Source organism: Brachyhypopomus gauderio, chromosome 4 (genome assembly GCF_052324685.1).
Source record: "Brachyhypopomus gauderio isolate BG-103 chromosome 4, BGAUD_0.2, whole genome shotgun sequence".
Classification (NCBI taxonomy): Eukaryota; Metazoa; Chordata; class Actinopteri; order Gymnotiformes; family Hypopomidae; genus Brachyhypopomus; species Brachyhypopomus gauderio.
In genome coordinates, this window is record NC_135214.1 from 24,479,735 (window position 1) to 24,551,823 (window position 72,089).

At 41.7% G+C, this 72,089-nt stretch overlaps 2 protein-coding genes across 3 annotated transcripts; both read right to left on the reverse strand.

Moving 5' to 3' along the window:
- Positions 1 to 21,769: 21,769 nt before the first annotated feature.
- LOC143512642 (H-2 class II histocompatibility antigen, I-E beta chain-like) lies at positions 21,770 to 24,452 on the reverse strand. 2 transcript variants are annotated; one of them, XM_077003210.1, is made up of 7 exons: positions 24,342 to 24,437; positions 23,910 to 24,182; positions 23,241 to 23,522; positions 22,974 to 23,090; positions 22,841 to 22,869; positions 22,651 to 22,689; positions 21,770 to 22,116 (listed from the first exon to the last, which is right to left on the reverse strand). In XM_077003210.1, exons 1-5 carry the CDS (start codon positions 24,403 to 24,405, stop codon positions 22,847 to 22,849), a joined length of 759 nt encoding a protein of 252 aa, XP_076859325.1. In that variant the 5' UTR covers positions 24,406 to 24,437; the 3' UTR covers positions 21,770 to 22,116; positions 22,651 to 22,689; positions 22,841 to 22,846. The 2 variants fall into 2 exon arrangements, with proteins under 2 accessions (XP_076859325.1, XP_076859326.1); XM_077003211.1 differs by having other exon boundaries at positions 21,770 to 22,689; positions 24,342 to 24,452.
- Positions 24,453 to 35,406: 10,954 nt separating this feature from the next.
- LOC143512645 (H-2 class II histocompatibility antigen, A-Q alpha chain-like) lies at positions 35,407 to 40,010 on the reverse strand. The gene is made up of 4 exons (XM_077003217.1): positions 39,862 to 40,010; positions 38,193 to 38,441; positions 36,332 to 36,613; positions 35,407 to 35,962 (listed from the first exon to the last, which is right to left on the reverse strand). The coding sequence occupies exons 1-4, from the start codon at positions 39,920 to 39,922 to the stop codon at positions 35,841 to 35,843; spliced, it is 714 nt and encodes a 237-aa protein (XP_076859332.1). The 5' UTR covers positions 39,923 to 40,010; the 3' UTR covers positions 35,407 to 35,840.
- Between the last annotated feature and the right edge of the window lie 32,079 nt (positions 40,011 to 72,089).

Sequence of the window (72,089 nt, forward strand, 5' to 3'; positions counted from 1 at the left end):
AGAGAAACAGAACTTTCAGAGATTGACGGGCAGCGGAGAGGCTGGACGGTACAGGACCACTGGAAGACGACAAAAGGAAAGTAACTGGTTTAAATTATCATTTAATTTATCAATGCTTGCAGAAGATTAGTGTAGGGCCGCAGGGCCTGCCTAAAATAACACTGACTGTAAACTGCACTAAAATAAAAGTTTTTGGTTTATAGTGGTGCCACCCATTCAAAGAAAAAAAAAAAAAAAAAGCCTCTCCGATGTAAATGAAATAATACATTTGAACATTAATTTTTCATTTTAACTGCTAAATGTATGTTATGGGTTGTGACTTAATGTATAAATTGGGCCTGAGTAGCAGGCCTGAGGGGTTGTTTGTGCAGTGGGAGTCAGCTGTGTTGGGGTTCAGTTATCAGCAGGAGTTCCACTGTATGCTTATGAGCTGCAGAGTGCAGGAGGAGAGTGTTGGGAACACTTCATGTGTGAAGTGTGTAGTTTGTTGCCAGGTGATTTGATGTTGAGACCGTAGGGGTCACTGCACTGCACACTGCATGTGAGTGAGGGCCCCGATAGAGGTTTTGAGGATAAATTTGATGTTGGAAAACATGATTGCTTGGTTGTCACTGCTATTGTGTGGGATTGTGTGTGGGCTGCGGCAATGGTGCAAACCACATTAGAACAGGAAGACCTGTTCTCATTTCCTCGATCTAAACCACACGTGTCACTAGCAAACGTGTGCGAGGAGCCACAATGGCAGGACGTCGGTGAATGGATGACAGAGATGTCTGACATTACCGAATGGAAGAGAGTTCTTGGCAGTAACACCATGTTTAGCCCTAGCAGGAGGGCGTAAATGCAGCCGGCGCCGTGCTGGCTCCCCTGCAGGCGGGGAGTGGAACTGATTAACCCCCTTGATATTTTTTTAGCTGCCTCCCTTACCCTCTCAGAGAAAAAAAAAAATGAGAGGAAGAGGAACTCAGAACTGTTCCTGCAGCATTATGGGCACAAGGTAAGAGTGATGTTGGGGCTCATACAGGGGGTGTGAGCCCATACACATCACCCCAAAATCTGACTATAGGCCAAAACAACATCAACACCCTTTGAAGCCTGAGGCGCTCGAGGGAAATTAAGCCAGTTTTCCAATCACTTAGACAGGCTGGAGTGATCGTACTGTGCCCAAACTCACCCGTGCGCACTCCAATTTTTACAGTTAAGAAACCAGGGCGGGAAGAATGGCGATTTGTGCAGGATTTGCTGGCTGTCAATGCAGCAATACACGTTAGAGCCCCAAAGGTGCCAAATCCTCACAATATTCTTTCCCAGATTCCCCCAGATAGCCAGTGGTTCAGTGTAGTGGTCCTAGCAAATGCATTTTTCAGTGCATCCAGATAGCCAGTACTGGTTTGCGTTTTCCTTTGAAGTAAAAAAAAAAAAACATACACATCACCCACCATTTACAATGCAGCGCTGCGAGACAGTCTGGCCTCTCTAAAACTTCCAGAGGGCATTGCACTGTTGCACTACTCAGATGTTCTGATACTCTGTGTGAACACATGAGAAGCATGCAAAGAGGGCCATAGTGGCATTGCTACATCACCTAGCAAGGGAAGGCCACAAGGTTCCTAAGCAAAATTGCAATATTGCTGAAAAAGTGCACTTCCTGGGTCATGACGTAGTATGTATTGAAACTCTGACACAACAGAGATAAAAATAACATTTGTTAAAGAGAATAAGCCCGTTTGAAAAATGAGTCTGAAATAAAAGTTCTGAGTTTCTGAGTTTTGAATTCTGAAATAAAAGTTCAGAATTGGTGTGCGTGTTCAGTGTTCGTATGTGTGTGGGGAGTGTTGACGTTAAAGGACCAGTGTTTTGACTCAAGCCCACAATGACAGACAGAGGCCAGTAGCCTACTTTTCAGGAAAACTAGACCCCGGGGCAGCCGGGGTGCGGGCACTGGTAGCATTCAGAGATATAGTGGGGTACGCTCAACTCGCCCTTTGGGTCAAACATGCTGTTTTTCGAATTTTACAGGACCAGAGAGAAAAAAAAACAAAGCACATTTATCCACACAGAGGTTTTGGAAACAATATCACTCCTGCCACATTATTCTGCCCAAGCAGCTGAGCTCACCATTCCTTACCAGCTCAAGGTCAAAGATAAAGCACCAACTAATCTCACAACTGCAATCATCAAATGTGCTGCACACACCAGAACAGGCGACACAGTAGCAAAAGGCAATGCCTTCACAGACTCCACAGCCCAACACACAGTTTTGCAGGCTCCAAACACACAAATGATGCTAACGGATCACAGTAACAGAGAAGACACACCCTTAACAACCAGAGCAATACAAACACAAGCCACAATGTAAGATGAACAGAGATGGGCAAAAGGGGGGTGCAAAACAATGGGGGGAGTCTGGACACACACACGGAGACAGGTAAGCCGTGTGTCCCTACAGCCTACATGAGAGGACTGATTGAAATTGCTCATAGTAGGAGTCACAATGAGCAAAGGGGGGATAGTGGCATGCACTAGCATGCACTAAGGATAACCACACTCACCCAAAATTTTTATACACGATGTCTGGTATCCCACCACAGGGGGATAACAGACCTAAACATGCACCCGCCGGACACCTGCCGCTGACCAAACCCTTTCAACACTGGCAAATTGATCTTGTTGAACTAACACCTGCTGAAATACAGGCTTGTGTGTATGTATGTCTATCAAATGGACGGAGGCCTTCCCCACCACAAAGCAGAATTCAGATACGGTGGCAAAGATGCTACAAAGGGAAATAATCCCACGATGGGGGTTACCCAGGAGGGTGTCGAGTGACAACGGCACTCCCTTCGTACACAAAGGGCTAAAGGAGCTAAATTAACTACATTTGAAAGGAAATTAACTCAGGAAACAGAATTGAAATGTCTGCCTCTGGTTTTGTGGCAGAGCAGCACTCTGCCCCAAGCTCGCACAGGCTTATCAGCCTTTGAGATTGTGTTTGGAAGGCCTCCAAACATGGGAGTAGTGCCGCCGGAATGGGACACACACACACACACACTCGTTGAGCCATTAATATGTTATCCTGCACAAGTTTGTCTCTATTTTGTCTGAGCAGGTCAAAGCTGTCAGAGGTGTCGGAGAATCCACTGCTGATCAGAGATCCACGTGCTGCTAACAACCAACACAGCTGTTGTCGTGGAAATTTTCTAATAAATGGATGAGGACTCAGACGTGGTTAAATGATTAATTTATTACAAAAATATAAATATATATAAATAGACAAAGACAGATACAAGACAGACACAGACAGACACAGACATGAGAGTCTCATTCAAGCATGACAACTCTGAAGGCAGGGGGGCGCTCCCCCTGCTTATATACAATCTTAAACACATTTCAGCAGTTCTAACAGCAGGTTATCTTAAGCACAGCATGTTCCAAAACATAGGCGTCCAGCAGGCTACTTTGTCTCACATGTGTGTATCTCCTAATATGGACTTCCCTAGAGTTAGCGGAAGCAACTGATGTATCAGTTGAACACAGAGAAAGCTAAATGACCCAAGACTAGTAGCCTAGTGACTACCAGTTAACAGAGTGCTCTTACCCTCAGCACTCTCCCTGACATGGGTCACGTATAGCACACATGCATAATATGAACTAAACATGGTTACACTGAATCACACTACTTCATTATTGTAGTCCTTCTGCTTAGTCAGAATGGACATGTCCTAAATCATAAAGTTCATAATGATCTCTTATAATAACTAAACATGATCTAATCAATGATGATTAGTCAATAATCAATAATTTCTCTCACACTTCCCCCCTTTGATTCTGTGTAATCATTAAAAAGGAGAGAATAAATCATTAATTCTATCATAAATCATCAACTTAAAACAGGCCCTGGAGTCAGTTAAGCTGCTCAGGGCCATCGGGCACAACCCAGCCAGTCGCCAGGTCGTCCCAGACGTCTTCCTTAAACAGACGTCCCAAGGAGTCTGCTATCTCAGGCTCCTTTAAGTCGTCGTGCAAGGCCATCTGAAAATGCTGACGCATAAGGCCAGTAAGCCACGACGAACAGCAAGACAAAATACAAGGCAGCAAACACAACAACAGCTAAATGATTATTACAATTGGTAAAATCATAGTCAGCATCCAATGTCCCCATGGGCCTAGCCATGAAGTGATCCACCCAAACCAGGTTCTTGAACCTCGGCCTTCATGTGATCAATTAAATCAGTAATATTAGCATAGTAATCTGGAATGCTGAAACAACATGAAACATTGATTTTCTTACACACATCTCCTTCTTTTCTGAGGAGGAGGTCTAAAGCTAGTCTATTCTGGACCTATACTTGTCTAATTTCTTTCACTTCTTGTTTAATAGGTCCAGGGCAGTCTCAGTACGAGAAGCCAAAGTCAGAACTTGCCATTCAAGTCCATTGATCTTATTCATTGTTGCTGCAGTTCCTCCTCCGAGGAACAGTGACCCCCGTTGTATGATCTCTCAGGTAGAGCAGAGTAGGTTTTCTCTCTGCATGCCCACATCGTCACCCAATCTGTTACTGGGTTCACGATGCCATGACAGGAGGTGAAACTCCATTTTGCAGAGGAGTTATTTAGTCTAATGGTGCATGTTGATTCATCTTTGGCTGTTGCTACCAGATCAACCTGGCACTTGGTGTGCTCTATCCAAAGATGGCCTTCAAGGCCTCCTCTGAGCATAGACACCACTCTCCCTCAACAGGGGCGGTGTCAAATGTCATGTTGCGAATGCCGGCTCGTGACACCTGGTCATTCGAGTCGCAGTCGTTTATTTCCTATGATCCATACTTGCAACATCATCACCTACCCAATCAGGAACCTTACCACTGTGAATGATAGCGTGAGGTCATGTTGTAGAATTGACCTGTTAACCTATCAATCTCGCATATGGGTCTGTTAATTAACATTGTAGCCATTTCAAAAGTGATTGGTGTTGGTGTTCACGGCATGTGGAAAGGATGGCAAACCAGACAGGGCTGGTTTGGTTTCACTGCAGTAGCAGTGACATTGGACATTACACATGCTTTCTTTCCCTCACACCTCTCCTCCGGTGTGGGGGAGATGACAGTTGCCCCTCCTGTTGAGAAAAGCATCATGTAAAAAACAACAGCATAACATTCATTCTGGCGGCTGCTCTGGAGCTCTTTTGCAGTGGGTGTGGTGTGTCCACGTGGCTCGGCTGCTGGTCTTTACAGCTGTGTTGGTTGTTAGCAGCACGTGGATCTCTGATCAGCACCCAGTCTCCCGGCTGGAACTCGTGCAATGGATTCTCTGACACCTCTGACAGCTTTGACCTGCTCAGACAAAATAGAGACAAACTTGTGCAGGATAACATATTAATGGCTCAACGTGTGTGTGAGTGTGAGTGTGTGTGTGTGTGTGTGTGTGTCCCATTCCGGCGGCACTACTCCCATGTTTGGAGGCCTTCCAAACACAATCTCAAAGGCTGATAAGCCTGTGCGAGCTTGGGGCAGAGTGCTGCTCTGCCACAAAACCAGAGGCAGACATTTCAATCCTGTTTCCTGAGTTAGTTTAGAAAGCCCCCCCTTAATTGTGCCATTGGCTCTCTGCACTGCTCCTGGGTAACCCCCATCGTGGGATTATTTGCCTTAGTAGCATCTTTGCCACCGTATCTGAATTCTGCTTTGTGGTGGGGAAGGCCTCCATCCATTTGCTAGACATACATACACACAAGCCTGTATTTCAGCAGGTGTTAGTTCAACAAGATCAATTTGCCAGTGTTGAAAGGGTTCGGTCGGCGGCAGGTGTCCGGCGGGTGCATGTTTAGGTCTGTTATCCCCCTGTGGTGGGATACCAGACATCGTGTATAAAAATTTTGGGTGAGTGTGGTTATTCTTAGTGCATGCTAGTGCATGCCACTATCCCCCCTTTGCTCATTGTGACTCCTACTATGAGCAATTTCAATCAGTCCTCTCATGTAGGCTGTAGGGACACACGTCTTACCTGTCTCCGTGTGTGTGTCCAGACTCCCCTCATTGTTTTGCACCCCCCCTTTTGCCCATCTCTGTTTGTCTTTCATTGTGGCTTGTGTTTGTATTGCTCTGGTTGTTAAGGGTGTGTCATCTCTGTTACTGTGATCCGTTAGCATCATTTGTGTGTTTGGAGCCTGCAAAACTGTGTTTTGGGCTGTGGAGTCTGTGAAGGCATTGCCTTTTGCTACTGTGTCGCCTGTTCTGGTGTGTGCGGCACATTTGATGATTGTAGTTGTGAGATCAGTTGGTGCTTTATCTTTGACCTTGAGCTGGTAAGGAATGGTGAGCTCAGCTGCTTGAGCAGAATAATGTGGCAGGAGTGATATCGTTTCCAAAACCTCTGTGTGGATAAATGTGCTTTTTTTTTTCCTCTGGTCCTGTAAAATTAAAAAAACAGCATGTTTGACCCGAAGTGCGAGTTGAGCGTACCCCACTATATCTCTGAATGCTACCAGTGCCCGCACCCCGGCTGCCCCGGGGTCTAGTTTTCCTGAAAAGTAGGCTACTGGCCTCTGTCTGTCACTGTGGGCTTGAGTCAAAACACTGGTCCTTTAACGTCAACACTCCCCACACACATACGAACACTGAACACACATCAATTCTGAACTTTTATTTCAGAATTCAAAACTGTTCTTAAGACTCATTTGTTCAAACGGGCTTATTCTCTTTAACAAATGTTATTTTTATCTGTTTGTTGTGTCAGAGTTTCAATACATACTACGTCATGACCCAGGAAGTGCACTTTTTTCAGCAATATTGCAATTTTGCTTAGGGACCTTGTGGCCTTCCCTTGCTAGGTGATGTAGCAATGCCACTGTGGCTCTCTTTGCATGCTTCTCATGTGTTTACACAGAGTATCAGAACATCTACGTAGTGCAACAGTGCAATGCCCTCTGGAAGTTTCAGAGAGGCCAGACTGTCTCGCAGCGCTGCATTGTAAATGGTGGGTGATGTGTATGTTTTTTTTTTTTTTTTTACTTCAAAGGAAAATGCAAACCAGTACTGGCTATCTAGATGCACGAAAATGCATTTGCTAGGGCCACTACACTGAACCACTGGCTATCTGGGGGAATCTGGGAAAGAATATTGTGAGGATTTGGCACTTTTGGGGCTCTAACGTGTACTGCTGCATTGACAGCCAGCAAATCCTGCACAAATCGCCATTCTTCCCGCCCTGTTTTCTTAACTGGAAAAATTGGAGTGTGCACGGGTGAGTTAGGGCACAGTACGATCACTCCAGCTTGCCTAAGTGATTGGAAAAAACTGGCCTAATTTCCTTTGAGCGCCTCAGGCTTCAAAGGGTATTGATGTTGTTTTGGCCTATAGTAAGATTTTGGGGTGATGTGTATGGGCTCACACCCCCCGTATGAGCCCCAACATCGCTCTTACCTGATGCCCATAATGCTGCAGGAACAGTTCTGAGTTCCTCTTCCTCTCATTTTTTTTTTTTTTCTGAGAGGGTAAGGGAGGCGGCTAAAAAATACCAAGGGGGTTAATCAGTTCCACTCCCCACCTGCAGGGGAGCCAGCACGGCGCCGGCTGCATCCACGCCCTACTGCTAGGGCTAAACATGGTGTTCCTGCCAGGAACTCTCTCGCAATCGGTAATATCAGACATCTCTGTCATCCATTCACCGATGTCCTGCCATTGTGGCTCCTCGCACACGTTTGCTAGTGACACGTGTGGTTTAGATCGAGGAAATGAGAACAGGTCTTCTTGTTCTAATGTGGTTTGCACCATTGCCGCAGCCCACACGCAATCCCACACAATAGCAGTGACAACCTAGCAATCATGTTTTCCAACATCAAATTTATCCTCAAAACCTCTATCGGGGCCCTCACTCACATGCAGCGTGCAGTGCAGTGACCCCTACGGTCTCAACATCAAATCACCTGGCAACAAACTACACACTTCACACATGAAGTGTTCCCAACACTCTCCTCCTGCACTCTGCAGCTCATAAGCATACAGTGGAACTCCTGCTGATAACTGAACCCCAACACAGCTGACTCCCACTGCACAAACAACCCCTCAGGCCTGCTACTCAGGCCCAATTTATACATTAAGTCACAACCCATAACATACATTTAGCAGTTAAAATTAAAAATTCATGTTCAAATGTATTATTTCATTTACATCGGAGAGGCTTTTTTTTTTTTTTTTTCTTTGAATGGGTGGCACCACTATAAACCAAAAACTTTTATTTTAGTGCAGTTTACAGTCAGTGTTATTTTAGGCAGGCCCTGTGGCCCTTCACTAATCTTCTGTAAGCATTGATAAATTAAATGATAATTTAAACCAGTTACTTTCCTTTTGTCGTCTTCCAGTGGTCCTGTACCGTCCAGCCTCTCCGCTGCCCGTCAATCTCTGAAAGTTCTGTTTCTCTGCTCAGCATTTTCTTCATTTTCAGGACAATCTCTTGCAAAGTGTCCTAGTTTTCCACAGTTGTAACATTCACCACCTCTCCTCTGGGGTAATTCTCTCGTCTCCATCCACCTCGTCTTCTTCCTCTGCCTCTGACGCGGCCCCTCCTGCGTTCTCTGTGAGTTCTCTGCAACATGGTCTCAGCTTGCTTCTGGATTTTCTTGTTCACTCTCCATGCCAGCTGTGCCTCGTGATGCTTGGCATGATCTTCCATGGTTTTCAGGGTGGCGTTGTTGTACCCGATGCACTGGGCTCTGATGAGGTCACTTATGTCTTTTCTCATGCTTACCAGGAAGCTGTTTCTCAGGTGGGCTTCCCATGGGCTGGCCTCCGCCGGCCTCCGCTCGTGTGCTGGTGGTACGAGGCCGCTGTGGTCAGTGTGAACTCTTGTCTTATGAGGAAGTCGCTGACAGGTTCTCCGTCTTCTTGTTTACATGCAGCTATTTTGGACATGCTGATAGTGGCTGGGTGTGCAGCTTCCAACCTTGCGACCAGGCGTCCTACCATCTCTCTGTAGGGCCTGTTTGGATCCTCCTGTCCAGCTGCTGTTCCCACTCAGTGTTGTGGAGTCGGACGTCTCCTGGTGTCCAGTCTCGGTCTATCTTGTTTGACTGGATGACAAGACTAAACCAAATCTGTTAGTTCTTCGCCGAAGCGCTTACCTCCCATCTCTGTCGGTTTACCCAGGCCCACCGCCGCCTTCATGATGTCATCTCCTGTCCAGTGACGGTGGACCATGATGACTCCTTCAGGGCCTGCGACCTCGACCATTGGGAAGGTCGTTGCGCACCCTGGGGTGGTCAGTTCAAGCATCACCTCCCCCTTTCTTTCTGTGGCAAGCTTCTCACGGCTTCTTGTGCGTGTTGCCATGGGTGAATCGGGCGGCGGGGGTGGTGGTGGTGGCTGCGCGCGCGGCGGGGGTGGTAGTGGCGGTGGTAGTGACGGTGGTAGTGAGAGTGGTAGTGTTGGGGAAGTGGCACTTCTCATCGTCCTGCTGGTGCATTCCATCGCCTGGCGGGCGTCATCATATGGGACTAGCGGCCCTGGGTGCAGCGGCAGCTGTTGGGCTGGTGGGAGTGAGGGAGGCAGAGGTTGTGGTTGTGATACCGGAACTGATGGCGCTGGAGCTCGCAGTGCAAGTGCGGCAGGCAGAGTTTGCTGTCGTGGTGGCGCCAGAGCTGGTGGTGCTGGAACTGGCGGTGGAGGTGGGGGAGGCAGGGGTAGCAGCTGTGGGTGCATCTTGCAGTTGGTGCAGTTGCTGAGCCGGGATGGCTGGTGCAGATCTCGTCAGGGCAGCGTCGAGGTCTGGTCGGCTACAACAACACACTGAGAGACTTTGTTAGTACACTTTTTAATCCCTACCTGTCATGCTTGCCTTTTCTCGGCTTCTTCAAGCCAACATTTTGCTTTTTCTTCCATATCTGCTTTATGTTTAACAAAATACTTGCGCGTTTTTCTATCTGCGCCCTTGGGCTCTGTTTTTACTCTCTCAACTAGTCGGCGCAGATAGTCTACACTCAATGTTCCCTTTGAACCAAACCCATAATGCTTAGCCCAAAAATTCACATGTCGAGTTACATCTTCCCCATAATCTCTAGTCATTTGGTAGGCTACACTACTCTGAGTCTCCGATGGTTTACTTTGTAATTTACTTTGTGTTTTACCCATGATTCCAAATAATCCCAAAGATGACCCTTCACACTTTTTTTTTTTTTTTTTTTTTTTGTGTGGGGTCCAAGAAATAAAAAAAAATAAAAAATTAGGAAAGAAAAAAAAAAAAAAAAATCCCAAATCAATTAAACACGTCATAGAAGGTCCTCAAAATTTAGATCCGCTCCTCGTACCAACGAAGCAAACAGTGCCCTCCCCCCCTGGGGGATATCTCTGCCGCTCCGGAGCTAGCCAACACTGTATTACGTCTAATCAGTGCGCTTCTGCCCAGCTGGACCCCTGGCCAGACTGACGGGCGCTAGGCTAAGTCCTATCCCGCCTGGGCAATACCGCAGTATCCCCACCGTATAGACTTCCTGTAGGCGATATCTCACTATATCCCTATCGTATAACAGAGATCATCCGGCGGGCGGACACTGGCGGATATTTAACACTTAAACTAAGAAATTAAACTGAAAATTCCCACTTACTGCGGTTTTCGTTTGATCGGGCGGAGAACACCACCGGAGACTGGCGGTGACATCACTCCCTGGATAGGTACTTTCCCTTTGCTCGTGGGGTTCCCACTTTGCCCAGCCCAGCCAGGGATCTCATCCCCCGGGGAGCGTCCTCGAAGATCAGTCACCTCCTCTCCGGGGTGCCTCTCGCCGACCCTTGTTCGTGACGCCAAATTGTCGTGGAAATTTTCTAATAAATGGATGAGGACTCAGACGTGGTTAAATGATTAATTTATTACAAAAATATAAATATATATAAATAGACAAAGACAGATACAAGACAGACACAGACAGACACAGACATGAGAGTCTCATTCAAGCATGACAACTCTGAAGGCAGGGGGGCGCTCCCCCTGCTTATATACAATCTTAAACACATTTCAGCAGTTCTAACAGCAGGTTATCTTAAGCACAGCATGTTCCAAAACATAGGCGTCCAGCAGGCTACTTTGTCTCACATGTGTGTATCTCCTAATATGGACTTCCCTAGAGTTAGCGGAAGCAACTGATGTATCAGTTGAACACAGAGAAAGCTAAATGACCCAAGACTAGTAGCCTAGTGACTACCAGTTAACAGAGTGCTCTTACCCTCAGCACTCTCCCTGACATGGGTCACGTATAGCACACATGCATAATATGAACTAAACATGGTTACACTGAATCACACTACTTCATTATTGTAGTCCTTCTGCTTAGTCAGAATGGACATGTCCTAAATCATAAAGTTCATAATGATCTCTTATAATAACTAAACATGATCTAATCAATGATGATTAGTCAATAATCAATAATTTCTCTCACACTGTGAAGACCAGTGGCCGAGCCACATGGACACACCACACCCACTGCAAAAGAGCTCCAGAGCAGCCGCCAGAATGAATGTTATGCTGTTGTTTTTTACATGATGCTTTTCTCAACAGGAGGGGCAACTGTCATCTCCCCCACACCGGAGGAGAGGTGTGAGGGAAAGAAAGCATGTGTAATGTCCAATGTCACTGCTACCGCAGTGAAACCAAACCAGCCCTGTCTGGTTTGCCATCCTTTCCACATGCCGTGAACACCAACACCAATCACTTATGAAATGGCTACAATGTTAATTAACAGACCCATATGCGAGATTGATAGGTTAACAGGTCAATTCTACAACATGTCTCACACCATCATTCACAGTGGTAAGGTTCCTGATTGGGTAGGTGATGATGTTGCAAGTATGGATCATAGGAAATAAACGACTGCGACTCAAATGACAAGGTGTCACGAGCCGGCATTCGCAACATGACATTTGACACCACCCCTGTTGAGGGAGAGTGGTGTCTATGCTCAGAGGGGGCCTTCAAGGCCATCTTTGGATAGAGCACACCAAGTGCCAGGTTGATCTGGTAGCAACAGCCAGAGACGGATCAACATGCACCATTAGACTAAATAACTCCTCTGCAAAATGGAGTTTCACCTCCTGTCATGGCATTGTGAACCCAGTAACAGATTGGGCGACGATGTGGGCATGCAGAGAGAAAACCTACTCTGCTCTACCTGAGAGATCATACAACGGGGGTCAGTGTTCCTCGGGGGAGGAACTGCAGCAACAATGAATAAGATCAATGGACTTGTATGGCAAGTTCTGACTTTGGCTTCTCGTACTGAAACTGCCCTGGACCTATTAAACAAAGAAGTGAAAGAAATTAGACAAGTATAGGTCCAGAATAGACTAGCTTTAGACCTCCTCCTCACAAAAGAAGGAGATGTGTGTAAGAAAATCAATGTTTCATGTTGTTTCAGCATTCCAGATTACTATGATAATATTACTGATTTAATTGATCACATGAAGGCCGAGGTTCAAGAACTCGGTTTGGGTGGATCACTTCATGGCTAGGCCCATGGGGACATTGGATGCTGACTATGATTTTACCAATTGTAATAATCATTTAGCTGTTGTTGTGTTTGCTGCCTTGTATTTTGTCTTGCTGTTCGTCGTGGCTTACTGGCCTTATGCGTCAGCATTTTCAGATGGCCTTGCACGACGACTTAAAGGAGCCTGAGATAGCAGACTCCTTGGGACATCTGTTTAAGGAAGACGTCTGGGACGACCTGGCGACTGGCTGGGTTGTGCCCGATGGCCCTGTGCAGCTTAACTGATTCTAGAGCCTGACTTAAGTTGATGCTTTATGATAGAATTAATGATTTATTCTCTCCTTTTTAATGATTACACAGAATCAAAGGGGGGAAGTGTGAGAGAAATTATTGATTATTGACTAATCATCATTGATTAGATCATGTTTAGTTATTATAAGAGATCATTATGAACTTTATGATTTTGGACATGTCCATTCTGACTAAGCAGAAGGACTACAATAATGAAGTAGTGTGATTCAGTGTAACCATGTTTAGTTCATATTATGCATGTGTGCTATATGTGACCCAGGTCAGGGAGAGTGCTGAGGGTAAGAGCACTCTGTTAACTGGTAGTCACTAGGCTACTAGTCTTGGGTCATTTAGCTTTCTCTGTGTTCAACTGATACATCAGTTGCTTCCGCTAACTCTAGGGAAGTCCATATTAGGAGATACACACATGTGAGACAAAGTAGCCTGCTGGACGCTTATGTTTTGGAACATGCTGTGCTAAAGATAACCTGCTGTTAGAACTGCTGAATTGTGTTTAAGATTGTATATAAGCAGGGGGAGCGCCCCCCTGCCTTCAGAGTTGTCATGCTTGAATGAGACTCTCATGTCTGTGTCTGTCTTGTGTCTGTCTTGTATCTGTCTTTGTCCTATTTATATATATTTATATTTTTGTAATAAATTAATCATTTAACCACGTCTGAGTCCTCATCCATTTATTAGAAAATTTCCACGACAGTGCTCACAGGATCCAACTATTCAAAATACAGTGCCCACAGGATTCCACTTTTCACAATAAAATGTCCACAGGATCCCACAGAACCTGATAGATAGAAGATTTAAAGATAGAACAATCTCATCCTTTTGGAAAAAAAGTGCACCAGATTACGACCTGATTATGAGACAATGGAAAGGGTGCGCGCAAGGCAAGGCCATGCAATTGGCCTTCAGTTCTGGGACTCGAAGTTTAAATTTCTGCCCGCATTTAATTTTTCACCATCAATTTTTTTTTTACTCAGTAATGTGAGGCCGTTCAAATGTAGTGAAGTAAAACTACTTGGGTCAAAATGTACTCAAGTAAAAGTAAAAATTACATATTTCAAAAAACTACTCAGAAAATTACAAATTACTCATAAAAAGTACTCAATTACAGTAATGTGAGTAAATGTAATTAGTTACTTTCCACCCCTGGTAATTATATATCATCCAGGGGGCCATAGATAATCAATTCCGGATCTGGCTCGCGGGCCTTGACTTTGACATACAGTATGTGCTTTATATCATCACTGTACTTTGATATTCATTTTATCTCCATCGATGGTGATGATCTCATGGCAGCAGTTTGGTTAGTGTCTAAATGTACACTAAAAGTACATTTTCATTTGTGACACATTTGTAGACAATCCAAATTGGTAGATCAGATTAGATGTGTTACATTGTCACAGTGATGTGTTATTAGAGTAAATGAATGAAGCAGAATGAACAGACACGTATTAATGCTGGTTTATTCAGGAAACAGACACTGAGAATATAAGGCAGCAATAAATGCTGAATATGGGTTTAATTTTGCAGTATCCTGCATCATAACTTTGTGTGAGTGAGGATAATAAATCCTGGGTATCTGCTGTGTGTGTGTGTGTGGCAGTGTGTGTTAACGTGTACTCAGTCCTGTGTTATCTTACTGTAGTGTAGCAGTACAGAGCAGTGGGAACTCCTCAGTGAAGGAGGGCCCCAGGAGTGTGTGTGTGTGTGTGTGTGTGTGTGTGTGTGTGTGTGTGTGTGTGTGTGTGTGTGTGTGTGTGTGTGTGTGTGTGTGTGTGTGTGTGTGTGTGTGTATATATATACATGTTAAATCCTGGGTCTCTGCTCTCTCTCTGTGGATGTTAAATCCTGCAGGTCTGCGGAAGGTCATTGCTGTCATGCTCTTGAAAAAGAATAAAACTAAGAGGTATGTTTAATATGGGCTGTAGTAACTTGAGTTTTGATCTTTCAATCTCTTATCTAACCTTCCCAAACTGTTGTGACTCACAATCTAAACCTCTAAACCAATATAAACAAAACATTATGCCATTTTGGTCATAGTTTTGAATTCTTGGCATGAACTAAATGAAACTACAACTACAGAGAAGCAGGACCTCTTTGGGAAAGTCCCTGTTGTTCCTGAACCACTTTCACCAAGACAGCCAATGAAAGAACAGTAACAGTGCTGCATCATCAGTTGCTGGGGGAAATCAGTATGGAAAGACCTGGTACAAAACACGAAGACCATGTGGGATCAGTACAGGTCTAAAGATGATCTTTCATTATCTAACGCTAATCCTCCAGCTATGTTATTTTAAATGCCCACAGAACATTTAGTAGTTCACCCTTATTTTTAGTGAGCTGGACATAATTAAGTTAAAGAAAGTTTCAAAATGATAGCTTGTCCAATTTATTTAATGATGACTCAAGACTTCATTAATAAATGGTTATACTGGTCTATCGTATGAATGAATGAATGAATGTTCAACTTATATAGCGCCTTTCTAGATACTCAAGGTCGCTTTACAAGCCAGAATGTCATAGTAAAATAAATAAATAACACCAGAAATTCCTGGTACAACCTACTGAAAGTCTTTAGTCAAAGGAATTTAATGAATGACTTTTTGCTGGAAAATAAATGCTAAAAGATAATGAGTTAGCATCTGATATAATGTTTCAATCTTCCCATCAACTGGACGCTTCAGAACTGCTGTGATTGCAGCTAATCGTCCAAACCAATCAAAACGTGACGCCAATTTGATTCTAGTTTTGAAACGTTAGCGTGACTCAAATTAAACCACAGAGCAGCCAGACTGCTTTGGAAAAGTCCCTGTTGTGCCGAATCTACTTTCACCAAGTAAACCAATAACAGAGCAGTAATAAGGATGCATCATCAATCTCTGGGGGAAATCAGAATGGAGAGATAATGTATTTAACATCAATTCACAGGGTACCACAGGTGACCGACCTTTCATTAATTAAATTCACCTGTCCAGTGAAGCTATTACTGGAATCCTGCAGGTCATACACCTGACACAGGGAGAAAACTGTTCAATGGACTTGACCTCTTTTAGTATCAGAGAGTTTTTTAGACTTTGAGTCATGGCCTGGTGGTAGGGAACTGGTCTTGTGACCGGAGGGTTGTGGGTTTGATTCCCAGGCCTGAGGCCATGACTGAGGTGCCCTTGAGCAAGGCACCTAACCCCAACTGGTCCCCGGGCGCCGGGCTAGGGCTGCCTACCACTCTGGGCACGTGTGATGCACAGCCCCCTAGTAATCACTAGTGTGTGTGTGTTCTAACTGCACAGATGGGTTAAAAGCGGAGGACAAATTTCTATTGCGGTGAAAAAAATCACAATTGACAAAAATATGGCACACACACACACAAATAATGCTAATTAATTAATTTGCATATTTAGAATAATATTATTAAATATGTGTATCCTGAATGTCTATAATAGTTAGTTCTCTACTAGATAATGATAAAGAGTGTCAGAACTGATGTTTCTTCCAAGAAACTTTGACTGATTTTGTTATATGCTAATTTTTAAGTTTTCTGCAATAAGATGTAATATGTTTACTGGCCACTAGATGGGACTATTATTTGTTTCACAGTCCAGTAGTTGCTGTAGTTGTGCAGTAGGTCTGTGAGGATACATGTTAGAGTCTGTAGAGACACCTGAGAGGGTTCAGTAGGAGAGAAGGATGTTAGAGTCTGTATAAACACATGAGAGGGTTCAGTAGGAGAGAAGGTGATGGGGATGATGAACAAGGCTTAGAGTTAGAGTTAGGGTTAGTTAGGGTTTGTGTTAGAATTAGGGTTAGGGTTGGTGGTGAAGTGATTGGTGTGATACTGTTGTCATTGGATTCCTGGCAGTGTGCCATCCAGAGTGTGACATGAGGAAGAAAAACAGAGGATGTTCTGGTAGATCACTGGGCCCAGTCAGGTTAAACCAGTTTGGACAAATCCTGAGACCTTCACCATAGTGTCACCAGTGGCAACTATGTGCTGCATTGTATTGGCTAAAACACACATCTGAAAACAAACAAATACATAAAGAAATAAAGAAATTCCTCACATTAGTTGTCAGTAAAATCATTTTTACAAAAAAGTTTCCTCAAACAGTGCATTATTGTCATGGCAGCCTGGTCCACCACCTCAGGGGAGACACCCACTCCCACACACTCCACCTCCCGTACCTTCCCCCACTCACAGTCACCCACCTACTGATCATCATACACACCTGACACTCATTTATCTCACCCCTTGAATTTTCCATTCCTTATAGTGTTATGCTGTGCATGCCTCTTACTTGAATATGGACATTAAAGAGTTCACAGCCCAACCCACGACCTCCTGCTGCCTCATAACACTGCTTTATAATACTGCCTTTTAACCCTGCCCCATAGCACTGCCTCATAACACTGCTCCATAACCCTGCCTCATAACCCTGCCTTATAACACTGCCTCATAGCACTGCCTCATAACCCTGCCTTATAACACTGCCTCATAACATTGTCTCATAACACTGCCTCATAACACTGCCTCATAACACTGCCTCATAACCCTGCTTTATAACACTGCCTCATAACACTGCCTTATAACACTGCCTCATAGCACCGACTCTGGATTAAGATAATCTGGGTGACTGTCTTTCAGCATAAATCTAGATTTGGATTGGTAATATTTTATTTATTTGATTTGAATTGCCTTTCATAATTAATAGCACACTTAATTTTAAGTCCAAGCTCTCACATTGCATAATCTAAAATCGTGTTTACACATTAATGCATGTTAATGATAGAATTACCACAAGACATGAAATATTAAATAAACCGAAGTGCAATTTAAAACCCACTAATCATTGTTAAATAGGTTTGTGTTTAATCCAAGATTTCTACTTCTATTTCTATTTTTAAGTCTATTTCTAGACTTGTCTTATTATATAATTTTGTTAAAATTTCCTTGTGCAAGTATAGCTACTGTATCATATAGCTTTAGCCTAAAAACAGGTGAACGTTTATCTTGTCATATATTCCTGGCACAAATTAACTAAGTCAGTTCATTTATAAAGGATTTGTGTTTTTTATATCATCAGTTATTTTGGTAGTTTCAGTTTTTCATCAAAACTACAATCTTCAGACCAGCTGATGGCGAGTGTGGATAAACCTCCAACCCAGTCAAAAACATGATGCCATTTTGGTTCTGCTTTCTAAATGTTAGCATGACCCAAATGAAACTACAACCACATAGTAGCCAGACTGCAGTGGGAAAGTCCCTGTTGTGTCTAAACCAGTTTCACTAAGTCAGCCAATGACAGAGCAGCAATAGTGCAGCATCATCAGTCTCTGGGGGAATCAGTATGGAGAGCACAGTGGTGGATGAATGCTGAATCAGATCTATACAGGCATAAAGATGGTCTTTTATTAATCTCACCTTTTTAGAAATTGCACAATAGTACAATACTAGAGTTATCACACAGGCAATACCTAGAGAATGGCAACTAGTCAGCATGTCAGCATGTCACTGGTAACGGTATGTCACTGGCAACAGCAGGTAACTGGTAACAGCAGGTCACTGGTAACAGTATGTCATTGGTAACAGCAGGTCACTGGTAACAGCACGTCATTGGTAACAGTATGTTAGTGGTTGGATTTGTCCCTTTGTAGTCTTTTGGTATTAGCTTTAATGTGTAAACTGAATGCATACATAATGACTACGATGCCAAAAAACTAACATTATTGTTGTTATTGTTGTTGTTATAGTTGTACAACATATAATAACATCAATAAATGTTATTATTATTGTTATCAGTGTTGTTGTATTAAGTGTGATACTGAAACTGTAGTTATACAGTATAAACTGTTGTCTGTAGTGGTGTTTGTTTTATTGAGAGTTTAAAGTTGATCTGGGACTTAAGTATGGACTGAATCTCTCAATTTGGGGGGCCTGACAATAAAAGAGTAAACAGGGATAATCATGTTTCTCTTACTGATCTGTTTATCTGATCAAAGACTTGGCTAGATCTGTATGTACTAATAATAATCTGGGGAAATGGCACAAAGCAATGAGGAAATTAGTTGGAAGAACATTCCATTATAAGAGCAGTGTGGTTAACTGGGCACAGTCTGGTCAAACTGGTTTGGAAGGACTGGGAGAGCTCCACTATGGTCACCATAGTCACCAGGAGTGCTGAACCTGAACGCATCATATTTTACTGCTTCTAAACCTTTTTTAAAATAAAGGTTCCCTAAAACAGTGTTTTGCCATACCACTTCAGAAATGGATGATAAGCAACATGACTGCTTATATTACAGGTCATCTGGGTGGTTTTTGGCTCTAGCGATATGCCCATTTTCCTTTTGGGGGGGTTTTTTCAGCAAAACTGTAAATGTACCATATTGTAATTTTTCACTACAATCAAAACATGTCCTCCACTTTTACCTATCAGTGCAGTTAGAACACACAGACACTAGTGATTACTAGGGGGCTGTGGTGCACATGTGCCCAGAGCTGTGGGCAGCCCTAGCCCAGTGCACAGGGAGCAGTTGGGGTTAGATGCCTTGCTCAAAGGCACCTCAGTCATGGCCTCAGGCCTGGGAATCAAACCCACGATCCTCTGGTCACAAGACCAGTTTCCTACCACTAGACCATGACTGCCCAAGGAAGTGTAGAACTTACATTACATTATATCATTAACCCTACATTTTACTCCTATTACTTCATTAGTCCTTAAATCCGTTCCCACACACCAACTAAGCTGCAAGCATCATGTTATACAGCAGCTACGGCTGGAGTGTGCGTTGAGGATGTCCTGTGATTCGCATGAAGCTACAACAGGGAAGTGGGACAAATGACATGACACCATCTTGTTTGTAGTTTTGAAAGTTGCAGTTGCATGGCAGTGTTTTCCAAAAGAAACACATGGTTTTCAGTTTTGAATGTTGCGTCTTATGTAAAGAACTGTGTATACAGTTTTTCTCAGTCAAATTGGTACATTTCTCACATCATGGTTTACATTGGCATCACAAGTACATTTTTGCCTCAAAAACAAATATTTATGTCAGTCAATTTGTCAGTGCCATCAGAATATCTAGTCTGTGTACCTTTGCCTATGACAAGGCAGTCAAAATATTTAGTCGTGTTGTCAGTGCAGACTGTACGTATATTCTGATGGAAACTAGCTAAGCTTTTGATTTTAAGAATGCTGAACATTCTGTGGTGTATAAAATGAATACGTTACACACAATATACAAACTTACACGGAACACAAAGTTACGCATGACTATATGTAGGAGAGCGATAGCAAGAAATTGTACTAGAATCAAAGTTATACAGCACTATTGTTTGCACTGCAAATTTGTTAACAAAAACAAATCAGATTGAAACATCTGAATGACATTTCAGAACATTTATGTCAATGTGCAGCATTATAACAGAGAACACATTACAGTACTACAATAAATTGCATACCATATTTCTCTATGAAATCTTCGAATGATTGAAGACATTGTTATTTCAATATTCAGCTGCACCTGGCGACCAGCTTCAGCCATTGTGAGACCGTGATTTAAAACATGGTCCACAATTGTTGCCCTTATTTCATCTGGGACAAACGTATGGACATGGACCCTCCTACCTCTACCTGTTTGGCCCCTCAGCTATCCACCACACAGTCTTACCCCTCTACACCACACAGTCTTACCCCTCTACACCATAGTGTTGCCTCTCTACACCACAGTCTTACCCCTCTACACCACACAATCTTACCCCTCTACACCACACAATCTTACCCCTCTACACCATAGTGTTGCCTCTCTACACCACAGTCTTACCCCTCTACACCACACAATCTTACCCCTCTACACCATAGTGTTGCCTCTCTACACCACAGTCTTACCCCTCTACACCACAGTGATACCCATCTACACCACACAGTCTTACCCCTCTACACCACACAGTCCTACCCCTCTACACCACAGTGATACCCATCTACACCACACAGTCTTACCCCGCTACACCAGTGTTACCCCTCTACACCACACAGTCTTACCCCTCTTACCCATGGCCTTGTGTTTCCATTATGAGACTTGGTGATACTGCAGTGTTTAGCATCTATAAATGTTTGCCAATTCATTTATTGCAGTTTGTACTAAAGTTTAATCTTTGCTGTCTTATCCTGATGCTGTGTTTTTGTAAACAACATATCACAAAGGGTGGAAGTTATTCATTCACAGTTTAATTGTCTGGCTTTTCTCTTGTTTATTTCCAGGTGGAAACACAGTGTTGTTTCTGACAGTCCATCCATCCATACACCATGAACTGGTCACCAGCCCAACCCACACTCACAGGACATTTAGAGTAACCAATCAACATAACACACATCTTTGGACTGCGGGAGGAAACCAGAGTACCCAGAGAAAAATGACACAGGCACAGGGAGAACATACAAACAGAACGGACCAGACCAAGAATCAAACCCAGACCTTCTTGCTGTAAGGTGACAGCACTAACTACTACACCACCATGCCAGCTATTTTGGAATGTGACTTATTAAATCTCAGCTCCTCTCAGTGTTTGTGTCTGCCTTATCCCTCCCTGATGCCCTCAGCATTGAAACTATCTGCAGCCATTATGGACAGATCTTCTGAGTATGTATTATATACTGACAGATCTTCTGAGTGTGTATTATATACTGACAGATCTTCTGAGTGTGTATTATATACTGACATATCTTCTGAGTGTGTATTATATAATGACAGATCTAATAAGAGTGTATTATATATTGACAGATCTTCTGAATGTGTATTATATCATGACAAATCTTATAAGAGTGTATTATAACCTTATGCAGTGCAGACACTGAATCACTGTGAGATATTTGCTAACCATAGACATAGAACAAAGGAACCAAGATAAACATCATCCATACCCATAAAACAACAAACCAGTTAGCAGCTTACTAATTACTGACTTTCAACTTACATTCCCATATATGGAGACACAAATGTAATCACATACATACTTTATTAATATTTGTTTTCTTGTTGACATATACACATGACCACATATAAACATTATTTTTTATGCTATCATTTGTTTAATGCTATGATGTAAAGTGGGTAAAATCAGATTAATATTTTGAAGCCAGATGTGTGTCAGAATAATTAGTGCAAATCCTGTCAATTTGCTACACAGAGTCAATACATTGTAATTTATAAAGGCATTTTATTAAGATCTACGATACAGATACAGAATGTGAAGGTAACCCCAGTTTAAAAGGCTTTATCAAGTTAAAAAACGTATCAAGTTTCTAATATCAGAACAGAAACTCTTCCAAGGTGATGTAGTTTCCCTGAGGAAGGAACAGCATAGATTACAAACCTGAATTAAAGCAGCCTGTAGGGGGCACTATTTACACACGTTATAATAATTATCAGCGCCAGTTTGACATATACCAAGGTTTCTACAGAAAATAATTGCTTGATATCTGCTCAACAGTAAGAGGTTTTATTTTAACTGCTTATGTGCTTAAAATTAAACATTTGAGAGGCCATAGTCTTAACTGAACTCTTTTAACAAAGTCTACAGCCTCAGTATGACTCAGTATGACCTTAATTCTATCGCTCATACATACAGCTGCTATGTGTACAGGAGCAAAACCATAAATCTTTCACCAATCACAGTGACTTCAGTGCCATATCATTACATCACTGTCAGTCTTACAAACTGAGGCCCAAAATAAAAACACAAGCACAAATGGATTCACTGTTCTTGCTTTTTGTTTGGTAAGAAAAACTACTTAATTTACACAAAGTAAACAACAAAAGTCATTGTGGAAAAGGATGAAGGATATGAAAGTTGTATCACAGGCTCAAAATATCTTCACCTTGAGCTAGAGATGAAATCTCTATATCAGCACATGGACCTGCAAGAAATTAGTTTACAGTGAGAACCTGAGAACCTGAAGTGTTACTGCTGTTACTTAATTTTTACAACTTTTAATGATTTTACAACTTAAAAATGAAAATGTTAAAATATCATTTGTAATTGTAATTATAAGTTACTGTAAGTCTTACCATCACTTAACTTGGCACAAGGATTCGCCCTGAGAAAGTAAAGGAATGAACACATAATGGTGAACACATGATGGTGAACACAGACAGCATATAGCATAAAAATAGATGATCTGTGTAACTCATCTCCACTGACCTGTGGATTTCTTCTTCTTGTAGTAGATGAAGCCAGCAGCTGATAGGACGATCCCCAACACCAGACCTGAAGCTCCAATAGCAACCTTGTTCCTCTCAGACTCTGGGAGAGACGGGTCTGTGGAGAACACACACAGTACTTTCAATAAAAGGAAACACAAGTATGTAATTGCATATGTTTATGATAATTTTATGCTGAACTTTACTGATTCATCAAAAAAGAAACTGAAAACACCAGCTGTGTATGTCTGTAATCTGACACTCTCACCCCAGTCGTACACCATGGGCTGTTTGAAGCTGGCGTGCTCCACCACACAGGAGATCTTCTCTCCAGATTTGGGTGTGTACTCCAGGTGTGAGTGGATCTGGTAGTACCAGTCTCCATCAGCCAGCTCCTCAGTGGAAATGACGTCAGAGGTGACTGGTTTACCGTCTCTGAGCCATGAGACAGAGATGGTTTTGGGGTAGAAGTCATACGCGCTGCACATCAGCATGGCGGGATGACCACCACTGACCTTCTGTTCTGACCTCAGCTGGACCTTCGGTGTCACTAAGAATGTCAACAAAATTATTTATACAACTTAGAAAACATTCTCACATCATGAAGAGCTTCTTGTACTGGGCTGCATGACAAATGCTAACACTATATGATAGTATATGATCACCTGCTACATTGGAGGTCTGTGTTGAAAATTACCATGCTAAACCTTTTGAAAGGAGCATGTGTCATGAACAAACTTGTGAACAAACTAAGATGTTTGTAACAAATTTACAACAGCATGTTTTGTACACAGGTGACAGGTTATATAAAACATAATACATAAAACACCAGAAAATCATTATCTGCATTGGTCTTTAAAACATGTATAGTCTTATTTAAATATAATCTGAAATCTAAAGTAATGATGTGTGATGTAGGTGTGAGTGTGCTGCCTACCTGTTTTAGACAGAATGTTATTGAAGTCTATTTCAGCACCAGTTTTACAGTAACGCTCCAGCTCAGCTCTTTCACTCTGCAGGATCTGTGGATTGTTGTTCCAGAACGCTGCGTTTTTAACCCCATATTCAGTAAACCCAACATACTTCCCCACTGTGCTGTTGAACTGTGTGTATAAAATTTTGTTGAAATAATAGGAATCAATAAATTCCGCATTACTGATATCTGTGGAAGTGAAAAGGCACTCTCCTGCTCTATATTCATAATACGCATCTGGAGAAAAGAAAAAAACACACAGCATCAGTGATAATAAAGATCAAGAACCAGAGAACCTCATACTCCATTATTATTTATGAAAGAACTTGTATATTCTAAAATAGTCGTTCATCTGCATGTCTCAAACATGATATATATAGTTTATTCTCAACTTACCTGCTCCTAGAAACAGAGACAGCACAGCCATCAGACAGATACACACGCTGCTGTACGTCGACATTGTGTGTAGTTTCACATCCAGCAAGTGAGAGACTGAAAGACAGTAGACTGTAAAACCAAAAATATACTACAATCCTCCAGCCAATAGGAATTAGGAAAGAGAGGCTGTCATATGTAACCAAGCAAGGTTACAACTGGATTCATGTTTGGACAGTGAGCCATCTGTGTAACATTTCTAGAATCACTGATGGGTGTGATGTACTATACACCACATTAATGCAGGGTTGCCAACTCTCACGCATTGAGCGTGAGACACACGCATTTGACCGTTTTCACACTTTCTCACGCCGAAAAATGATGTTCGCCACCCTGTGTGCTCAACAGTTTTCGTTCGCCACCCCCTTCAGGTTCAAATCTCACTCCGAGTGATCTTCAAACCCTGTTGGCAACCCTGGTAATGTCATATTAAAGATAGTAACTTCTACCATTGCAATCTACGGTTATTGGTCAATAAGTTCATGTCTTAGGATTAATGTTTAAGACTTTGATAATATTTTAACCAGTTACTACAGGCCTTAGCACTTCATTGTTACTTAATTGATACAATCTTGTAGTTACAAGAGAACAGAAAAGCAATGAAAAACAAGGTGTTATGGTGCACTAGGAACCCAGCCTGAGACTGCTGGGACTGAACAACCTCCTCTGTAACTGGATCCTGATCTTCCAGAGTGGGAGACCCCAGTCCACCTGGATTGGTAGCAGCATCTCCAGCACCAGCACCACATTACAGGCCCCCACACGGCTTTACATTCACTCCACTGTTGATCACTCTGCTGACCCACTTTACAGCAACGCACAGATTGAACCACATCATCAAGTTCATCTCAGTCTCATCAGTGGAGATGACCAGCCAGGGTAGGTAGAGAGGAGGTGCTACAGCTAATAGACTGGTGTAAAGTCTCTTGGACAAATGTGTACAAAACAAGAGGTGGTCACACTACACTCAACATCGATGATACTTCTGTGGAAATCACAACTAGCAATTATGTTCATGACTGTTGCAACATTACCTGGCAATCATAAAGGCGATGTCACGCTGAGTTGTGTTTTTAGCAACAGTAATCCGATCTTTTCATGCTAACTAATCATGTGCCCATTTTTATAGTGTAGCAGGGTTGCCAACTTTTCAAGATCACTTGGAGTGAGATTTGAACCTGGAGGGGGTGGGGCGAACGTACGTTGTTGGTAAGTTGTTGACCTTTGGCAAACGTAAATTGTTACCGGGCGGGGTGTAAAATGGACACAAATTAAGTATTATATCGCGATCGATCGATCGCGGGTGGTTGGCGCCAGAGCGAACTAGTAACTCATTGAATCATAGATGTGGATCAGAGGTAAATAAACTAGATTTTTTTTCGACGTGAGATATCGGAAGTGTGGCGTGAGAGCGTGTGAAGACAGTCAAATGCGTGTGTCTCACGCTCAATGCGTGAGAGTTGGCAACCCTGGTGTAGTGTTTTTATAGGGTAAGGGCATTTATTGAGGGTAAACGCAGGGCAGTAGGCTCACCCTTAACCCGATGGATGGATTTTACGTCCAAAATACACCTGGTTTTCTCAGCTAAATTAGGAATAACTTGTACTTTACATTTACGGCATTTGGCAGACACCCTTATCCAGAGACGAGGCTGAAGTTGGTTCCTTATTCGCCAGTGTCTTATTCGCACTTTCCGTTCCACCTTAAAAAAATAAAGCGGTAGTTTCATTATGTCGCCGCGATAGAATGTATTGTACGTTTCTATGGCTGTATCTCCTGATTCTTACATCGTCTCAGAGATCTGACGAGCAGGTTTGATTGACCACATAAGTGACTGTATAAATCCAGAAGAAGAAGAGTTTTTACTGTAGAATATTTTTATAATCGTCCTGTGAAGTTGGCATGTCAGGCGAAAATGTACTATGCATACAGTGCATTGGTCTTAGTTTGTATGGCTGTATCTCCTGATTGTTACATCGTCTCAGAGATCTGACAAGCAGGTTTGATTGACCATATAAGTGACTGTATAAATCCAGAAGAAGAAGGTTTTTTACTGTAGAATATTTTTTTTATTGACCTGTGAACTTGGCATGTCAGGCGATAATGTACTGTGCATACAGTGCATTTATCTTAGTTTGTATGGCAGTATCTCCTGATTCTTACATCGTCTCAAAGATCTGACAAGCAGGTTTAGTTGACCATATAAGTGACTGTATAAATCCAGAAGAAGAAGGTTTTCTACTGTAGAATATTTTTTTTATTGTCCTGTGAACTTGGCATGTCAGGCGATAGATTGTACTGTGCATACAGTGCATTGGTCTTAGTTTGTATGCCTGTATCTCCTGATTCTTACATCGTCTCAAAGATCTGACAAGCACGTTTAGTTTACCATATAAGTTACTGTAAACCAGAAGAAGAAGAGTTTTTACTGTACAAGTTACACAAATTCAGCATTCCACATGGCATGTTAGAATATTTGCAAACAGCTCTTCTTTGTTATTTACAACAGCCTTATCTTCCAATTTCCATGTAATTTTGGTGAATGTTGTCTGGCACAGTATCAGACAGATACCAGAGATTATTAAAGAAAAGGTGTTAAAAAATAAAACAAATAACTGGGCAACTGATATATGAGACTCAGTGGCGCAAAAAGGGGTTATGCAGCGTATGCGATGCATAGGGGCGCTGCACTAGAGGGGGCGCCAAATCGATGCCAGAAAATTATTTCCCGAGTTGGTGGAGGTGGGGGGTGGAGTGTGGGGGGCGCTGATAGTATGTTTGCATACACCTCAGAAAATATGTAGTTGCAACCCTGATGAGACTATATGTTAATTCTACTATAAATATTACTGATTATAATGCGTATTTGCTCTGTCTACACATCCTAGATCTAAATGAATGAAATATTCTCATTGAATACTTTGTTCTGTACAAAGTTGAATGTGCTGACAAAATCACACAAAAATCATCAATGGAAATCAAATTTATTAACCAATGGAGGCCTGGATTCGGAGCCACACACAAAATTAAAGTGGAAAAAACACACTACAGGCTGATCCAACTTTGATGTAATGTCCTTAAAACAAGTCAAAATGAGGCTCAGTATTGTGTGTGGCCTCCACGTGCCTGTATGACCTCCCTACAACGCCTGGGCATGCTCCTGATGAGGTGGCGGATGGTCTCCTGAGGGATCTCCTCCCAGACCTGGACTAAAGCATCCGCAAACTCCTGGACAGTCTGTGGTGCAACGTGACGTTGGTGGATGGAGCGAGACATGATGTCCCAGATGTGCTCAATCGGATTCAGGTCTGGGGAACGGGCTCAGTGTGAACATGTGTCACATGTGCTCAGTGTGAACCTGCTTTCATCTGTGAAGAGCACAAGGCGCCAGTGGCAAATTTACAAATCCTGGTTTTCTCTGGCAAATGCCAAGCGTCCTGCACGGTGTTGGGCTGTGAGCACAAACCCCATCTTTGGACGTCGGGCCCTCATACCATCCTCATGGAGTCGGTTTCTAACCGTTTGTGCAGACACATGCACATTTGTGGCCTGCTGGAGGTCATTTTGCAGGGCTCTGGCAGTGCGGAGGTAGCGGTCCTGCTGCTGGGTTGTTGCCCTCCTACGGCCTACTCCACGTCTCCTGGTGTACTGGCCTGTCTCCTGGTAGCGCCTCCAGCCTCTGGACACTACGCTGACAGACACAGCAAACCTTCTCGCATTGATGTGCCATCCTGGATGAGCTGCACTACCTGAGCCACTTGTGTGGGTTGTAGAGCCCGTCTCATGCTACCACGAGTGTGAAAGGACCACCAACATTCAAAAGTGACCAAAACATCAGCCAGAAAGCATATGTACTGAGAAGTGGTCTGTGGTCCCCACCTGCAGAACCACTCCTTTATAGGGGGGGTCTTGCTAATTGCCTCTCATTTCTACCTGTTGTCTATTCCATTTGCACAACAGCAGGTGCAATTGATTCACAATCCGTGTTCCTAACTGAACAGGTTAGTTTCACAGAAGTGTGGTTGACTTGGAGTTATATTGTGTTGTTTAAGAGTTTTCTTTATTTTTTTGAGCAGTGTGTATATACTGTATATATATATATATATATATGTGCCATTTATTAAATCTATGAGTGCAAGCATTAGAATAAATACAGACAAACAACAACAATACACATAATGAATAATAATAAAAAGCTCTAAATTATGGTTTTATACGTATGAGTGTGTTTGCTTAATCATTTACAAATAATTTAAAATCATCCAATTTCAGAGCTAGTTAAATTAATGCTGTTGATGAATTATGATTAAAATGATGTCAGGGTAAACAAACATGCATTATTTTAAATTTATTTTTGCAATCAATATATAAAATTTAACATAATTTTCATTTGTTGTATTTATGTTTATTATAATATTACAGATTATAATATTAATTCTATATCTTAATTCATCACACACTCATATCTAGAAGGACTTACTATTTTTTATCTTTTATACACTAGTACAGAGTATAGAATAGTAGGGTTATAGCTTTTTTATAGTTATTATAGAGGTTCTGTGGGCTTTTGGTTTAGATTGGTGTTATTTTGTCAATTTGTGTTTTATTCCTGCTGTTTGTGTCCTTTGATATTATGTTTCATTGTCCTCACAATGGAGATCACAATGGAGATAGTCTACTCAAGCTCAGCTTCTCAGTTCTTGGACTTGATGTAAATAAAAGAAACCACGCTTGCTGTTAACCAAATTTGGAGACAATTTGATGACCAGAAGGGATAGGGAAAAATAACATTTGTTGAGAGTGTGACAGAAAAATAGTGACAGAAATAAAATGCAGAGTCTCTGAGTGTTGATCAAAGTGAGTAGCAAGTTTATTGAAGCAAGACAAAGCAATGCATAAAGTCTTCTCAAAACAATGGAACAGCTTCTCAAAGCCAGTATACCCCTAGCCCCACCCTCGTCACACAACAGTTATAAACCTTACATGGCTACCAGTGAAGTTACATTAGACAGCGTATTCATTCTCTTGCTAAATATCCTTGAGCACACCACCGCCCACTACGCACATACATAAGCCTGCTGCCTACACTGTTTCAGTTACACGAGCATACATTATCATTACTTAATTAGAGAAAATAATAATTAATAATGCCCTTTATTGATTATGAATCATTCCAATACCCAATTTCCTTTACAAGCGCTGAAAGAAAAAGCCTATTGGAGTAGGCTAAATTATGTTTCATGTTAGAGTAATATTTTAAAGATTACCGAGCAAGAACAGAAAGGACAAGACAGAAAGTAGGGGAGAGTGGGGTGATTTGTGCCAGGGGGGAAGTTGTGCCACCCCTTGTTTATAGTGAACCAGAGAAGAAATAGGTTATGTGACCATTAATTTTTGAAAAAACATTCATTTTACTCATCCTGCAAAGAAGAGATCCTCATTGCATGAGAGGAAAGCACTTTTAAGTTCAAAAAACTGTTTTTTGCCTTTCAAAGTAAAATTCCTATGATCAAGGATTTTTGATTGTTGTGTCCAAACAGTTATAGAGAAGTATGAAAACATTTTACACATGTTTTAGTACTTTGGTAAGCTACACTATGAGTCTATGCAGCTAGCATGATGTTAGCCCAAAACTACTGGATGATGCATTTTTTCCCAAATGGTGGGGTTGGGGTGATTTGTGCCACAGGGCCTGGGGTAAGTTGTGCCAGTGGCACAACTCACACCCACTTATGAATATTTTAAACATATTGTTTTTTTTGTAGTTGTACATTGTATTCTTATATTTAATCACTTAAACTATGTGACATTCTTAATTTTAGACCCAAAATAGAAATAGACCATCATGCCACAGAGTGATAAGAGGAAGACATGCAGGGCTTCCACTCCTCTAGAGGACATGGACAGAGTAGTGAAGAGGTGGAGAAGGGAAGTCTATTGGTCAGGTGGCGAGGGAGATGAGCATATGCAGGATGTCATTTAAGTAAAACATGGAGAAGAAAAAGATAGATGGAAAAGAAATAGGATATAAAAGAACTGGACTTATTTAAAGCGTATAGCTTCAACTTATGTAAATGTAAACTGCAATGGATCAATAAGGGAAAAATTAAGATATATGCTAATTATGCTAAAAAAACATAATATTTGCTACTGTTTTTGTTTCATTTTGAACTGAACTTTGTTCTGAAGTGTTAGGCCTTGTTTAAGAAAATTTATCTTTTGTGTGCTCATGTAGCACAATAGGCTTGTAGAAAATTAGCCTTTGATGTTGTAAAGTAACTTTAAATAAACCTTAAATTAGTAATTTTGTATTGAATTTGTCTAGCTTTTATATAGCATTCCAGTTCTTGTGATCAAAATATATTATTTTACTTCAGTAATCAATGGCACAATTTACCCCAATGTATTCTCTCCAATGGCACAACTTACCCCACACTGGGGGTAAGTTGTGCCACGAGACCACTTTTTTTCAAAAAGCTGTATTTCGTAAATACTATATTTCACATCCAAAGTGACTGATTCCAGGGATGCCCCACATCCTGAAATATATGTACATATTTTAGTTGGAAGCATTACTGTCATAGTCTCACTTTAAAATCACTTTAAGTAAAAACTGGCACAACTCACCCCACTCTCCCCTACATACATTTGAACTTAAGTGCCTAAAAAGGGCAAGTGAAGATAGTGCAGTAAAATGTCACTGTACTCACAAGTATACAAATGGGTTACACTGGTTTAATTAATTGACTGAAAGTTTGACAATAAGCAAATAATGGCATAGAAAATGAGTTTAAAAAAAGGTGATAATGAGGAGATAAAACCGTATGAAATAAGACAAAAGTAAAATATACTGAACATATTATATGGCCTGACATACCAAGTTCACAGGTCAATAAAAAAAATATTCTACAGTAAAAACTCTTCTTCTTCTGGTTTTATACAGTCACTTATGTGGTCAACTAAACCTGCTTGTCAGATATCTGAGACGATGTAAGAATCAGGAGATACTGCCATACAAACTAAGACCAATGCACTGTATGCACAGTACATTCTATCGCCTGACATGCCAAGTTCACAGGTCAATAAAAAAAATATTCCACAGTAAAAAACCTTCTTCTTCTGGATTTATGCAGTCACGTATGTGGTCAACCAAACCTGCTTGTCAGATCTTTGAGACGATGTAAGAATCAGGAGATACTGCCATACAAACTAAGACCAATGCACTGTATGCACAGTACATTCTATCGCCTGACATGCCAAGTTCACAGGTCAATAAAAAAAATATTCTACAGTAAAAACTCTTCTTCTTCTGGATTTATACAGTCACTTATATGCTCAATCAAACCTGCTCGTCAGATCTCTGAGACGATGTAAGAATCAGGAGATACAGCCATAGAAACGTACAATACATTCTATCGCGGCGACATAATGAAACTACCGCTTTATTTTTTTAAGGTGGAACGGAAAGTGCGAATAAGAGACTGGCGAATAAGGAACCAACTTCAGCCTCGTTATCCAGAGCGACTTACATTTTATCTCATTTTTATACAAGTGAGCAATTGAGGGTTAAGGGCCTTGCTCAGGGGCACCTCAGTCATGGCCTCAGGTCTGGGAATCAAACCCACGACACTCCGGTCACAAGACCAGTTCCCTAACCACCAGGTCATGACTGCCCCATGTACTTCTGCGTGCGTCAAACCTACGACGTAGCAGGACATAGGCTATCTGTTTTGTTTTTTTTGTGTGTGTGTGTGTGTGTGTACACGAAGTGTTAAGCCCAGTTTTTAAGTTGCTACTTGTTTTTACATACAGAACACTTGTATTTGTGGTCTTTGACAGCTTTGATTTGTAAGTGATATATAAATGATAATCAAACTTTGACTGCTTTTTTAAATTAATACAAAACACAGTACTTGTACTTTTTACTTTCAGTACTTGAGTAATACATTTTAGAGTAAACTACTTGCAATATTTAAGTACAAAAAATGCTGAACACTTCTGTACTTCCAATTAAGTAAAGTTTTTAAAGAACACTTCAACTTCTACTCAAGTCACTTTTTTGAAGTCAGGAGTATGTCCATGGTTAATAAACACCCTTACTCAGAGGGGAGGGTCCAAAGCCCAGTGTGAACCTCTGAGGGGCATGGCTGTGACCCTGGATGAAGAGAACATTTAAATATGTAATTCAGAGCCTCTCTGTCTCATCCAGTGACCCTGAATTAAGGGTGGACATGTGAGGGACACATGAACAGTGTGAAGCATGGGGTGTGTGCTTCTAAAGGTGATGGAGATCTTTGCTGCCTGCATGCAGTAACTGGGTGTCATCGCGTCATTGCAAGAGTTGTTTGTATTTTTTTCACCCATTCATAGTTGTGACCATAAATGTTAAATGATGAATGAATGAATGAATGTTCAATTTATATAGCGCCTTTCAGGATATCCAAGGCGCTTTACAATTTTAACACAGGTACAAGTCACAGACAACAAATCACACACACACACCAGTGAGAAGCGGCAGCCAATTGCGCACAGCGTACTCTCTACCGGAGACTAAAGCCCCCTGGGGGACTGAATGGGGTGCAGGAAGGGGAGAGAGAGGACAGACTCTAGCAGTGGCGTGCACACATAGACATCAGGTGGTGCTAAAACACCACCAACTCTGCCCTTTATCAACGAAAGTGCCCTTTTGAAACTTCGTTTTTTTTTACTATTATTATTTTACTGAGGTCGGTTTGAAATGATCTTTTGAAAACCTGAGCGATTAAAAACAATGCCCTGAAATGCGCCACCACCTCGCACACACCCGACCTCTCTATTCCTTTGTCACACCAGATGCGCTGCAGCAGCAGTTCAGTTCAGCGAGGTGAAGGAAGCGTCTTCAGCACAGCATGCACGCTCACAGATAGACTTCTTCTCCCGTCCCCACCAGCCAGGTCACATACACATCAAGTCAAATCGTACCGTTTGCCCTCTAAGCCCAACATGAAATCATTTTGTTGTGCAGTAAAATGTCTCATACAGCACCAAACTACTAAGCATTTTAGCCGACTGGTCATCTGATAAACTAGTCGCTCTAGCCCAGATCAATGATAGATAACGTGATGACGACCACATACAAATAATTAAGGTAGAGTTTGCAAATCTATGTGTTAAGCTGAACGTCTTCAGTTGTATAGGTTTTGGTAGGCAACATAAATTAACACATTCATTTGTGAAAGAAGAAACGGGAAGTTCCCCATTACCTGTGAAAAATGCCCATCTGCATTCGTGTAATGACAAAACTCAGTAGCTTATAACTCCATCTCCTACTTTACAGTCTTTTTACTGTCTTAATTGAAGGCCTATATTGATTGACTAATTGTAAAATATATGCAACAAGGCCTGCAGACAGTGGAGGGTAAACAGAAGTTAACTGAAGGACATGACTGTATATAGTTAATATTGGATATGAATTTTATCAGTCGGCTGTGTGACTTTTTTCCATTGAAAACTCACATTTAGAGAATGTTACAAATAAAAGTCAAATTTAATTCAACATGTGCTTGTAATTTTTTTTTATAATGAAGTGTTCCACGTGCGCTAAAAAGTGCCCTTCAACCCCCCCCCCCAGCACTTGCCCCCCAAAATGTCTGTGCATGCCACTGGACCCTAGTGACAGAGCACCATCCACCACTGGGCATACAAACACACACACACATTTCATGCACAGACACTCAAGACAACTGAGTCTGAGACACTTGAACATATTTGTCAACAATATATAATCCTTTGTGATTTATCTGCGTCATGGTGAACCAGTCCCAGCACCCACTCCTTCGTGCACATACCCCCAGCCATGCACACGCCCTCAGAGCCACTCCCTCATTCACAGTCTCCCACTTACTGACACACTACACACCTGCATCTTATTTCTCTAACTGACTTCTCTCTAAGCATTTAAGCCCACAGGTCCAGTAGTTAATCATTGGACATTGAGCCCTTGCTATGTGATACACCTCCACCTGGATTGCTGAAGAGACAGACACTGCTCATTTGTTGCATGGCTTAGAATCCACTTAAGCACCTTTGTGCCTTTTTGTTTACACACTGAGTGACTGTATTTCAGTGTGACTGCTGATCTCATCTTAACCTGGACAGTAAAGATGTTCCTCTGCAACCCTCACACACTGCTTCTTCCTTTTTGATGCCTCCGGCGTTACACTCTTCCTATAAGGTCTTGTGATAGTTACTGCATGACAGATGTGGTAGAAAATGCGGATGTACTTGGTGATTAAATGAATTGATATTAGATGTTGAGTGATGGTAGGATCCAAGTGCTGCTGAACTTAAAAACCAATTGGGAGGAAAGAAATACGTTTATACTTATTAATATTAGTGGAGACAGGGATTAGAACACAGGTCACTGCAGTGGTAAACTTTCACTCTACCAATAGACCACAGAGCTTGACTTTAACATAAAAGAACATAAAACTTCTGCTATAGTTTCAATGAGAAAATGGAACACCAAGGAAAAACTCAAACGCTGAGGAAGGATGAACTAAGGACAGATTTCCCAACCAAAAGAACAAAAACAGGACAGATTTGTCCTTTATCGTATATTTTGCAAGACAACTCGAGGGAGAAGAGAAGAACTTGAGTAGTGAGAGAGAGAGAGAGAGAGAGAGAGAGAGAGAGAGAGAGAGAGATGAGGCCCATTTGGCTTGATTGCCTTTAGGCTCCCTCTGGTGGCTCATGGTGATCCAACCCTGGAGCCAACCCTTACACCAGAGGTGTCCAAACTTTTTGCAGTGAGGGCCAGATTTGGTGAGGAGGGGGCGATATGAGACTGCAGTATATACTGCTATCTTCTGGCGATATATAAAATAGCTTTTGAGTCTACTGCAATCTCCTGGCTACTGGATACAGGTCGGAAATTTTGAGCCGCACTTTGGACACCCCTGTCTTACATAGTAGCTTACTGTATTCAGAAAGAGTTAAAATTACATCAATTTGTAGACTGATGTGCAGGTTACATGTGGACTGAATCTTGCAGTTTTTAAATATATTTAATGTCCTATTCCAAACATACAATTGCTAAAAGTCTGAATTTCACTATGTAGACATTTAAAGCTAAAAGAGCAGAAAGTATATTACAGGTCATTTTAAGAATGAAAAACATTACAGGAACTGAATATCCAAAGGTCATAGATTCATAACAGTATAATTCATTACCCAGAATCACAATGTGTAGATTTCTTACTGAATCTGAATTTAACTTCTGGAGGATAGTTAAGGACATGCATAAGTGAAAAAAGAAAGTTAAAAGAGCCTTTAAAAGGAAGAGATGTGCTCTCCTCAGCAACACAGCAGTCTGATGTCTGATATCTAGTGCTTCCTGTATGTGATTTGTGTGTTGTTTCATCCCCATTCAGTTGCACTGGTTTCTTCTACACTGGTTTCTTCTACACTGCAGCAGTGGTGTCAGTTACACTGGTTTCCTTTGATGAGGAAGAAGGTTCCAGTAGCCACTCCCAGCAGTCCTACAGCCAGACCCACACCACAGAACACAGAGGGACCCACACTGGGCAGAGACACGTCCACCTCTGGGGAACACACACACACACACACCAACACACACACACACACACACACACACACACACAACCACACACACACACACGCACACACACACACAACCACACACACACACAACCACACACACACACAAACACATAAACATGTGAGAGGGACCCACACTGGGCAGAGATACGTCCACCTCTGGGATAAATGCAAGCACACACTCACCAAAAAAAAAAACCCACAAAATATATACAATCAATTTAGTCCATTTATAAACAGGGTTGCTTTGGTTCCTGTATCAAAATAATTGTAAATTCTGTTTTCTTTATTAGTCTGTTGTCCTTCTATCTTCTTTCCATTGTTCCTAATTTAAATCACACAGTGTGTCTCACCCCATGTTTTGGTCAGAGGTCTGTCCAGGGCGCTGTGCTGTACGGTGCAGGTGTAGATGTCCCCCTGCTGGGGGGTGAAGCTCAGTGCAGACACCAGGTTGAAGTTCCCATCAGTGGTAAGGTAATATCTACTGAGAGTGGCTTCATCTGTCATGTTAACATTGTTCCTGGTCCAGGACACTCCAGCTTGTGGTGGGTAGAATCCAGTGATGTAACAGATGAGAGTGTTCTTAGACTCCAGCAGCACATCGTCCTTGAAGTAAATAGAGCTCTGTGGGGGGTCTGCAGGATAAATTAATGAATATAGTGATTGTCTCACATGCATACATTATTGTAAATGTGATTAGTAAGCATTGTAGTGTACTACATATGGTTTCCAAGGAGATATGTGTGTGTGTGTGTGTGTGTGTGTGTGTGTGTGTGTGTGTGTGTGTGTGTGTGTGTGTGTGTGTGTGTACAAAACAGGTATGAGAGGCCTTCTAAATTATGAGAAAAATATTGATAGCGAATGACAGTTTACAGGGCTTTCCACTTGTTGGGAATTTAACTGCACATGTGTGTGGGGTGGGGGAATATAAGCGAATTAGAAACTGCTCAAGTAAATGACAACTCTCTAATCCACATATGTCAAAGTCAAGGCCCGCGAATTGATTATCTATGGCCCTCTGGATGATATTTAATTACTAGTAGAACCGGCACGCAGGCCACAGCCGCCCGCTGGTGTTTTGCACACACAAACACTATATTCCCCACAATGCAACGGTAGCCCGTGAAGTCACTGCAGCGCGCACAAGCGGCTTCATTAATAATTAATAGCCTGGTTCATTATAGCCTGGTTAAAGCCTGTGAGACACACGCATTTGACTGTCTTCACACGCTCACACGCCATACATCCGATTTCTCACGCTGGAAAAAAAAAATCTAGTTTATTTATCTCTGATCTACATCTACGATTCAACGAGTTACTAGTTCGCTCTGGCGCCATCCACTGGCGATCGATCGATCGCGATATAATACTTAATTTGTGTCCATTAAACTCCCCCGCCGATAATTTACCCTCGCCATAACAAAATATGCTTAATTCATTTAATGAACAGGACATGTGATTTTTCTTTGAAGGGAGTTTGTTTTTATTTGTTTGCCTGTTGAAAAATGTTTTCACTTGAAATTACTGTCAGATCCATAAGAAAATATTGCTTTATTCATTTAAGCATTAAATAATATACACTGTGTTAGATCTTGGTTCAATATGCTATGTGCAATCATTTCAGTATGTTTTAATAAACATTGAACCAGTCCGGCCCTCGGCTTGTAGCAAATTTGTTTTTTGGCCCTCTGTGTATTTGACTTTGACATCCCTGCTCTAATCCAATCAAAAAACATGACAATAAACCTCTCTCGTTCACCATCAACCTCTCTCATTTTCACTGTCAGACTCTCACACATACACAATGAAACTCACATTCACTATCAAGAATGTCTAAGAGACAGTGTGTGAGAGAGAGTACGATGGTGTGTGAACTGTAAGTTTGAATAAAGGGCCTCTCATAGTTACAGGAGCACGTCTCTAACATTCTGATATTCTGACACTGATTCACCTTTCAGTTTCTGAAATGCCTTTAACATGATTTATTATATTTTACATTGGAATAGTTAATAAATTATTTTAATTATAAACATAAAAATAATGGTGATGTGATTGTGGTGTTTTTGAAGTGTTGTATTAGGTCTTGTTACAGTATATGTGCAGGTCTAGTTCTACTGCAGTATGTGCAGGTCTAGTACTATTATAGTATGTGCAGGTCTAGTACTATTACAGTATGTGCAGGTCTGGTACTATTGGAGTATGTGCAGGTCTTACTTTTTGCCTCTGCTGGGTAGTTGAAGGCCTTTTTGTGATTATTTAAGTTTGTTCTACAGATGTCCACCTCACCAACAGCTGCCTCATAGGCTCCTTCTCCATATGTGAGAGGATCAGCGAAGTCAGGCAGCGTCATGACAAATTCCTTCTTAGTGAAGTCAGCATGGCCCATTTCTTCTCCATCTACTCCATACAGGTACTCTCCATTTGTATCAGAACACATGGCGAAGCCCAAGTCCCTGTGCACAACTGTGAAAGACAAGAGGGGGAAAAACAAATAAACCCACTCATTCACAGACACATTCACTCATATACACATTTAAACACATTCATTCACTCTCTCACACTTTAAACTCACTCATTCACTCATTTACTCTCTGACTTCAGGCTGGATGCTCTATTAGTGCTACATATAAAGATAATTTAAAAGTTAACAATTTTAACCTGAAAGCAGCAGTGCACAAGATACAGTGAACACACATACGTAAGTGTTCATATCCTCCAGATATAGTGAACATACATATGTAAGTGTTCGTATCCTCCAGATATAGTGAACATACATATGTAAGTGTTCATATCCTCCAGATATAGTGAATACACATACGTAAGTGTTCATATCCTCCAGATATAGTGAACATACATACGTAAGTGTTCATATCCTCCAGATATAGTGAACACACATACGTAAGTGTTCATATCCTCCAGATATAGTGAACATACATATGTAAGTGTTCGTATCCTCCAGATATAGTGAACATACATATGTAAGTGTTCATATCCTCCAGATATAGTGAATACACATACGTAAGTGTTCATATCCTCCAGATATAGTGAACATACATATGTAAGTGTTCATATCCTCCAGATATAGTGAATACACATACGTAAGTGTTCATATCCTCCAGATATAGTGAACATACATATGTAAGTGTTCGTATCCTCCAGATATAGTGAACATACATATGTAAGTGTTCGTATCCTCCAGATATAGTGAACATACATATGTAAGTGTTCATATCCTCCAGATATAGTGAATACACATACGTAAGTGTTCATATCCTCCAGATATAGTGAACATACATATGTAAGTGTTCATATCCTCCAGATATAGTGAATACACATACGTAAGTGTTCATATCCTCCAGATATAGTGAACATACATACGTAAGTGTTCATATCCTCCAGATATAGTGAACATACATACGTAAGTGTTCGTATCCTCCAGATATAGTGAATACACATACGTAAGTGTTTGTATCCTCCAGATATAGTGAACATACATATGTAAGTGTTCATATCCTCCAGATATAGTGAACATACATACGTAAGTGTTCATATCCTCCAGATATAGTGAACACACATACGTAAGTGTTCGTATCCTCCAGATATAGTGAATACACATACGTAAGTGTTTGTATCCTCCAGATATAGTGAACATACATATGTAAGTCTTCATAACCTCCAGATATAGTGAATACACATACTTAAGTGTTCGTATCCTCAAGATATAGTGAATATCATATGCATACACATATGTTACATAGCTTATTACTCTGTGACCACAATGATGAAACTAAATCAATATGTTCTGTAAAATTGTAATAATAATCATACAAGTCCTATATCGACATAATTCATCATAAAATACTGAGGTCCATATGTTACTCACCTTTAGTCTCTGTGGAAACAAGAAGCACACAGATGACAGATAAACACAAGTACGTAATCATGATGATGTTGATCAGTGTTAAAGAAAATTACGGAGTGTGGAGAGCTTGTAGGTGAGTGACAGCTTACTGAACATAATCTCACTCCTTCTCTCTGTCTCTGTCTCACATTAACATGTCTGAAAAATCATCCAATCAGATTGCTGCTTTCACTTTACCAAGGCAGTTTCTAGGTAAATGTGGTTTTCAGCCTCACACATTCACTATGTTCTCCACAGAGGCTCTGCAGTGTAACTTAGTGTGACTAGTACTACAGGCACTAGTACTACAGTGTAATGAAAAAATCTTAAACATATTCAAACAGCACAAATATGATAAATACAGTCAACAAAACAGTAAATAGATAAACTGCACAATTTACACTGCTCACAACACTATTACTGTAATAATACTATACAAAACAGCACAGTATACTCAGTGGTAGGCAGTATGTAATGGAGTGGTTGCAATGCTATAGTACATGTACCATATAGTGCATGTTGATTGGTGGTAATTTACCCTAACAAGCATCATAAAATACAATGTGTGAAATGACATGCAGAGTAGATGTGAGAACAGAGCTGAGATAACAGCTTAGTGTGTGTGTGTGTGTGTGTGTGTGTGTGTGTGTGTGTGTGTGTGTGTGTGTGTGTGTGTGTGTGTGTATGTGTGTGTGTGTGTGTGTGTGTGTGTGTGTGTGTGTGTGTGTGTGTATGTATGAGTGTGACTGTGTGTGTGTGCATGTATGAGTGTGTGTGTATCTGTGTGTGTGTGTGTGTGTGTGTGTGTGTGTGTGTGTGTGTGAGAGAGAGAGAGAGAGAGAGAGAGAGAGAGAGAGTAAACAGATTGCGAGTGTGAGTTAACAGACTGTATTAGTGTGTGAGTATGTTAGTGTGCAGGGCCGGAGTGGGACACTTTTTCAGCCCGGGAGTTTCATGTGCAAATCCGGCCCAAAATTATTTTTCCCTCCCAATCGGCCCAAACTAGAGACTGACATGAGCCGGCCCATCGGGAATCTTCCCGAATCTCCCGATTAGCCACTCCGGCTCTGTTAGTGTGTATGTTAATATTTTACTTACTCTTATTCATCAACTCTTGCAGGACATTCCTAGTTAATCTTAGACTGACTGTGTGTCTTCTACTGTATATAGTCTATATTGTCTTGTTGAGTCTCTGCAGAATCTTCACATTGAAACCATTAGTCACTCCAACTGCACACCTCACCACTGTCTCACTATCCTCTCACAGTACCACCCTACCATTTACCTTCTCCATATCCACAAAGACACAATGTAGCTCCTTCTGACCTTCTCTGTACTTCTCCATCAACACTCTAAATGCAAAAATTGCATCTGTGATCCTCTTTCTGGGCATGAAACCAAACTGTTGCTCACTGATCTGAACCTCTTGCCTTAGCCTTGCTTCAACAACTCTTTCCCATACCTTCATGGTGTGGCTCATCAACTTTATACCTCTGTATGTACTACAGCTCTGCACATCGCCCCTGTTCTTAGAAATGGGGACCAGTACACTGCTTCTCCGCTCATCAGGCATCTTCTCACTCTCCAGGATTTTGTTAAACAACCTGGTCAAAAGGTCCACTGCCTTCTCTCCTAAACATCTCCATACCTCCACAGGTATGTCATCTGAATCAACTGCATTTCCATTCTTCATCCATTTGAAAGCTGCCCTCACTTCCCCCTTACTAATTTTCTTCACTTCCTGATCCACTATCTCTCCCCCCATTGTCCTCCTCTCTCTATTTTCCTCATTCATGAATTCGCCAGTACTCCTTCCATCTACTCATCACTGTTCACTCACTAGTACATTTACCTCTCTATCCTTTATCAGCCTAACCTGCTGTACATGCTTTCCAGCTATATCTCTCTGTTTAGCCAAACAATACAAGTCTTTACTATCCAGCCTCTCATACAACTCATCATAGGCTTTGCCACCATTCTTTTCGCTTTGCCTCACAGTACTCCTGTCTACTTCCTTCATCTCTCTGGTTATCCCACTGTTTCTTAGCTGACTTCGTCTTCTAGATACTCTCCTGGACTTCCTCATTCCACCATCAACTTTTCTTGTCTTCTTTCCTCTGGCCAGACGAGACACCCAACACATTCTTGCCAGTTTCTCTCACCACCTTAGCTGTACTTTCCAAGTCCTCATGTAGCTCCTCACTGCCCCCAAGGGCCTGTTGCAATTTTTTCCTGAACTGCCTTCAGCTTCCACCATCTAATCTTTGGCTCTGTCTTCACTCTCTTCCTCTTCTTTGTTTCTAATCTCATTTTAAAACCACTCTATGCTGCCTTCCTACACTTTCCCCTGGCACCACTTTACAATCTCCAATCTCCTTTCCTGCTAATATAATCCACCTGTGTGCACCTCTCTCCACTCTTGTATGTCACCCTGTGTTCTTCACTCTTCTTCACCACAGCCATAGTGGCAGTCATGGCCTGGTGGTGAGGGAACTGGTCTTGTGACCGGAGGGTTGTGGGTTCGATTCCCAGACCTGAGGCCATGACTGAGGTGCCCTTGAGCAAGGCACCTAACCCCAACTGCTCCCCGGGCGCCGTGCTAGGGCTGCCCACCGCTCTGGGCACGTGTGATCCACAGCCCCCTAGTAATCACTAGTGAGTGTGTGTGTGTTCTAACTGCACAGATGGGTTAAAAGCGGAGGATAAATTTCGATTGCGGTGTAAAAATCACAATTGACAAAATACGGCTCATTATTTATTTCTATTTTCTTTGCAAAATCTACAACCATCTCAACTTCTGCATTTCTGTCTTTCACACCATACATACCCAGCACCTCCTCATTCCCTCTGTCCCCTTCGCCAACATGTTCATTAAAGTCTGTGCCAAATACCAGTCTCTCCTCTCTAGGGACACCATCTATCATTTCATTTATCATCCTCCAACATTTCTCTAACTGACATCCAACTTGTGGTGCATATGAACTGACAACATTTTAAATTACACCATCCACTTCCAACTTCAAGCTCCTTTCTGACACCCTCTTTACATCCAGAACACTTATCACAAACTGTTCCTTTAGAATTATCCCTACTTCATTTCTCTTCCTATCTACACATGATTGAACAGTTTGAATCCACCTCCAGTGTTCCTGGCCTTGTTCCTTTCCATCTGGTCTCCTGAACTCCTGAATATCTACCTTACTTCTCTCCATCATGTCTGCAAGCTCTCTGCCTTTACCAGTCATTGTCTCTACGTTCAAAGTCCCTACTCTAACCTCCACACTCCTGCCTTTCCTTCTCTCTCGCTGCCTTCTAACCCGCCTTCCTCCTCTCCGACCTACAGTAGTAATTTCCACCGGCACCCTGCTAGTCAACAGCACCGGAGGCGGTCGTTGTTAACCCGGGCCCAAACCCGGGCCTCGATCTGGTATGGCAGTCATATTTGTGATCCACATTATAGTTTTGGCCGGATGCCCTTCCTAACGCAACCCTCACCATTTATCCAGACTTTGGACCGGTTTGTATATTGTATTGTTGAGTGTCTGTTTTTCAGTTTTTTTTGTTTGTTGAGTTTTATATATATATATATATTGCTTTTTCTATCTCATTCATTCTCATGCACCACAGCAGGAGTTGTCTATTGCATTACTTACTAGAGATGTAATCAGCATTACATTGGAGAAACCAAGAGAAGACTTGCAGATCAGTTTGTTAAACACCTTTGGACCATCAGGATTAAGATCATTTCCAGTGTCAAGGCATTTTAATACTAATGGACATTGTATTAATGACATATCTGTTTGCACAGCCAGTTGTTGCTATGGCAGCAGTGAAATTAAGAAATTCAGAGAAAAAGACCTGATCTCTACTCTTGGAACTTTAGAACCCTGATGAATAAATGTGATGATTTAAACATCTACATTAGGTATCCTACATATAACACAAGATTAGACCTATGATCTCATATTACTCTCTGAGCCACTGTTCTGCATGCAAACTTCATAGGCATGAGAATTCAAAATAAGCAGTGTGGTGGTGATGATTTTAAGAAATGGGTTTAAATGCCATGTGTAATTTTTTCCCAAATTGAGTGATGTAAAATAGTAAAGTGAAAGCGTTTGCAGAACTAAAACGCCCGTGTCACGCTACAGCGGTTTGGAAAGTCCCCAGGAACCGAAAGCTTCAGCTCCACCAATAGAAAAACGTTTAGTGCTGCAGCGTCATTTATTGTCAAGCTGTTGGCGGATTCATACATATTTAGGTATGTACTGTAACCAGGATACAGCTGTATGGGGATATGGTTGTATGAATATTTCTTTACCAGTTACTCAAATACCATGAAGCATTGTTTTTTTCCTCACTGTACTAATATGTTTTTGTTTGTGTGTTTTTGTTGTTGTTGTTATATTCGTTTATATATAAATAACGAATAATGAGGGCTTTTTCTAAGTAATTATAAATAACTATTACTCAACTAATTTGGAATTTGGTGAAGAAGCCTTTCTTGCCCTCAATTTACATGAAAGAACTTGTTTAAAACAGTCTCCACATTTAGCCAGAACACGCACCAACAGGCTTACGGCTTTGAAAGGCAGAACACACCGACCTCTGCTGGTACAGACGAGTTACTACAATAACAACGTTACATACAAGCGGTTAAGTAGCAACCACTCACAGGATAAATAGTGAAACGTGTAGTAGCCTACTACTGACTTTCAAAGTATACTATCTTTCAAATCATAACGTAATGATTTTTAATCTATTGTTTATCATATTATTATTTTCTCTATAATTATTTTGTTTTCTCTTGTCAAGAAGGGCTTTAATCTGCAAATGTAGCGGTGTGTAAAAAATGTTAATGGGAATGGGAATAGTGACAGGGGCTACTGGTCCTTGTCATAATCCATAATCCAAGTGACAGCTCACTGAACACGCCAGTGATGAGAATCTATTCTATTCTAAACTATTCTAAGTGTTCGACGAATCCTCACTGTCCTCGATGGTGTTGTGGTGCCCTCTAGTGGTTGCATGGTTTGTACCACATCCTGGTTAATTTACAAGACATTACACAATACGCAGTGATCAAACCACCAGGTACACCTGTTCTATAATTGTACCTATTAGGCTACCAGTTCATTTTCGGTACAAATTCATATGAATACAGCATAAGCAAATGTATATATTTTTACATATAAACCTGCCATGTTTTAAAAAAAAGGATTTTCATGAAAGACCCACTGCACTGATGGCACAACTGGAAATATAAAAGTAATACTTTACCATCAGTCAGCTACCTTCTGAGTACACCGAACCAAATATAATAAAATAAAAATAGAAACATTAGAAATTCAGAAATATAAATTTCTAATGACTGCACATTCGATCATATTAGTCCCACTCTCAAAATTCTGTTGACCTATAAGGCGCTAAATGGTCTTGCTCCACAATATCTGAGTGAACTCATTGCTTACTACAACCCATCTCACCCTTTGCGCTTCCAGAATGCTGGATTTCTCTTAGTTCCAAAAATTAGTAAGACTGTAGCCAGAGGCAGAGCTTTCTCCTTTAAGGCCTTCCAGCTCCAATCCGAGATTCTGACACCGTTCCAATCTTTAAACCTAGACTTAAGACTCACCTATTTAATCAAACCTTCAGTTAATATTCCCCTTGTAAGGTGTGGGGCTCGGGAGCCCCCAGACGTTGAGATTTCTGGTGATCTGAGATGTTGATGCTGTCATCCAGCTGTGTCATGGCATCACTCTAGTTGTGACAATGACTTGACTGGAAAGCAATGTCTCAGTGAGCCCTCATGACTGTGGTCACCTCCGAACCCCTCCCTTTAGTTATGCTGCTATAGATTAGACTGCCGGAGCCACATGCTAATCACGTGAGCACATGAGCTATGTACGTTTAAATCAACACACAATTGATGTCCACACACTAAACCTGTATTGTCTATCTTTCTGCATGCTTCTACCTAAGACGATTACATGCAAGCACCTACAAGCACCTATAAACACCTGGGAGATGGTCTTGCTTGCCGGTGGATGTACTGATGCCAGGGTTGGATGTGCCATTGCTGCAAGAGGACGTGCTGATGCTAGCTCCTACCTGAGGCTCACCATCTGCACTGAAGGGGCTGTGACTACTTTGCTGGGGAACTAGAACCTTAACTATAACTGTAGAACCACCTTTTGTTCACAAATACAGACTTGTGCTAACGGGCCGCCCGATGGAGGATGGGTTCCCTTTTGGGTCTTGGTCCTCCCAAGGTTTCTTCCTGTTCCCCACCATCTAGGGAGTTTTTCCTCGCCACTGTCGCCTTTGGCTTGCTCATTAGGGATCTGGACCCATAGTATTGTAAAGCTGCTTTGTGACAACATGTGTTGCAAAAAGCACTATATAAATAAATTTGACTTTGACTTTGACATTCAACTAAGGAAATACAAGCACAATAGTATTAAACCAAAGAGGATGACTAGGAAACTTACTATTTCACAGGTCATGACAAGGTTACATACACATAAGCACACACACACACACAAACAGGTATTTGTATATTTGTATAAATACCTGTAGATGTAGATCTTTTTATTTGTGTGTTCACTGTTCAGGGAAACGTTCTACCTTTTCTATTTCTTATTATTTTCTATCCATTTGTTTATGATTTTATGAATTTGCAAGCAGACACATACAGACACATACAGACACATGCAGGCTTACATACAGACACATACAGACACATGCAGGCTTACATACAGACACATACAGACACATGCAGGCTTACTGCACGTGTTGGACATGTGTCCTTACAGTGTGGAGTATATTCCTGATCATGTTTGAGTGTTTTTAATTAACCAGTTAGAGTACATTCATGACATTTAGCAGAAAGTCTTATCCAGATCAAATTACAAAAGTGCTTTGCAATCTACTCATAGAAGACATACTAGCTAGTCCAGTAGGCTGGACTAATACATGTTTAGAAACTGGACTCAGTAAACTAATACATGTTTACATACTGGACTCAGGGAACTAATACATATTTAGATACTGGACACAGTGAAGTAATACATGTTTACATAATGGACTCAGTGCTGATACCCAGAAAGAATTACAAAATGAGCATAAGTGTAATACCAAACAACAGCAATAACAACAAAAACAAACAAATAAGAAGGTTCATTTAATCAATCCCTTAATCAATAGTCATTCAACTCAGGATGTTGCAAGACAATACAATATTTAAGGAGTGCAGGATTAGTGGCAATTTATATATTCAACTAATAGACGAGTTTGCAGTCTGCATTTGAAGACAGTGAGACACTCTATTGTTCAGACAGTAGTAGTGTTTAGAAGAGCAGGACACTGTCTAAAAGCAGGACAGAGATGAGTCTTGATGTGCGTCTTCCGTGACACTGTTTGGATGGAATTTAAAGATCGTTGAGATTTGAAGTACTGGAGGTTCGTTGACCATTATCATGTAGGGAGGGGCTGGGTCATTCTGGGCTTTGACCATCATCATCATCACCATCATGTAGGGAGGGGCTGGGTCATTCTGGGCTTTGACCATCATCATCATCACCATCATGTAGGGAGGGGCTGGGTCATTCTGGGCTTTGACCATCATCATCATCACCATCATGTAGGGAGGGGCTGGGTCATTCTGGGCTTTGACCATCATCATCATCATCATCATGTAGGGAGGGGCTGGGTCATTCTGGGCTTTGACCATCATCATCATCACCATCATGTAGGGAGGGGCTGAGTCATTCTGGGCTTTGACCATCATCATCATCATCATCATCATGTAGGGAGGGGCTGAGTCATTCTGGGCTTTGACCATCATCATCATCATCATGATTATCATGTAGGGAGGGGCTGGGTCATTCTGGGCTTTGACCATCATCATCATCATCATCATGTAGGGAGGGGCTGGGTCATTCTGGGCTTTGACCATCATCATCATCATCATCATGTAGGGAGGGGCTGGGTCATTCTGGGTTTTGACCATCATCATCATCATCATGATGTAGGGAGGGGCTGGGTCATTCTGGGCTTTGACCATCATCATCATCATCATCATGTAGGGAGGGGCTGGGTCATTCTGGGCTTTGACCATCATCATCATCACCATCATGTAGGGAGGGGCTGGGTCATTCTGGGCTTTGACCATCATCATCATCATCATGATTATCATGTAGGGAGGGGCTGGGTCATTCTGGGCTTTGACCATCATCATCATCATGTAGGGAGGGGCTGGGTCATTCTGGGCTTTGACCATCATCATCATCATCATCATCATGTAGGGAGGGCTGGGTCATTCTGGGTTTTGACCATCATCATCATCATCATCATGTAGGGAGGGGCTGGGTCATTCTGGGCTTTGACCATCATCATCATCATCATCATCATCATCATCATCATGTAGGGAGGGGCTGAGTCATTCTGGGCTCTGTAGGTGATCATCAGGGTTTCAAATCTGATTGGAGCAGCTGCTAGAAGCCTGTGAAGAGAACACAGCAGTGGAGTGATGGGTGAACTTTGGAAGATTGAAGACCAAATGTGCTGCTACGTTCTGGATCAGGTGTAGAGGTCTGATCAGGTGTAGAGGTCTGATAGGGTGAGAGGAAGAGCAGAGTCCGTCACAAGTTGCATTTAATTGACCACTGTGACTTGTTTATGTCCACACTATTTACCATTACCATTTACTGTTTACATGGACAAACTGCCTAACTGCTGTAATCCGCCTGTGTCCTGAACGCCATTCTCGCCCGCTGTTCCTTTAACACTGGAATTGCAAAACCTCTGCCTTTTGGCAGTCATACCTTTAAGTCCAAAACCACTGTGATGGAAATTTGATGATTTCCATTTATATCAGGCTTTCTTAGTATATATTAAACACGTTAGATATAGGGGTTAGAGATCTTTTTGCATATACGTGTGTTAATCATGGCACTGAAGCCATTCTCGTGACTTCAGTAGGCCTCAGATGTGTGTGTGTGTGTGCTCTCTGGACGGCCTCGGCTGAGGCCTAATCTTATGTTCCTCTGGTGTTCCTAAACTGACCTCGCTGGAGACGCCTAATCTCCACTTGGAAGGGACTACGGCGACACCACGACGACAGTCTACCATGCCATCACGAGGATACTGAGCGTGGAAAGGGCATGAAGGGGGAGAGGCTAATGTGTAGCTGTCAAATCACTATTAATTATGTCATGTATTGTCCATTCACAGTTAGTTAATCACCTCATGTTCACCTCGTGGACACCGTGTGTATTGATGATTAAAAGTATAAAAGATGAGAGTTCGGAGTGGAGAATTAGCTTTCTGCGACAGACACCTTGGGTGTTTGTAACTGAGCTCTCTGGATTAATCCATGTGTTGTTAAAATAAATCATTGTACTTTATTATCTAACCCAACTGCTTCTGACTTTTATTGTGCTCACCATTTAAGGGTTTCAGAATTTCTAGCACAGCACTGCCAAATGGCAGGAGTTGGCCTGTGTGAAAAGCCCTGATTGCCTCCAGTGTTATGTAAATGAGGCGTGTGTCAGGTGTGGGTGGTTGCTGCTTCAATACACACCTTTGACTGCCTCATGAGACTGCAAGCTCTCTTGCAAGAAGTCTTCATCTACAGGACGATATGTTTGAGATTTGATCTGTGAAAGGTTGAAATAATGTGAAATTGACACAAACATAATATTTGAATTATAGTGGTGTATAAGTGGTATATTGATTATTCAAAAATTTTTTTAATCTTATTTTAAGTAGTTTTTGTCTTTTGAAAAACTGGAAATAGGTAAAGATATTTTTACATAAATTTATACAAAAAACCCTCAGCTACTTGAAATAGAATAATAATCTTGAGCAATTTTAACTTATCAAGATGCTACTTTTTACAGTGTGTCTCTTCCAAAAACACAACAGCCATAACAATAATAGGACATTTAGGAATGTCACGTTGAGGTCCCTGACCCCTCCCTTTGGGCGTGTGTTTACGTCGTCTGCGTCTACTCGTCTGCATCTGTGGATCTCCGTGGGTGCGGTTATGTCTTGTGATTATCCGTCTCACCTGTGGCTCGTCTCTTCATCACATGGGGTTTATGTGGTTTGTCTATTTAATGTGCGTTCACGCAGTGTCCTGTGCTCGTCGTTGTTTGAGTCATTCACGTTTGTGTTCGTCTATGTGTTTATACGTGCGCACACTGCGCTATTTGTGCTTTCAATAAAGTGACGTTGTCGTGAACCAGCGGACTCGTGCCTCGTCCGTCTCTGTGGCCAGTGTCAAGGAAATCTTACCAGAAGAGATTTCAGAGTCACTACTCTCTTTTTTTTGGAGGACAACTTTATTTTTATGTAAGAATAAAAAGAAAACAATTTTGTACAATACAGTAAAATAGTGATAAAAATAATTGGGGTTAGGTGAACCATACAGGACAGGAGAGAAAAGAAGGGATAGAGAAAGTAAAAAGGGAAAAGACAGAAGGGCAGAAAAAGACACAGCTCAAATGACCACTGCAATGGTTCACCAACTGCTGCTACTAAATGAAGAACAGAAAGTGTACCTAAGACATACAACACAAATGACTGTGAAGTATGTGTATGTCACTGGTCGACCCGGGAAGACCAGGGAGACGCCACACGCCGCCACCGCACCCAAGCCCAGACCCCCACCACCCCCACCACAGACAGTTCAGCCATACCATTCAACATTGGACATCCGTATTCACCCAAACACATATACATCCACACACACGTATACACCCTCACACACATATACACCGCACACATTCCTCCCATATATTCACCCTCACACACACATACACCCACACACCTTCATCCCATATGGGCAACACACTTATATATGTACCCACACATACACCTATCCTCAGATGTAGAAATGTTACGTAATGACCGCCGGTGTCCCGGTCATCCGCCAGGAAATAACGAATGCAGCGACTCACAAGTTTTGCCAACTATCTAGCAAAGTTCATGCCACACCTGTCTGCCACTGTGATGATTATTGGATAAAGACACCCCTTGGCACTGGCTCCCCAAGCATGATGCAGCAGTGTCTGAACTGAAATCCTTAGCTTCATCCACACCAGTGTTGCGCTATTATGATTAGGGATGTCCCGATCCAGCTTTTTGAACTTCCGATCCGATACCGATATTTATTTGCACTTCCGATCCGATACCGATATCGGCCGATACCGATACCGGCCTATCCAAGCATGTATTAAAGTTTAAAGTTATTTAGCCAACTTACTTTGTTGTCAAACTCATGTTGAAAAGCGTTTTACTCTTGATAACAAGTAGCCAGCTGAATTAGGTGTGTTTGAATAATACACAATGGTTGGTAAGGAGAAACTGACCTGTTTATTTAGCAATTAATAAACTCAAAATAGACAAAATATTAAATAACAAACAGAAATAGCATCAGTAAACCAAGGATTAAAAAGCCACAAGTGCAAATAATATTGTAAATTATATTTAAAAAAAAACACACAACCTGAGTGGAAAATAGTCTATTATTAACATTAACATTAACATCCATCAGTGCTCTTGAACAAGTGTAAACCAAAGCTAAAAAAAAAATCCGTGCACATATTGTAAACTAATTAAAAGCAAAATGCCTTCTACTCCACACTTTGCTGCTCCATCCCCATCTATACACTCCCTTCAATTCAAACGTTTCTGCCAGTGTTAGTTGTGTAGGACCTTGCTTTTTGTCTTCGGTTTTCATTAGAAACTCGTCATGTTGTTTATGGTGGTATTTCGCTAAATGCTTGATTAGATTGGTGGTATTAAAAGTTCTTACAGCTTTACCACAACGCTTGACTTTACTGTGGCATATGTTGCACTCTACCTCTTCGTCTTTGTCATCCTTTAAGGTAAAATAATCCCACACAACTGACCGATAACTTCAAATTTACACGGCGGTTCGAGATGCCACGGAGCTAAATTGGGGCAGAAACTATGCTCGTATGCTGAAGGTGTGCTGGAAAATGCGGACCGGATTTTACTCTCACTAGCAAAAACTGGAATGGATTATCTAAATGGGTGCGCTGGAAAACCCGGATCGGACTTAAAAAAAAAACTGGATCGGGAGTCTGGATCGGCATTTTCCCGTGTCTGCCGATCCGATACCGATACGCATTTTTTGCTAATATCGGCGGCCGATCCGATCCAAATATCGGATCGGGACAACCCTAATTATGATGTTACTAGGCCCGTCACGGTGCAGAGCGACTCCAGCCAGAGCAGGCTGGCCTGTTTCTTTTGCTGGTTCTGGACACTTTATTGGACTGTCATGTTTATTGTGTGTCTTTATAGGTTTACTGGGTTACGTTTATTTAACATTTTAATAGTAGTCACTTCAATTGAAGTAATCACTTCACTACTTTCTGAAGTAAGTTTAGGTACTTCTTTGTGTATTGTGGTTTTCTTTACTTTTGTAAAGGAGGATGTTATGGGATTTATGTTAGCTGTATGCTTTTATTATGATACACACCGGAAGTTAGGTTCTGTACCGGCATTTTGAGAATACACACTGACAATATATTATCCTTTCATGTATATCTTTTCTTTAAGCAATACAAAGCACAATAACATACGGCAGGGGACGTAGCCAGCTCTCTGATTCAAGAAGTAAGTAACACAAAGCCCTTCCCAAAATAACCAAAACTAGTGATGTAACATTTGAAGTGGGCATGCCAGATGAAGCCCCGGTTCGAGGTGTGTGTCATTACCATAAGAATCACATGACTGATGACGAACGACACCTCGCATTCAATGGGCCACGTCATCGTTTAATTTTGAGTGTCACAACCACATAAAGGGAGATCAAGCCTCTCAGCCCTTTGTGGGTGTGGTGGAATTGATGGCACAGAAGTCCAGGTCTTATAATATATTAAGTAATATTTATTTGATAGCAAGAGAGTTACAAAATATAAAAGTATGATGTGAAGCTTACGCTTCATACAGTAACTCTGAACTGTCTCTCTCAGTCCAGAATGTTTATAGTCAAAGTGTGTGTATAGAAAAAACTAAGGATGCCTGCTTCCTAGGAGCAGTTATAAGTTTCCCTGGGATTCAACCTTGGGTGCATAGAAACAGATAAGCAATATTATCTCTAACTCTACTGCTGAAAACTTCAGTCTTGGAGAAAACATCTTCAATATGGTTACAGTTGATCACTAAGCAGTGCAAGCAGTACTTTACACACAGACTGTCTTATAGTGTCTGCATGGGCATGATTAACATGAAACACACCAGTGACCAGTATTACAGGGACTAGTACTACAGTGTATACATACTACAGTGTAGGGTGTATGATTTTTCTTACCCTCCACTTATTGCAAGTGTCCTTGATGTCAGGAAAACTGGACTAAGTAATGCACTGGACAGACTTGTTAAAGTCAGCATGGAACATTTCTGTAACATGGGCCCTGGCCGTCTGAGGTGGTAGAGCAGAGGCCAAATGGGTAAACCACCACAGGTGCTTATGTTAGTAGTAGGACACAAGTGTTGAACTTAAAAGACAATCGAGAGGCAAGAAATAAATAAATAATTGGTCAGTCAAGACTGGGACTCGATTTGTGTGACTCGAGTGTGATGTAATGACAAAACACAGAGAAACAAAACCTCTGCTTACTGTTCTGGGAAAAGAAACAAACCAAGAACACCGGAGAAAACTGGCTCTCAAATGCTGAGGAAGGATTAACTAAGAGTAAACTAAATTCTCAACCAAAAGATATATAACAGGGGAAAAAAGAGAGGCTAGATTCGTCCTTTGTATTTAACAAACGACATGGCACCAGAGGAGCGACTTGAGAGAGCTCAAACAGGAGAGAAAAGAATTCGAGTAGGGAGAGAAAAGGAGTGCGAGGGAAAATCCCCAGGGCTCCTTTCGAACTTACTGGCCAGTCTGTATATCAGAACACTGAACAAAGACTCAGCAAGTCAAGTCTGATTTCCCAGGCCAACAAGGGGCTGCGATTGGGAGACATGATCAGGCCTTGCAGCAAGTATTGTCCCAGCTGCAGGGGCTCACTGCAGCAATACAGCAGGCTGTCCCTCAGGCTCCTCCTGGTCCTGGCCCCCATGTAGCCAAGGAGGCCATTGTTACCCAGTTACAGTTACCCAACAGAAATGTTGCCACTCTAGCAGTGCTGGTCTTTGGGGGTGTGTTTATTTTTATTTTCTTTTCCACTACTGGAATGTAAGACTTAAACAACCACCACCACCATTACCACCACACCACCACCAAGACCACCAAAATCACCACCACCAAACCACTTCAGGTTCAGGCAGTGGTTACATCTCATAGTATACATCACTAATTAAACAGCTAATACAACTGATACATACAGTTGTGATCAAATTTATTCAACCCCCACTGAAATAAAGTGTTTTGGCCAGTTTGACATTGATTTTGATCATTTCAGTCATCTTATTTACAATTATATCAAAGAGGCACTTATAAATTAGACAAACATAACATAATATTTATGATGGAATAACCACAAATGTCTTTACTGTGCTCACATCATTATCAGTTTTATTCAACCCCCTAGTGACATTATTTTTTAGTACTTAGTACAACATCCTTTTCCAGTTATGACAGCTTTCAAGCGTGAAGCATAGCTTGACACAAGTGTCTTGCAGCGACCTATGGGTATCTTAGCCCATTCTTCATGGGCAAAAGCCTCCAGTTCAGTCACATTCTTAGGCTTGCGCACTGCAACTGCCTTCTTTAGGTCCCACCAGAGGTTCTCAATTGGATTAGTCTGGTGATTGCGATGGCCACTCTAGAATGTTCCAGCCTTTCATGTTCAACCATGCTCTAGTGGACTTGGATGTGTGCTTCGGATCATTGTCCTGTTGGAAGGTCCAACGTCTCCCAAGCCGCAGGTTTGTGACTGACTCCATCACATTTTCCTCCAAGATCTCCTGGTACTGAAGGGAATTCATGGTACCCTGCACACGTTGAAGCTTTCCTGTACCATTAGAAGCAAAACAGCCCCAAAGCATAATTGACCCCCCGCCATGCTTCACAGTAGGCAAGGTGTTCTTTTGTTCATAAGCCTGGTTCTTCCTTCTCCAAACATAGCGCTGGTCCATTGTCCCAAACAGTTCTAATTTAGTTTCATCTGAGCACAGTACACTGTCCCAAAACCTTTGTGGCTTGTCCACATGACTTTTGGCATACTGCAGTCGACTTTTCTTGTTCTTTGGAGTCAGCAAGGGGGTGCGTCTGGGCGTTCTGGCATGGAGGTCTTCGTTATGCAGTGCGCGCCTTATTGTCTGAGCTGAAACTTCAGTGCCCACATCTGACAGGTCTTTTTTCAGTTCCTTAGCAGTCACGCGGGGATTTTTCTCCACATTACGCTTCAGGTAGCGCACAGCAGTCGCGGTCAGGATCTTCTTTCTGCCACGACCAGGTAACGTTTCCACTGTGCCCTTTAACTTGAACTTGCGAATGATACTTCCGATAGTGTCTCTTGGAATATTTAACAACTTCGCAATCTTTTTATATCCATTGCCATTCTTGTGAAGAGCAATAACCTCTTCTCTTGTCTTCTGGGACCATTCTCTTGCCTTCACCATGCTTGGAAACACACCAGTAGATGTCTAGAAGGAGCTGAGTATCACAGTCCTTTTAAATCTGCCTAATTGGTGCTTATCATGCTTGATTGCTGCTCGTTGACATCCACAGATGTTTTCAATACCTGATGGAAAACACTGGAATGAACCTCTGTTCTTAGGAGTGGTAGTCGTAAAGGGGTTGAATAATTGTGTCAATGAAGAAATCACAAAAAGGCCATTTAATACTTTATGACAAAAAAAATTGATGCTATCTTAGTTGCATTTAGTTCTTTAACAAGTCCTTGTAAGATTTCATTATGAACACAATTACAAATGTGCACTGAATTCCATAAAACCCTTCGCAGCATTGGGGGTTGAATAAATTTGATCACAACTGTAGCTAGTGTTAACTCATTACTGTTAATACAACTAACCAGAATCAGAATCAGTTTTATTGGCCAAGTATATGTACATATACAAGGCATTTGACTCCAGTAGTTGTTGGCTCTTTAACAGACATATAGTAGTAACATCAGACATACAGTAGTAACTGTACTATACAAATAACATATTTTATATTGGGACGTGCGAGGAAGGGAGCAGAACGTTGAGTTTGACATGTACAAACAATAGTACAACATGTACAACATGTACAACAATTGTTGTGATGACATCCAAGGTGACCATTTCATTGGGTAAATAAAAAACAGTGACTTAACCAATGAAAATATAATGATAAATATACATTTCTCTTTCTACATTATAGACTGTACAGTATTTGTGTACCGATATATCTTGTAAATATCATCTTGGTTAAAGCTCTGCAATGACTGAACATTTAACTGAGATTGTCATTTCAATTAGCCCTCACAAACAACTTTAAACATGGAGAGAGGCCAGATTTACAATTAATTAAAGTGAATCTTTCCCACTCACAATCATTTCTGTATTCCTCAGATAGCATTTTAGTTTAGGTGTTAGAATATAAATGGGCAACAGCATTAAGGGCGTACTCACACTAGGCACGGTTTGCTGGTTCCGTGCTGGGGCCCGGTTATCCCCCCTCCCCACTCCCCCTCTGGCCTGCACTCACACTCGCTTCAGCAACCCGGCCCGAGCACGCTTACGTCATCACAACGCCGCTTTATTTGGAAAAAAAGCGCGCTCGCACAACACTATGGAGTTCACGATTCTCTTTTTATTGTATTTTTGGAGTCGTTTTGGGAGTGCAGAAACACGGTGCAAGCACAGATTTATCGATCATTTAACACAACGATTGTCTGCTAATCGCTTTGCCGCTATTAGGGCTGTCGCAATAACCGCAATATTGTAATACCGCGATATTCACCTGCCAACCGCAGGGAATTCCAAGCAACCGTCACACCGCGATGTTCGTGTTTTCTTTTTTTCCACAAGGTTCTTCTTGTTTTACACGTAAGCCACTTCGCTGCGTGTGTGGTGGATGTTAATTACTATTTAAAAACTTTCGTATCCGCTGCTTCTGAGTGGCCTTTTTATGGAAACAATTGCGGCTACTCTGGTCGCAAAACCAAATGTGACCGCCAGTTTGGGAGCATTTCGGCTTTCAACCGAATGAAAAGAGAGAGCCGGACAATTTAGACGAGGCAATATGCAAAATCTGTGCGCGAAAGGTTGTTGTGAAACGGGGAAACTAAGAGAGCTCGCGCACATGCCGAGCTCGAGCTACCTGCACGAGCCCTAACGCAGATCCCATCGCCTGGTGGCGCGACAACCAGGTTAGATTTCCTCTGCTTTCTAAAGTGTCCCGCAAGTACATGTGTATTTGTGCAACGCCCACACCACCAGAGAGAGTTTTTAGTGCTGCCGGAAACATTGTTACCCCACTTAGATCCTCTCTGAAACCACATAAGGTGAACATGTTGGTTTCCTAGCACGTAACAAGGACATGATAACGCCGGACTAAACCTAGACTTTATTACTAAAGGAAGGGTTTCGTTTTCCTTCTTTTTTTTAAACGAATTCTGATCTCATGTGCTCAAGTTTTTTTGCCTTCTTTGCACAGCGCAGATCAATCGTAGGCTATAAGCTGGACTTTGTTTCCATGAAAGAGTAAAGGAGCGTTCTTATTGCGCGTCATTAGCCTTACGTGCTCTGCATTTAACAATAAGGGCTGTTTAATTTGTCCTACAACTGTGTCGGCTTTGTTATAAAAATATAATATTCTTAATAACAACTGCAATAAAAACGTGTTTATAATAGCACTTAAATCAGGATATGTTTGTGAAAACAACAAAAATGGCGATAATACCGCATATCGCGGTGTGGAGCCCTGTTAATTTACCGCAGTGGAAATTCTTACACCGCGACAGCCCTAGCCGCTATGACTGTTTAACGTGAGCGTCGCATCACTGATGTCATGTTTGAGTTCCAGCGAAATGAACCAATCAGACGAGGCACCAAGCGGGCCCGGGCACGGATAGCGCTCACACTAGAAGCGAACCGTGCCCGAGTCCACATGAATCGTGCCCTGGCCCACCTCTTCAAGCGGGCCCGAGCACGGTTAACTGATCCGGGCCCGGGCACGGTTGGAGCGCTCACACTAGCCAAACGAACCGTGCTTCGGCAGGCAACCGTGCCCGGGCCCGGATCACAGAGCCTAGTGTGAGTACGCCCTAAGGATGGAGCAGAATGCAGAACATGTCGTGAGCTACTTCACAGCCTGCTAGCCATGTTTTCCCTTCATACCAGTTTCGCCAAAATCCTCGGTTATATTCCTTTCCTCCCTTTGTGGACACTTCACTTGTTTGATGTTTAAATTTGGTCTCGGTGGCCCTAATTCCTTAGTTGCTAGTTTATCTTGATTATTACGACGACAGAATGGCACTTCTCTTAATGAAACGATTGAGTTGTTCTGAGTTGAAGGAACGCTGGCCGTGTTGAGCAGATTATTTTCCCTACGTTACGTCTGACGTAAGCACGTAAGGGAAAGCCCTCTCGGAACCCATAGACATTGTATTGCAGCGTCTACACTTTAGAAAAAAAAAATTAACATGAGAGTCTACTAGAGCAGTCGGGGCGATTTTCAGTTAGACTCAAATCGCCCCAAAAGGGGCGGTACTACAGGGAATGCACCTCAACGCTGATTGGACAATGGCATTCAGAGGCAAGAGACGTTGTCCAGAAAGCCATAGCTAGTTAAATCCCGTGATAGAATGTGAGAGGAAAAAAACTTCCTTTTCATCCTTTCGTGGTGTGTCGCCCAATCGCCCTAATGAAAAAACCGCCCCTGCCCGGGTGATCACCAGACTAGCCCCAGGTGAGACTGATGAACACACTTACATACAACCCCACCTACGGGAATACATCTACAGACATAACAAGACATAGACAACATGAACACACGCCCAAAGGGAGGGGTCTGGGGTTGTCCCGTGACATCTATACAGATGTCCCGTGACATCTATACAGATGTCTATACAGTGCACAGTGGTAACAGTACTATACATGTAACATACATTATATACAGGCATATATATTGTGCATATATGCCCTTTATCATTTAAATTGTACATGTGCAATGAACATTTTATACAACAATTATATACAGATAGTGAACATATGCATCTGAGAACATAGTGTGCACTAATGATATAATAGGATTTTCCCATAGAAATCAGGTTAAGTGGTTCATGAGGAAAATGGCAGAGGGGAAAAAACTGTTCCTGAGTCTGGTTGTTTTGGTGCATATCAATCTGTAGCACTCTGTAGTGGACAGAGGTTGTGTGAGTGTGTGTGTGCAGGATGTGAGGGAACCTTGGTTATGTTCTCTGTCCACTTTGTGGTCCCTCTATTGTACAGGTCCTGGAGGGAGGGCAGGGGGGCACCAGTGATCTTTTCTGCAGACCGAATTGTGCGTTGAGGTCTTTGTTTAGTGGCTGCTCCAAACCAAACTGTGATAGATGAACAGAGAATGGATTCAATGACAGCAGTGTAGAAGGAGATCAGGAGCTATCGTGGGAGACTGTGTTTTTGCAATTGTCGCAGAAAGTAGAGACTCTGCTGGGCCTTTTTGAAGATGGTGTTGATGTTGGACACCCATTTCAGATCCTGGGAGATGATGAATCCCAGGAACTTGTAAGTTGCCACTTGTGACACAGGGCAGTTGGATATTATGAGAGGGGACTGCACTGTGGGAACTTTCTGGAAGTCTACCACCATCTCTACAGTCTTTAGAGTCTTCAGCCCCAGACTGTGTTGGCTGCACCAGCGCACCATCTTGTCAACCTCTTGATGATATGCAGACTCATCACCATCCTGGATAAGTCCAATGACAGACGTGTCATCTGCAAATTTTAGGAGCTTTACGGATAGCCGCTTTTTCCTTCAGTATTGCGCTTGTGCTCTGCAAGTGCCACAGTGCCAGTTTTTTTCCAACATCGTTTTTATTTGTCCTTCGGTGCCTCGCTGTCTCTCCCTCTCCTTGCGCCTATTGCTCTGTTTCTGCCAGTGGTAGAGCATAATTGGCGCGTCGCGACCAGCGCGAGGGTCCGTGCGCCGAAAATGACGCAATCGCGGTGGCTCCGCCCCTGCGTGAGGACCCCCGTGCGAAGCGAGGTCGTGCACCTCTTCAGCGCAATGAACAAAGTTATGTATGCCGGGTTCATACACCTTTACAAGGTGGAATTCAAGCACTTGTACGTCACTTGCCATTTTCAATATTTCCCAGCACCTTAAACTTAAATATTTATACATATACTCGAAATTATTCGAAATAATTCGCTTTTTTATCACATCGATTCAGTCAGAAATCTATTTGTTGTGAAACAAAATACAGTTACATTTTCAAGTACTTTAGCCTACTTCAGCACTTTTCAAACCTGGAGCACAATGCAACATTAATTTTCGTCAGGTAAAATCCTGTTTTTCCCTGTTTTTTAGGGGTGTTTCTTTATACTACCACCCATATCGTTTCAGACAACACTGCAAAGAACTTCTCCACTGCCCGCATGTCAAGCGTGTGCTCCACATATCTGACCAATCACATGCAGCTTTCAGTTAATAATGTGGTGGGAAAACACTGAAAAAAAAAGTCTCCACTTTTTTTGTGGAAACGGCAGGCAATTGGCCAAGCTGTATTGCGTTCTATTTTGTGATAATTTAATAATTGGTTATAATAAAACTTTTATTTATAAAGCATTGTTATGCAGCATTTTTACTTAACAATGTCAATAATGAAACAAAATGTTATAAAATTAGGTTTAAGCTATTAATTAATTAATAATGTTAAAAATATATATGGGGAGCCGTTTGGGAGCCGAAAAGAGCCGGCTCTCCACAGTAAGAAGAGCCATTAGAGCCGCATCTCAAAATAGAGCCGAAAATCCCATCACTAAAAATGACGCACACTTCATGTTCACGTGATCAGTTGCTTAGCCAATATTTTGAATTAGTTTATTGCTTACTTACTGAATGATTAGTTGTTTTCGTCCTGTTCCTTATGCACGGAAATCATTGCGTTGTTATTATTATAATTTTCTAGACTATTAATTTGCGGGATTTTTCTACATGTATATGTGGTCCCGCTCCCGCATCGCCTGGACTAATTCAACTCCCGCTCCCGCCAATAACAATTAAATTCTGTCCCGCGCCGCAAGATATTCTGTCGGGTCCCGCGGGACCCACGGGATTACCGCGGGAGTGCAGACCTCTACCTCCAGGAACTTATTTCCTATTATGAACCCCCACGTCCACTAAGATCACAGGGTGCTGGTCTTTTATTAGTTCCAAAAATTAATAAGGGAACAGCAGGGGGAAGAGCCTTTTCTTGTAAGGCCCCCCAGCTTTGGAACAACCTCCCAAAATCCGTCCGGGATTCTGACACAATCACAACCTTTAAGTCTAGGTTAAAAACCCACTTATTTAGTTTAGCGTTTGATCATTAATATCCCCCCTTAGATAAAGGTACAGATCGAGGGGTTCATAGACGAAGGGTTTTATGGTAGACTGGGGCGCTGGTGCTGTCGTCCTGTCACTGCTCGTGGTCACTCAAGTTTGTTGACAGTGCAGTGGATGGTTGCCATTGTCTCAGAATGCCCCCAAGTCTATGTTATCTTCTGGTTCTGCCTTTTTAGCTAGGCTGTAATAATTTAACTTAATGCCAGAGTTGCTGCCACACTCCAGAAATGTTTATTATTTCATCTGTCCTGTATATGTCCATATACAGAGCTAATTTTCCCTGTTTTATTTTCTCCACATGGCTGCCCGCCTGCTCGTGGAAAAATGAGATGAGACAAGCGATCCTGACCGGATAAGTCTACACCATGATGGACATTATCCCTTGCATCTTTTTGTTCTTTCTGTCTAAATTGTTGTCATTGGCATGGTGACCGGCGTCGGCCATAGAAGGATGGGTTCCCCTTCTAAGTCTTGGTTCCTCTCAAGGTTTCTTCCTCATGCCCTTAGGGAGTTTTTCCTTGCCAGTGTCACCCTTGGCTTGCTCAGTGGGGGCTAGGACTCGGCACTTGTAAAGCTGCTTTGTGACAACAACTGTTGTAAAAAGCGCTATATAAATAAAATTTGATTGATTGATTGATTGATTATATATGTAAGGGCTAATGAGGAACAGCTGGGAAGAAGAGGGACTAGTATTCTAGAGACCTCTGGTGGTGAGATGTGGGAGTAGCAGGCTGTCTGACATTGTATTCAGCAGGATAATGTTCCTGCCATATTGCGAAAATTGCTCAGGAATGGTTGAGCAACATTACACAGTGTTTAGGGTTTTGATTGGTCCGCTAAATTCTTCAGATCTCAATCCTGTGTGCATCTATTGGATGATCTGACAAATGTGCTGATAGAACAAATCAAATCTTCAGAAGTCCCATCTTGCAACTATTGGATCTATTTTATCCATTAAGTTAGCTGATTTACTGTAATTCATATTATTTGGAGCTTTCAGTGTTTCAAAAACACTATTCTAAAATATTTTACAACACACTTATGTATTTCCTGTCTGTAGTAAGTGTAACACTGAACAAAAAAAGGCATTATGATGAATGGAGAAGAAGTGTTTTCCATTCATCATAGTGTTTTACATTGAGATGGTTTGTGTGTGTCATCTGAGAACAAAATACCATTTTAAGAAGAGATAACATTGTTCTGAATGTAAAGTTTCATTTTGAAAGATAACTGAGGGGTTTTGCCCATTGTGTGTGTGTTTATTTTACAGTTTTTTGCAATTGCTAAGACACAAAAAGTGGTCCTTATAGCACAATTTCTGAAACAACTAACCCATGTAGACTATCTATTGACCGGGTGTGCCAAACCTTAAGCACATTCTCTGCCCTACACTCATTTAGAAATGCTAAAACACACTTTTTGCAAAACTTTAAACACAGTTCTTCACATAAGACACAACATTCAAAACTGACAACCATGTGTTTCTTTTAGAAAACACTGCCACACAACTGCTACACTCACCTACCAAAATACCATACACAGTTCTCACACATTACAACACTTCTAGCAAAATAACTTATGGCCCTATAAAGAGGCCATAAGATGCAAATCTTGGTTTGCACAACAATGGAGGCTAATACTTCACAGAGAGGTAGAGGACGAGGAAGAGGACAAGGAAGAGGAAGAACACAAACAACCATCACGGATGAGATCCAGGCCACTTTGGTTGTCCATGGAGGCCATCGTGAACATTGTCATATCAAAAAACAGTATACCTTTACGACAACTACAACAGCACACCATTACTGACAACATCACTTTCAGCAACATTCAATCAGTGAGCCTATTTGCACTGGGCCGTCTCCTGAGAAGACATCAAGTGCATATGAAGCAGCTATACAGGGAACCATTTCAGCGCAACTCTGACAGTGTGAAGGAACTGCGCTATGAATATGTGCAAGTATGCTCTGCTATCCTCTTACTTATACTTTACTCCAGTGTCCTGTGCCACACAATGTTGAGTATGATATATGCTCATTTCCTTCTGTCATATACAGTACTGTAATACTGTAATGTTTGGTTTCAGAGAGTAATGGAGCTAGATGTAGATGGAGCTAGACAGGACACCTCAAAGCAGTGACCGAGAAGCTCCATGCTGCCAAGGCTAACAAGCTATCATCAGTTTTAATTCTTCTAGATCTTTCTGCAGCCTTTGACACTGTCAACCACAACATCCTCCGCTCTTTCTAGCCTAGGTGTGACTGGCTCTGCTTGGAAATGGTTCCAGTCATATCTTGAAGACCGTTCCTATCAGATAACATGGAGAGGATCTACATCCAATCCATGTAAACTTTCCACTGGAGTCCCCCAAGGCTCAGTCCTAGGCCTTCTTCTCTTCTCTTTATATACTCGTTCCCTTGGTGACATTATTTTGTCTCATGGTTTCTATTACCATTGCTATGCTGATGACACCCAGCTAATTCTTTCCTTCCCTCATTCTGACACCCAGGTCTCTAGGCGTATCTCGGCATGCTTGGCAGATATTGCTTCATGGATGACTACTCACCACTTGAAGCTCAACCCTAGCAAAACTGAGCTTTTGTACATTCCAGGAACGCCAAACCCACACAACGACCTCACAGTTTCCTTGTAGCATTGGCTTCTGTGTGTTAAGTTTCGACAAAAGAGACACAGTTTCAGAAATTGTGTCTTAGCAACTGCAAAAATCTGTATTTGTGTGTAGAGTTCTGAGAGTATGAGGCATGCTTTCAGACAATGTGTGTAAACAATCGAGAAAAACTGTAAGACACCTATGAGTGCTAGCAAGACTTCACTCTCTTTTTAACCCCATTTTCCCCTTGAGTTTAGTTAGGGTGACCAGACGTCCTCTTTTTCCCAGACATGTCCTACTTTTGAGACCTAAAATTTCAAATTTCAAAATCGGGAATTTCAAAATCGTCCTGGATTTTGTGAAGGAAGTGTGGGTAGATCGCATGACATTACAGTTTTTTTCAACTGTTTACACACAAAATCTTTTCTTCTCACACAATTTTTTATACATGCCCTTCAAACACCATAACCCCACACCAAATCTGCAAAACCATACACTAACTCTCAGTGTCTGACTCAGTTTTCAATTTCCAAACACACATTTTGCAAAACTCTACACACAAGTTTTTACCTAACACACAAAGATCAAACAGGAAGTTACTTGATTTCATCTTTCAAACACAACCTATCAAAATGCCACACTAAATCACCAGTGCTTCACTCCCACTCCTCACATGTGTAAGCACTCATTCCTTTATTGAACACCAACGAATCATTGGCTAAGTATAGGCCTATAAATAGGTCAAATGTCAAGATGTCTGTTTTGAACCATGAATGACAACGAAGAGAGAGCTGGGAGAGTTGGTAGAGGCAGAGGACGTCCACGAGGAGTTCGGGTTCGAGGAGGAAGGGGAGGAAGAGGACGAGTTGGACAGGGAAGAGGACAAGGGCAAAGAAGGGAAGCAAGGAGAGCTGTCTCAGATGAGATTAGGGCTACATTGGTTGATCATGTGATCAACCATGGGTTGACCATGAGAGAGGCTGGACTGCGGGTCCAGCCAAACTTGAGTCGATTCACGGTGGCAGGCATAATCCGAACATTCCGAAATGAGAACAGGTATGCAGCTATCTGATATAAACATAATAATTATTTCAGCACAACTGTAAAATCCATACAATTGTTCCTCTTATATCATGTATATTACTGTACTAGATATCATGATTCATGAATGGTCAGTGTGATTATCATACTATTCCATGATGTAGCTTACTGCAGGAAGACATTTTAGACTTTATGACATACCACACATTCACTATGCTTCTGTATCTTCTACAGAGTGGAAAGACAGAGGAATTGTGGAGGGCGAGGGCGCAAATTTACTGAAGAGCAGGAGACTGCGATTATAAATATGGTATTGGCAAATAATGCCATTTGAATCCACGAGATCCAGCACCACATAGTGAATGATGCAACTGTTGATGCAATCGCTTGCGTATGAAGCAGCTATACAGGGTCCCATTTGAAAGGAACAGCATCAGAGTGAAGAACCTGCGTCATGACTTTGTGAATGTATGTATGCAAAACTACTTCCAGTACATTAGACTTGCACATATCAAGACAGATTGTTGGGTTGTGCACATGTGTGTAAATATATATTCTTGTCTCTTACAGAGAATTTTGGAGATCGATGCAGATGCAAATGTTCGCCATGAGTACATTTATATAGATGAGGTGGGCTTTAACCTCACTAAGTCCAGGAGAAGGGGGAGAAATATCCTTGTTCAGAGGGCCATTGTGAATGTCCCAGGACAACGTGGGGGAAACATTACAATGTGTGCTGCCATTACCAATAATGGTGTCCTGCATCACCATGCAACACTTGGTCCATACAACACTGTTCATATCATAACTTTTCTGGACACAATTCTCAATATTCTTGTCCAAGGTCAGCAGAATCTACATCAACAAAGTTTTGTGGTCATATGGGACAATGTCAGTTTTCATCGGGCAAATCTGGTCCAGAACTGGTTTGTGACCCATCCTCAATTCTCTGTTCTGTACCTGCCGCCATATTCACCTTTTCTTAATCCAATTGAGGAATTCTTCTCCACCTGGCGCTGGCGGGTATATAGGGGTGCACGATATGACGATATAAAATCGTGAATGGCGATAACGAGTGGAGAATCGTAGGCGATCTACCAAATTAGAGAAATCGTATAGATCGCCTTTGCCAGCGCAATGACTTTTTTATGCTGGTTCCCACCGATGCGTCAGACGTAGGGCGTATGACTGACCAATCACAGCGAACTGTGCGTCTTCCACGCCTCCACGTTGTGTTTGTAAAAACTAAAAACTGCGTGGACAACGACGGCTGAAAGCCAAACCGAGGAGCAGGTAAAGAAGAGGAAATCCACCTCTGTAATCTGAAATTGATTCGGATTTTCTTCCACTGACCAAGACCAAACTACAGCGATATGTAAAGTGTGCAAAGAACACGTGAAAACGTCTGATGCCAGTACAACAAATTTATTCAATCACTTGAGACGTAGACATCCCAAGTAATATGCCGAAAGTGAAACAATGCGGGCAGCGGGGGCAGCCGCCTCACAAGTGACCATAGCGCGCGACTCCGCCACACCTCGCGCGAACGATATGTGGTAGTATAAATAAAGAGATTTATTGAATGGACAGAGTCGTAATACCGGGCAGGGGTCATAACAGGTAGGCAGTCCGAACATGAAATATAAACGGGCATGGTGGCACAAAGAACAAAGTGTTTAAAATGGAGACAAATTAAGTATTATATTGCGATCAATTCTTTGTGTTGACTTGTAACCCCTGTGGTGGCCCAACTCAAAAGTAGCCCAAAGAACCGCACCCCGCGACCCCAGAATTTTTTCCCGCGGCTGAATTTTCAAACAAGCCCAATTTGGCGTGAAACCGCAAACCTGGCAACTATGGAAACAGGTGAAGACAATAACGACATGGGTGTGGCAGACGTGGGGAAACCATAGAAACACACAACAAGGCGGGCTCAAGGAGCAGGGAACAACAGACATGAGGAACAGGGAAACCGGAGTGACAGCTAGGAGAGGGGGGCGTAGCTCTACACAGTGTCACGTGTGTTGTTTACATTTTTTGTTTACAATGTTTGCACATGGAAAATTGCAATATCATTCATTTAAATCTGCTTAAAAAGAAAGCTTTGTAGCCCCAATTTTTTTTGGATGGAAGATCGTCATAAAAAATCGAAATCGTGATTTTATGAAAAAAATCGTGATACTATTTTTTTCCCATATCGCCCACCCCTATGGGTATATGATTGTCGTCCTCATGCTCGCATTCCACTTCTTGAGGCGATGGAGGAAGCATGTGGATACATTGATGCTGCCTCTATTCAAGGATGGATGCGCCACGCAAGGAGGTTCTTCCCTCGGTGTTTAGCAAGAGAGGACATAGCTTGCGATGTGGATGAAGTATTGTGGCCAGATGCAGCCCGGAGGAGAGATGAAGCCTAGACACACACTCAACCCCCCAACCCATACCCTCACCACAGCCAACACCCCCCAGCTTTTTCAGACATGTGTTTGGTGTCTGTCCAACTTCATGTGGTGGATGGATTTTTTTTTTCTGCACTGTACAAATATTGTAACAGCAGCAAATTATTTGGAAAAATATTTTGAGTTTGAAAACTGTTTGTGTGTTGTGAGTATTTCACCTTCTCTCTGCACTTTTGTATAACATAGAATCCCATGAATGAAAGAAGAGCTTTAGGTTTTGATCAACAGTGTGTACATGATTAATCCAAAATGTCATATTATGACAAAGGTGTTTGCAATGTGATGTCAGTGCTTGCTTTTGAGATGTGTTTATGACATTTTGAATGTTGTGTGTCATTTTGCTGGATATTTGAGGCATTTTGCATTTTGTGTGAGCAATTGTGAGTTTTGTGTGTATAGTTTTGAAAAATAGACACAGATCTTGGAAAATGTGTGTAAACAGTTGAAAAAAACTGTAAATAGCTGCCACCACCTTTGTTTCTCCGGTACGGTCCGGACGAGCCTGATCAATCTTCCCCCGCCCTTCAATATACACCATCAACACAGGTTTAAGCCAAATAACAATATTTATTCATGATCACAATTTCATTAACTACAGCATGACTGACCTTCCCTCCACTAGACCCATGACATCACTGCACACACACATTCCCCCACCCGTTAAAGTAATACCTCTTTAAAACATCACGGGAAAAAAAACCCTTCGTCAAAAAACTCTTAAAAAAGACACTGTGTATCAACGCACACCCCCACAGGCTATTTAAAGAAAGATCGTCGGCTATCCTCACTGAATACACCAGTAGACACTCCCTTCCCACAGCTACCTACCCCAACTCATACAATGTTTAGAATAGAAGTCTCTACCAGCATTTCTGACCACACAATCACGTGCTACTTTATAAAACCCAAAAATCACACCACAACACACATCAATTAAGGCACATCACCCACTACCAATTCACACACACCCAATAATCACACTTAATTCATTAATGCTGGGAGGCCTATACTAATTCATCAAACGGTTTATCTCCCACCCTATCCCCATTTCTCAACTGACACATACACATAAGTTTAGTTTTAAAATAACAGACATCCCTCGTTCGGGTGGCCGTCAAGACCCCCCCGTGTAGCTGTGGAGTTGGATGTCTTTGTTCAGCACGTTAACCCAAACGCATCACGCAGCAGTCAGCAGTCTCTCAGAGTTCCTCTGGTATGTCGCGAACACCTCCAAAGTCTCCAAGTCGCGTTCGCGTTCTCTTTAGTCTCAACAAAAGTCCCTCAGAGTGCACCCACACAATCCGGATTCGCAGGAAAACAGTCCAGTTCCAAACAAAGCGTCGCCATGCACCATCGCTCCCCCGCCGCATCTCTCTTCCGTTTTAATCCCACTAAACCCTTCCCCCTAATTAACCCACCCTCTTTCTCTACGTTCATCACAATACATGCGGCTCAGTAGCACCACTCACAAATAGTGAAATGTTAACAATGTGTAGTAGTATTGCCTTTCAAAGTTGTTACATTTCTATAGTATCCTATCTTTCAAACCATAACGTAATGATTTTTTAATCTACTGTTTTTCGTATTATTTTCTCTATAATCATTTTGTGTTCTCTTTTCAAGAAGAGCTTTAATCTGAAAATGTAGCAGTGTGTACGAATGTTATAATAATTATCTTTATTTGTATAGCACCTTTAATGCATACATGCAACTCAAAGTGTTTTACAGAATAAATAAAACATTAAAAGAAATCAAAGATTTAAAAAACTTTAAAATAAATTAAAGATTAAAAGGAAACAAACCTAATAAAATAAGGTAATACAATTACAAATTATTAAAATAATAGACAAAATAATGTAATAAAGTAAATAAGATGGCAAAACTATTAAAATAATTAGACATAGAATATAATTAAGTAAAATAATGTGATAAAGTTATAAAATAATTTACCATTTGTTTCTTAACTAAATGCAGATCTAAACTTCAATCTCATTATACATCTGTATAGTGACAATAAAGGCATTCTATTCTATTCTAAACATGAAGGTTTTGAGACTCTTATTGAAGCTGTGCAGTGATGAAATGCCTCTGAGCTCTTCAGGAAGAGAGTTCCAGAGCTTTGGGCCATAGTGGCTAAAATCCCCCTCGCCAATCTTTAATCGGCTTTTAGAAATCACCAGTAGATTACTGTTTGAAGACCTGAGAGACCTGACTGGAACATATCTAACCATCATTTCACTGAGGTAAAGAGGTACGGAAGCGTATTGCTGCCAATAATGTAAAAAAAAAAATTCTTCAGCATCTCGTTATTACGAGATCTTATGTCGTTAAAACGAGAAACTATCTCGTTATTACGAGATCTTATGTCGTTCAAACGAGAAAACTATCTCGTTATTACGAGATCTTATGTCGTTCAAACGAGAAAACTATCTCGTTATTACGAGATCTTATGTCGTTCAAACGAGAAAACTATCTCGTTATTACGAGATCTTATTTTCCAAACTCCCAGGCTCCCCAAATGCACTACAGCATTTTTCTCAATGTCGCAGTTGATTGAATTAATCAAATTTTACTTTATGCTTGGCTTAAATCACAATGACATCTTAATGTCACTGAAAGGCATCGATGACATTTTAATAAGTATTCGAACACTGCGAAGGATTCTGAAGTCTCAGCGTTTATACAGGCGTAAACATAAATCAGCCCTCTTAGACGTTGCTTTATTCCTAACCGAACATCTTGACAGACACGGAAAACTTCATGGCTACAAACTACAACATCTTAAATGTCTACAAGCTGGGTATGTTGTCACGCAAGACACAGTCAGACTTTTATTAAAAGTTTTGGATCCACGGGGAGTACAGCTGAGACGCCGAAATCGCCTTCGTCGCAGGTTGTACAGAAATCCAGGTCCCAACTTTACATGGCATGTGGACTCTTATGATAAACTGAAACCGTACGGTATCTGCATCAACGGCGCAATCGATGGCTTCTCACGTATGGTCATTTGGCTCCATGCCTACACAACCAACAGCAATCCAAAAGTAATTGCCAGTTACTTCATCAACGAAGTTGAACACAGAATGGGAACCCCCTCTAAAATTCGTACGGATTTAGGAACAGAGAACGGCACAATGGAACAAATACAGAGGTTCCTTCGGTATGAAGATGACGATCAACATGCAAGAGACTGTTATATTTATGGTTCCAGCAACCATAACCAGCGAATAGAAAGCTGGTGGGCATTCATGCGGAAACAGCACGCCCAAGACTGGATGAACCGCTTCCAGCAGCTGAAAGATTTGGACTGCTTTACCGGAAGCTTTCTGGACAAACAGTTAATACTGTTTACTTGTCTAAATATCATCGAGGTGAGCATATGTTACATTTTGCAATCTATATGTATGAAAGAGTAATTTTTTTTGTTTTAACTTATTAGAATTCACACCTGAACATTTGTTTTATTTAGGAAGAGCTGCAGCAACTCATGCACCTATGGAACACCCACAACATTCGACCCAGCAGGAATGCAGTGGCACCACATGGGCGTCCGTTTATGATGTACACTCTGCCACAATTTTGGGGGGCAAGAGATTACCTGAAACATGTCTCCCAACAAGCTGTTGCTGTTTGTAGAGAAGAATGCCAAGAGAGAGGTCCTTACCCATGTGATGAGACAGTCTTCACCTTGTCCTGCGATCTCATGGCAGAACACTATCTGCACCCACCCACCGCACCTGCTGAAGCAATCGAACTGTACCTGTTTTTAAGGACTCGCATACTTAATGACATGTAGATAAACAGTAACACACTCTTCAACTTAAACCCAAGATCTTTGTGTATTCTCAAAATGTTATTTTGTTGTCTCAAAATGAATATTTAGTGCTCCAGTGACAACCTTATTAAAAGTGTACATATTTTACTTTACAATTAGTAGCAGACAATTCAACAGTTTGTACAAATATTGGTATTTCATCTGAAAATATAACTGCTTGTAAACCTAGACAACACCTGTTACTGTATTATAGGGCACAATAAAGGGTATAATCACAAGTGACAAAACCACATATTTAGTTTAACTTTTTGGGCACAATGTTTTTGCACTGTTTGCATTTGTATGACTTTATTAATGGTGAAAAACACACAGACAAAATTATGAAAAACAGTTGGTTTAATAGAATACAAGTTTACATTTAACCAGAGGCTTTCTTTAAGCTTTTTTTTTAACCCTGGTCAGAAAGTGCCACTTAACTGCATTTGCACAGATGAACTAACAGTGAGATTGACCATTATAATACTTATCTCTGTGTAATAAAAGTCTCTTCTCTAAGTGAATGACACTGTTTTGTTTTGTCCTCATACAAGAATGTAAATTTGAACAAAAATAGCACCAGAAACTGCTATGAAAATATTTAATAATTCTAACAAAAGCTGAAAAATAAAAATAGGAATCTGTAGTTACATGAATTCTCCTCGTTAACACATTCAGCACATTAACGTAACGACATTTTCAGAAAATTTTCATTACAACAAGTCACATTCACTGCTTGACACTTCTTGTGACCATGAAA

Bases quoted from the DNA above. Each gene is read 5' to 3' on its own strand.
- LOC143512642 (XM_077003211.1), bottom strand. From the start codon at position 24,405: ATGTCGACGTACAGCAGCGTGTGTATCTGTCTGATGGCTGTGCTGTCT. The intron at 24,183-24,341 runs GTAAGTTGAGAA...TCTTTTCTCCAG, and splicing joins GTCTCTGTTTCTAGGAGCAG to ATGCGTATTATGAATATAGA. The intron at 23,091-23,240 runs GTGAGAGTGTCA...TGTTCTCCACAG, and splicing joins GCCCATGGTGTACGACTGGG to ACCCGTCTCTCCCAGAGTCT.
- LOC143512645 (XM_077003217.1), bottom strand. From the start codon at position 39,922: ATGATTACGTACTTGTGTTTATCTGTCATCTGTGTGCTTCTTGTTTCC. The intron at 38,442-39,861 runs GTGAGTAACATA...TGTCTTTCACAG, and splicing joins TGTTTCCACAGAGACTAAAG to TTGTGCACAGGGACTTGGGC. The intron at 35,963-36,331 runs GTGAGACACACT...TGTGTTCCCCAG, and splicing joins ACCTCTGACCAAAACATGGG to AGGTGGACGTGTCTCTGCCC.